General features: G+C 40.9%; 4 protein-coding genes and 1 pseudogene across 5 annotated transcripts; 1 reads left to right on the top strand and 4 right to left on the bottom strand.

The window, feature by feature from the left end:
• Positions 1–2,691: 2,691 nt before the first annotated feature.
• Positions 2,692–12,874, bottom strand: LOC102704279 (receptor kinase-like protein Xa21). Its single transcript, XM_040528274.1, has 4 exons — positions 12,442–12,874; positions 5,685–6,269; positions 3,699–5,411; positions 2,692–3,096 (listed from the first exon to the last, which is right to left on the bottom strand). Exons 1-4 carry the CDS (start codon positions 12,872–12,874, stop codon positions 2,726–2,728), a joined length of 3,102 nt encoding a protein of 1,033 aa, XP_040384208.1. The 3' UTR covers positions 2,692–2,725.
• A 713-nt stretch (positions 12,875–13,587) lies between these two features.
• LOC102704555 lies at positions 13,588–20,443 on the top strand (annotated as a pseudogene).
• Positions 20,444–31,155: 10,712 nt separating this feature from the next.
• Positions 31,156–36,179, bottom strand: LOC102718392 (probable protein S-acyltransferase 22). Its single transcript, XM_006661638.2, has 9 exons — positions 35,922–36,179; positions 35,717–35,830; positions 35,067–35,438; positions 34,535–34,603; positions 34,362–34,433; positions 34,000–34,128; positions 33,544–33,624; positions 32,330–32,515; positions 31,156–32,075 (listed from the first exon to the last, which is right to left on the bottom strand). Exons 1-9 carry the CDS (start codon positions 35,961–35,963, stop codon positions 31,332–31,334), a joined length of 1,809 nt encoding a protein of 602 aa, XP_006661701.1. The 5' UTR covers positions 35,964–36,179; the 3' UTR covers positions 31,156–31,331.
• An 8,239-nt stretch (positions 36,180–44,418) lies between these two features.
• Positions 44,419–51,617, bottom strand: LOC102718678 (alpha-L-fucosidase 2-like). Of its 2 annotated transcripts, none has more exons than XM_006661639.3 (10): positions 51,323–51,617; positions 50,965–51,110; positions 47,824–48,674; positions 47,419–47,551; positions 46,864–47,022; positions 46,354–46,584; positions 46,075–46,176; positions 45,848–45,983; positions 45,045–45,240; positions 44,419–44,841 (listed from the first exon to the last, which is right to left on the bottom strand). In XM_006661639.3, exons 1-10 carry the CDS (start codon positions 51,501–51,503, stop codon positions 44,529–44,531), a joined length of 2,448 nt encoding a protein of 815 aa, XP_006661702.1. In that variant the 5' UTR covers positions 51,504–51,617; the 3' UTR covers positions 44,419–44,528. The 2 variants fall into 2 exon arrangements, with proteins under 2 accessions (XP_006661702.1, XP_015697481.1); XM_015841995.2 differs by having other exon boundaries at positions 44,642–44,807.
• A 3,024-nt stretch (positions 51,618–54,641) lies between these two features.
• LOC102705105 (alpha-L-fucosidase 2-like) lies at positions 54,642–64,129 on the bottom strand. Its single transcript, XM_006662212.3, has 10 exons — positions 63,854–64,129; positions 61,623–61,768; positions 60,609–61,540; positions 59,308–59,440; positions 58,294–58,452; positions 57,170–57,394; positions 56,896–56,997; positions 56,685–56,820; positions 55,522–55,717; positions 54,642–55,310 (listed from the first exon to the last, which is right to left on the bottom strand). Exons 1-10 carry the CDS (start codon positions 64,071–64,073, stop codon positions 55,004–55,006), a joined length of 2,556 nt encoding a protein of 851 aa, XP_006662275.3. The 5' UTR covers positions 64,074–64,129; the 3' UTR covers positions 54,642–55,003.
• Between the last annotated feature and the right edge of the window lie 7,960 nt (positions 64,130–72,089).

The raw sequence follows: 72,089 nt of genomic DNA on the forward strand, positions 1-72,089 counted from the left end.
CATAGTACTATCTAAAACAACTAGCGTTATGGAAGCGGAGGGAATACCACATAACTTGATTTCCGAAATTAATAAAGATGTTGCATGTGAATCAGAACAGAGCATGAATTCTGCATGACAAACTTACATAATAAGTCAGGAAACCATGATAGTTTATCGTACTTTAAAGACAAAGTAACATCATATTCCAATCGTATGTAGGTATGATGTAATCATTCAATTTCTTTATACAAAGAGCTAATTTAGTTTCATGGTGGCAATGCTAATATGTTGCAGATGCAGCTGAAAGCATTAATACCAAGTCCCATTTCGAGGAGCTTAAAATTTAGAGAATCAGCTAGCCAGTGAAAAGCTGGCTAGTAAGGCCACGTTCAGCAATAGGGCGAGAGGGTTAGTTATCCGACACGGAAAACGTATTAATACATTAGTACATGATTAATTAATTATTAATTACTAAAAATATAAAATAGATTAATATCATTTTTTAAAACAACTTTCATATAAAAAATTTTTGTAAAAATACACCGTTTAGCAGTTTGGGAAGCGTGCACGTGAAAAACGATGTGGTTTAGTTATCTAGCTGGGGTGCCGAATGCGGCCTAAGAATGTAGAAATGCTGAATTATCCTACTTTTGTCTTTTATTTGATTTTTTGAAGTGTACAACCATATGCTCTCGTAACCTAAGTGTTGTTTGGAGGAGTTTCTGATAGTCGGAGATTGTGGGATAAAGCACGATGTAATTTGTAGGCTTTGCAGTAAGACAGCATATAGTAAACTAAATGTGTTTTTTTCAGTCAAAAAAAAAACTAAATGTGTTTTCGATATGGCAACAGAACAATGGGTTGATTAGCCAATATTCTCTTTTAAAAGAAAGTAAGCCACACCCAAAAAATACGGACAAACCAGACCCTTATTTTATCACTAAGGTCACAGGTGCTACATGTTTTAAAACATATAGTGCAAGAATACAATAATATGTGCATCCTACAAAGTATGTGGCATAGTTATCAGTCCTTAAAAGTCATTCCTACTGAAAAATCCTGAACCATTTTATCAATGCACACATACAAAACAAAGATCAAGCTGCACAACAAAATGCCTGGCTATCTAAGGGCATCCACAAGGTACCACAAAAGTGGTCATTATACAATAAAGGGTTAATTGTATACGTAACACTGCAATTATGCCCGATTAGAAAAATATCATTATAACTTCGTAAATCACATATATGTCATTATAATTTGCCCAACATCCGCTCGATGCCACTGTCTACACTGGAATCGGTTGTGTACTCGGTTTTGGCATGTCGTATATTCGTATGGACATAATAGCCCTCACCTGAAATGGTATTAAAGGATGGCAGTTGGATATAACTGAATAGAGCAATAAAAAAATCTCTAATTTCACGAACCCTAGCCAGCGGAAATTCCCAATCCGAAGAACCCTAGCCAAAGGTGACGGTCGAAGATACGGTGGTGACCGGTGGTGACGGGCGAAGCTACGGCGATGACCGGAAGTGCGGTGACTGGCGAGGATGGCAGATGCAAGCATGGTTGGACAGACCTCTCATCAGGTAGGAGGAAGGTTCTTGTTTAGTTTGCCAAAACAAGAGAGTCTACAATGTAGATGCTGGAGTAAAGCAGCCACGTTGACAAAAATGGTTCGATAAGGTTTGGCATCTGCCATTAATTATGACAATGACGGGACAAAACGCATCATGGAATTCTATAAAATTTAATGGGAAGATCTACTTGTCTAGTCAACAGCATAGCAGTAAGGTTATAGCCTGTAAGTTAAACCCCGTTTGAGCTCATGAAAAAAAAATTGGATATCATGACGGACCTTTGATCAGACATCAAAAGAGGTTTTTGACATGAATTAAAAAAACGAATTTCAATGCTCGTCTGGAAACCACAAGACAAATCTTTTGAGACTAATTAATCCATCATTAGCACATGTGGGTTACTATAGCACTTATGGCTAATAATGGACTAATTAAGCTCAAAATAATCATCTCATGATTTTCTTCCCAACTGTACAATTAGTTTTTTTATCAATATTTATTCTATTTAGACGTCTAAAAAGTTAATGTGATGTTTTTGAGAAAAAAAATTAGAGAACTAAACAGGCTCTTATTGGTGGAGCTCTCTACAGCCAAAACCATTCGCATCATCGGGGATGATTGTTAAACGTATGGTGAATGTGTCAAATGATATACTTATATAAAAAATAATTTTTGATGGCTTGATTAGTGACACGGCGGTTTGACAGAACCGAAGTCGACATCGGATGTTTTTTTTTACTATGCTGCCGACGGGGGCATTTAACTTTTTGCAATACGTGCGCAGGAATCTAACGACACATCCCACCCACTCCACGCCTTGGAATAAACGACCAAAAACCAGAGAAAGAAAATATGTTGCCGACGACGACGACGGTAGTGGAGATGGCCGAGCGCTGAACCCGTCACGCACGCGGCGTGCCCCGTCAGAACGCCAGGCAGGTAAAAAGAAAGAGATACTTCAACTGATCTTTGAAGGTAATTGATCCATCCTCCTCCAAGGAGATGATTTCGCAATCTTCTGTGCAACAAATCGGTACAAAGATGGTGGCAACGTTGCCAGTGGCGTCACTAGCGCCTACAAGGTTCTCGGCGAAATGCCAAGGCCAAACTGCGATCGATCGCTAGCTTACCATGGATGCTGTTTTGAGTCTTCTTTACTACTACTGATCAGTAGGGAGATGAGCTACCCATGCCTTCTTCATGGCCGACAGTTCTTTTACCACCTCATCCATCCTCATTCGCTGGCTTGCAGATTCCCTGCAGCAAGCTAGGCCAATTCTTGCAACCGGAGCAATGAACAAATCCATCATGTCTTGGGTGCTTAAACTAATCGTGTCAATGTGCCGTAGCATGGCTGCATCCACAATTTCTAATAGCTTGTCAGGATATGCAATCTCCACGTATTTTGGAAGGCATGTGGCCCCGTCAAACAATGCATCTGTTGGCCTTCTTCCGGTAAGAATTTCGAGCAGCAGTATTCCGTAGCTATACACATCACCTTGTACTGAAACTCTAGTTCCCATGCCATTCTCTGGAAAGTCAGAAGAGATAGAGTTAGCTACATGGACCAAAATTGGAATAAAACTCTTTGGCAATAAAACTCTAAATCTGCAGCACTCAAGCTTCTAATGTTTTAGTCCGTCCACCTGCCTGCTTTTCTGTTCTTTTTCCCAGTTTGTTTTTTGTGATCTTGTAAGAACTTTGTTTCGGCTTGCTTTTAATCTAATTCAGGTGGGGAACCTCACCCTTCCCATGTTTAAATTCTAAAAAAAACTCTTTGGCATTATTTGAATTTTTTAACTATATAAATATAATTAGGATTGGACTTTTTTATGTAGAGCATTTTAACTTCCATGAGGAAATCAGTAGTCAACATCTTCGTTTATTTTTCATCACCCTACAATGTATGAAGCCAGTATTTTAACACTTTGACTACAAAATAAAAATAAAACCTTTGGGTTTATCAGGTGAAAATGATAATGATAGATTTGTCAGCCTTAGTACTTCAGTATCATCATTTTTTAAGATACAAACTGATATAAATATGAAAGAATGGGTACTGCTTGGTTGTCATTGGTTAGTGTAATTGAAAACCATTACGTATGTTCGAAAGTATGTATAATAACTGTTTACCTGGTGCAAGATACCCAATTGTTCCTTTAATTCCTATTGAACTTGTTTCACCCAAGTGATCTTCACATGGTTTGATGTTCCCTATTTTTGCTAAACCAAAGTCACTAACATATGCATTCATGTCATCATCAAGAAGGATGTTGCTTGGTTTAATATCGCAGTGGACAATCGGAGGATCAATATGGTGATGAAGGTATTCCAATGCTTCAGCCACATCAACAGCAATGTTTAATCTCTGGACCAGGTTTAGTGTTCCATCTAGCATAGTACTGTTACTTCTGCTCAGATGCAACCATTCATCCAATGTTCCGTTGGAAATAAATTCCAGAAGAATTGCCTTAAATTCATGACCACTGTGGGTCAAGCTATCACACACGCTGACAACCTTGACTAATTTACGGTGTTTAATCCTCCTAAGGGCATGACATTCAGCCAAGAAAGTCCTATTTGCTGCATATTGCTGAAGATTGAGTACTTTTACTGCTACAGTTAGTAGATCCTCACCATAATGTAAAGTTCCTTTATAAACTCTGCCAAACCTTCCATGGCCAATCAAATTTTCTGGAGAGAATGAATTAGTTGCTTCACGTAACTCAGCATATGATATCTTCTGATAATTGTTTGTATGGAACATGGTAGACCCTTGATCGGACTCACTTGGTTTCTTGCATCCCTTATTGATGTAGTAGCACGCAGTTATGCACAGAAAGAGAACCAATACTCCAATAATACAAAAGATCAGGATAAGTGTTGAATGGCCATGGGGAGCCAGTGTTGCACACGCTGGAAGTTGAAGGCAGAGAGGACCTCCACACAGCATGCTATTATTTTGGAGTGAAACAGAAGTCTTGTTGCAGAAGATACCTCCATCCGGGACTGCGCCAGAAAGGTTGTTAAAAGATAAGTTTAGCTGCTTGAGATCCCGGAAATTTTTTAGGAATTCAGGGACAGGTCCTGATAAGTTGTTGCTTGAGATGTCCATGACTTGCAAGCCTCTCAAAGCACTGAGCTCTATTGGAATATTCCCTTCCAGTAAATTCCCTTGCATATATAGGAATTGTAATGCATTGCAGCTACCAAGTGAAGCTGGAATTTTACCAGATAATCTGTTGCTAGACAGATCAACTACGCCAAGACTGACCAAGTTCCCTATAGTTGGAATGGGGCCACATAATAAATTGTTGGAGAGATTCAGCAGTTTGGTCAGGGAGGAGATGCTCAAGATCTCCCTTGGGATTTGACCACTTAATTGATTACAGGAAAGGTCAATGGAGTCTAACATATGTATATTGGCAAGGTTTGGTGGAATGTTCCCTCCCAGGTTGTTAGAGAACAAGAGCAATTCGTTTAGTTGTGTGAGATTTGCTAGTGATGATGGAATTGCCCCCTCAAAAGTGTTCTGGAAAAGCAGGAGCCTGTGTAGGTTGGAGAGTTTGCCTATGTCCGAAGGTATGGTGCCTGTGAATAGGTTATCTGCCAACTCAAGAACTGTGAGTTTTTGAAACCTTCCAAATCCTGAAGGTATGGTCCCAGTAATTTTATTTCCCCCCATTAGAATCCATTCCAGCTCTCCGGAGAGATTAGCAACACTATATGGCAAAATGCCTGAAAGGTTATTTAGTTGAAAATTTAATTGTTGTAGGTTGCTGCAGTTAGCTAGGGAGGTCATAAAATCCCAATCTCTAGGCTCCGTAGCTTGAAGTTCATTGTTACCTACTTCAAACACTGTCAGATAACCTCTAATACCAATATCTGGTGGGATTTGGCCCTGAAATTTATTTCCATGGAGAATAAGCTTTTCTAGTTGAGATATATTTGAAAAGGAGGGTGGAATTGGGCCTTTAAATTGGTTATAGAATACACCAAACTGTTTGAGATTAGGAAGTGTGGAACCTATGTCGTGTGGTAGAGAACCTGTTAGCTGGTTTGAGCCAAGGTTGAATTTTTCTACAGATGAAATATTAAACAGAGAAGGTGGAATTGCACCTTCTAGTTTATTGCGCTGCATACTCAAAGAAACAAGGCTGGTTAGTTTATCTAGAGATTGAGGTATATTCCCACTGAAGCTGTTTGTTTCAAAATTTAAAACTTCCAGTGCGGTAAAGTTGCCGATCCACGGTGGGATTTGGCCCTCCATGGAGTTCGTCCCCATGCTGAGCAAAGTCAGAGCTGTGAGGTTTCTGAGTGAGAAGGGGATATTTCCTACAATATCATTATGGCGGATATTCAGAATAACAAGTTTTGATAGTTGGCCAATGGCTGGTGGAATGGTGCCAGACAGGAAGTTGACACTCAAGTTCAGGGTGCGGAGCAAAATGCAGTTGCAGAGGTTGGCAGGGATCTCACCTTCTAGCTTGTTGTTTGAGAGATCAAGCACACGAAGGCGAGTTAGGTTACTGACTTGTGGCGAGATGGCTCCAGAGAGACCAAGGCCTCGCAGTTGCAAGGCGATCACATGGCCCGGTGCTCGTCTGCTGCAGGTCACACCGTTCCATTGACAGAAGCCAGGCACTGCCCCATTGGTTGTGCCATTGTCCTTGACACTCCAAGAAGATAGAGCCTGTGATGGGTCTTCGGTTTATGGCAGATCTGATTTCAAGGAGTATTTGGAGATCATTACTGATCATGTTTTTGGAGTTACAGGTGGCTTTGAACAAGAGGAGGAAGACAACGGCCAGAGAAGCAAGCAACCGGATGGTTTCCATCTTCAGGAAATTTGTAGGAGGTGCAATTGAGATGGCACTACTCCCAAAGCTTTTTATATAGATTGAGATCTTCATGTTTGAAGTCGTGGTCACTGAGATGGTGACATGACATGGATACATCGGTGGTCACCGCACCAAGGGTCAATTCAATTTCCATGAACAACACAGTTGTACCTTGCATGTGGGTTTGAATTAGATATTCCCTTCTGTGCAAGATCATATACCTCCCTTGACGTCAACCCTCCACATTAAAGCAAATAAAGTGGAGAGCTGCAAATTAATACTCAATTGTGACTAGCATCTGTGGATAGTCTATTCTGAGCTTGCACAAGGTGGCCTGTACAACTAAATTGTGACCTTCAAATTGCAGGCGCACCACATCTCTTTGGTGAGATAAGATAGAATGATCCATTTTTAAAACTGTTTATGAACTAAAACAATGCCCTATCATACCAAAAAAGGAGCATGGTGTGCTTTGTGCACTCCTGATTTATTTAATCGAGACAAATCGTATGTGCTGTATAGACATTTTTGTGTTCTATTTTGTTGTACCATACTAGAAATTGCTAATGAGATAAAAACTTTTATATTTTTAAAAATGCAACTAAGATGAGTGCATGACATATAATATGTACAAGATGACTAGTCATAATTTAATGCATAATAGAGTTGTAGAAAATAAGTAAAAACAGTCTTGGCGTTCATTAATATACCTTGAGAATTATTATATGATAGATCCTTCTAGTGATTAAACCAAGGACATGGTGGAGCTGGTTACTTAGGTGAAGTGAGTTGTGAATAAGATGATAGGTGATTTCCTCCTTGGTCCTTTTTGGAACATTACATAGGTCTTAGCTAAGAAATCTTCACGTTAGACCTTGTGTAAAGAGAATTTTCATGGTGGCCTATTTGACCATCGAATATTAATGATGTGTCTTTAGACCGTTGATAAAGATGAAAAAATATTATGAATAATGCATATCCCATCTGTAAGTGTCCTATTCTTCATGGCAAAATCAGCAGCATCCATCATTCTCTCTAATGAACAGCATAGCTGATGGTTGCATTGAACCCTCCTCGATGGTTCACTGATTCTATACCATTGGGTTAAAGTCTTATAATAGCTTCTCTTAGTGAATTCATTTCTAAAATGAGGTTTGCTTATACGTCTAGTGTCTTTAAAATATTCATAACATGTGTGGTTGTATTATGGCCATCTGTATCAGTGGTCTAAATATGCATCATTAATATTCGACGGTCAAAAGGATTATTGTGAACATTCACACTTTCACAAGGGCTGCGTTCGGCAAAGGGATGATAAGTTAACTTACCCCGCATGAAAAACGTAATAATAGATTAGTATATGATTAATTAATTATTAATTATAAAAAATATAAAATAGATTAATATGATTTTTTAAAACAACTATCGTATAGAAAATTTTTGCAAAAAATACACCGTTTAGTAGTTTGAGAAGCGTGCGCGCGGAAAACGAGAGAGGTTAGATAATTTATCATGGGGGCCGAACGCGGCCAAGGTCTAAGGACGGATCATTTATCTCCTACAGTCAAGAAGTTATCATGAAGATTATTTGATAAAGCTTATATAAGGTACCAAAAATAATAATTGAACCATTTAGCCTTATCGTTACATCAATTTATGCAATTTTACAACAAAAAGATGTGCCTACAATTCAAAATGTGGCTTGCATTGCACAGAAATAATAATAACATGGTACAAGAAAAAAATGCAAAAACTATAGATATAAAGGAAGATCCGTACATATAATGTTTCCAAATGAAATGGTTACGCTACCTCACAAAATAAAAAATTACCATGATATTTTTTAAAAAAAAAAAACCTTGCTCTCTACTTTGGAATCAAAATTTCCAATATTCAGAAGAGACAATTTCCAGCAAACCCATAATAAAATAAAAATAAAATACTGCAAGGATAATAGGATCTTATGAAGTGAACAGGATCTTTCTAAAGGCACAACAAATGAGAGCGTATTTGTTCTTACAAACCTAGAATAGTTTGTCTTGGGCACTCCCAATTCCGTCGAAAAATCCAAAGAAAAGAAAAACGCTCTTGAAAAATTCTCATCAAAATAAATATGTCAGAAGGATTAGAGGGGCAGGGATAAAAACCAGAGTTAAACGAACTCTTTTCAAGAACAGAGTAGTGGCAAGACATAATTAAGAATAGTAAGAGAAAAGTTTTGAGAATTTGGTGAAGGAGGTAAGATGAATGCATGACAATACAATATATACTTAATTATAATAGGTATGAGACTGTCACACTGACTGCCACCCTCAGACTCGTATGTTTTCAGGCAAACCCCTATGAGCACCTCACCACGGGCGTCTCGCCGTTAGAATCCTACTCAGATCTTATGTAACCACTAGGCTATAGGCTCTTTCACAAATACAACTAAAATTTAATGTGGAGTGGAGTGTGTGGAGATGGTGAATGCGATGAAAGGTGCTGCTCTCCTCTCTTGGGCTCTTTATATAGGCGTTGGTAGAGAATATTAGTTATGATATCTTTAGACTGTTTTTTGGTAAATGATACATCTTTAGACTGTGAAAAGAGAGATTCCTTATGGTAGTCCTTTCTAAGCATTGAATTTTAATGATGCATCTTTTAGACTTCTGATAATGATGACATAATAATACTTTTGACTATAATGATATTCAACAACTTCACAGCATGCCCGTCTGTAATCCTAACGTTTTCGAATAAGGCTGGTCATACTCAGGCAGTTAGGCTTAAGCATGTCATGCTGCCTTATAAACTTAGTTTGATATTTCTTATTTTTAGGTAGCCTCGTACTTCCTTTCTTCAATCCTTTGTGTATTGAGATCCAATTTTATAGTAGGATTATACTCGTGCTAACGCTACGATTCAATTTAGTAATACAAATATCATATCATAAACTCTTTCAAATACAATCGTACAAACCAAATATTCAAAATTGTTTGTCTATCAAATATTTTTAATCTAATTATTATTTAAACAAACTCTAATAAAATAGCAATGAACCACCAGTTATAGTTGGTTGGCGCACACTGCAACTATAAGTTTTCAAGCTTGGACGGTAATTCCAAACCATGCAAGGCCAAGTTTTACACTAATTTCAGAAAAATTGCAGCAACAAATTGATACATTAATTTCATAATCATTGCAAGATCAAGATCACACATTACAAGAAAAATTTTAATTAAATATTTTATTTACATTATCTAGTATTAACTGCATATTTTAACTCTATAAAGCTAAATTTAATAAAAGTCACTTTATACCAACATGCTTTGCATCCCATACAACTTTCCATCTTCTTGTAATAAATGGAATTTTGTTTATATTTGTATATTTCAATTGAACAAAACAACAGTGCAATTCTCAAATAACACCTAATTCAAAGTATAAATGTTTTATGAGTTTAAAACCAATTTTCGTTGTGTCTTCTTATATTACATAAAAAGACATTTAAATCAAATATTAAGTGATCATATAATACCTAGTAAATATTTGTCACATGAGTTTTTTTTAGTTTAAAAAATATGTTATATTTTTAACAAAGTGAAATTACTAATGATATTTCTATTGTCTGTGTTTTCTGTTGGTTATTATTAGGAGGTGCACATATATTTTAATGATTAAAAAAATTATGCAACACATTTCTCAAATCAAGGAAATTACTTATTTCACATAAAAATATGATGCCCATAAAATATTTCTAAAACCCCAAATACTCATTTCTATTTACCAAAGATTTACCTCTGATGTTATTGTTAGTGTTTTGGCAATTTGGGCATCCAACCAAAGTGGACTAGAGCCTTGATCAATCTTACGATTAACGCAACTATAGCATGGTGTTGAACATGAATTTTATTGTCTTATTATTGTTATCGGTGTTCTAACAGCATCTCGTGTTTGCTTGTGTACTGATCATGTCATGTCAATGTTGTGATTGAACTTTGATTCTATAGGTATACGGTGCATATTTATAGAAACTTTATGATTAAAATATCTATATATTTATCTTTATCTCTAATATATAGAAAATGTTTGCCTTCTATTCGTTGAAAAGATCATTTTTAACATATGAAAACTTTATAATTTGTAAGATACTTTATAATTTAGAAAGTCTCTAGGTAAGGAAAGGTGAAGTCTGTCATAGCCAAAGATTATTTTAGCCATCAAATTTAAATAATGATGAATGAAGGATTATAATCCAAGACATTACCATTTCAGCGCATAATTGCCTAAGGATAAAAGGAAACGCCTTAAGATTACTTGTTTGCTTACTTGGATAATTTCTGGTTGCAGAATATTTGGAATGTCTGATGACTTTTGCCACCATTTACTTAAGAAGCACGGTGGTATTTCTATACAATTTTCTTTGAAGCGAATAAACAATGAATGCTTCATTTGGTGATTTTGCACAAGCAGTACTATTTCCTGTGCCCTCTTATAATGCTTATTTTCTTTATTTTAAAATGAAACTCTAACAAATTGTTTTTCGATATTTCAACGTTTTGACAACGCAAGCCAACGCAGCAACATGTGGCGTGGCCAAAGAACAATGCCACATCATGTGATGGATGGCATTGCCTAAAAGGTTAGATATGAAAATAAAATTTGTTGGAGTTTAGTTTTAAAATTAAAGAAATAGAGAGGTTCACAAAATAACAAAAACATTTGCTGTTGACATGGTTGCACTTACTCTTTGTCATTACAGTAAAGACTGTAAAGTCATGATCAGTTGATGAGCATCTATTACAGTTATTCACAAATCAGTATGTTTTGGACACCGATAAGATCACTAGGACGTTGGATTTATTATTAACTTCTAGTATATATACCATATATAAACGGCTGCAAAATTTTAATATTTTAATAATATTATTTTTGAAGACAAATCTAGCCATACCCTTTCTGAAATTTGACTAAAAACATTCAAATAGAATAATAGATATTAACCAGGGTCATCATTTGGCTTTTTCAAGAAAAAGTCAACAACATTTTTGCAAAGGAAAAATAATTTATAAATAAAATTTTTATATATATGTTCTTACTAATATATAAGCAAATGCTGAAAAATAAAGTACGATGAAAAACCTCAACTAAAATTAATTTAAAGTTAAAATTTTAAATTTTGGCTTATAAGCGTAAGGATAAACAAAATGACGAGTGCACACAGTAGAATCGTCACTTATTTGTGACTATTGGCTATCAATATACCTCGCTAGAAACATCAATTAACCCACTCAGATTTCCAGTTAATAGAAAAGAAAAATTAACGGGAATAGTTGTCTTCTACGAGCAAATGTAAATTATGATTTATGAAAAAGCAGAACAAACCATTGAACTTCCTACAGAAGGAAGGGCAAACATACATGAATCATGGAAGGTGGTATGTGAGTCGAGTCTTTTTACTGCCCTTAAGATAATATATATATAAGTTGACCAGTTATTCTACTATGCTATTTATTGGTACTAGCATTAATCTAGATTATTTATTTTTTATAACTCAGTGGATCTAATTCATTTATACTACCAAATTAATTACTGGTAGTAGAATATTTATTTTCTAATAATATAACTCTATTTCAACGGTCAAGATTATTATACCGACAATAATACTTACGATATAATACTACCATTATACCTTGACATAACATATTTTCTAGCATACTGAGGTATCCAAATTTAGGGGACTGCTACCCCACATGATCCCGTTTTAAAACAGGATGATTCCGGCGAGGTATCAAACATAATACATCGTCGGTATCAGATTTGATATTAGAAACGAGATGATTCCGACGATGCATCAAACACGATACCTCGTCGATATCAGATCTTATACTGGAAACAAGATGATTTTGATGAGATATCAAACATGATACCTCATCGGTATCAGTTATGATACTGAAACGAGGTGATTTCAATGAGGTACCAAACATGATACCTCTTGGTATATATCTAATACCGTGCTAGTACGAGGTGATACCAGAGCGGTAACAACTAACACTTGGTTGAATCCTTATCGTCGTCGGTGCTGTCGTCATTACGGTCATCATCGCTGCCGTCATCATCGTCATTGTGGTCATCATCGCTGCCACCGTCGTAGTCGCCGTAGTCGTCACCAACGCTGCAGCCACCATCGATCGCCGCTAGCTGCTCCCGGCCACCGCCGTCGTCGTGGCCATAGTCGTCGTCGTCGCAGCTAGCACATGCGGAGGACGCGTGGAGGTCGAGGGAGTGCACCTGCCAGGCGTCGCGGCAGAGCAGCTCCAAGCAGAGCGCAGAGCCAACAAAGCCATGGCCGTCCGCGTTCGGTGCGTAGTTGTCGTCGTGCGGAAGCGATTGGCTCCGGTGCCGCGCGGGAGAGTTGGGCTCGATTGGCCATGTAGAAGCGTGTGTTCGAGGGCGGAGAGGAGAGGACGATTGGTACGTAGTCATCCCGTCGGAGTATTTCCGCCAAATTTATACCTATAGCTATTTTGTTCAGGGACCATAAAATTTCATATATGAGTAATTAACAGCGTCAACTCGTCAAGCTGCCGGTGCCGGCGGTGGTAGCGACGCCAGGCAGGCTCGACCGTACGGGTGGACTTCAACTCCATCGAATCAGCATAGAAAAATTTGCCCGGGCATCACATCTAGATAATGTATTTTTTTTCCTCGGATGTTTGACAAGGTTGTCATCAGGTGTAGACTGCACCACCGATTTTTCTATGGTGCCACGCGTTGATTGCATCGCACAAATGTGAAAGAAAGCATGGTATATTATAGTTTGCAACGTGTGTGTGTGTGTTTTTTTTTTAAAAAAGAATGGGATAAGACCTGGCTTCTACACCGACCGAATCATGGGACAGCCGGGTTTTACGATCACTTAGGATCGAACTCAGATGAACTGCGTGCACGATGACTACGCCAGCTAACCAAGCGACACCTGGTTCCCAAGTTTGCAACGCGTGTATCTGGCATTGACATTACCATGCTCCTGAATCAGTTAGGGATTGGGAGCACTAGCAGCCGCAACTGACTAGTCAACGACGAGATGAATTCCATGACAGGAGACTAAACTAGAAAGTGCATGATCATTCAAGACACAGCATCAGCATGGCCTCCAACCACAACAATCCTCACCTTCTTCCCTTGCCCATCCATCCATGGAGAGCAGATGCTTCCTCCTCCAGCTGCTTGCTCTTCCCACCATTGTCATCTTCCTCTTCCTTTTCCTCGTCTCGGCTTGCCACACCACCGACGCTGGCGCTCTCCTGTCGTTCAGATCCCACATAACCAAGGATCCTTCAGGTGCACTGTCATCCTGGTGTGCTGTCAGCAATGGCACCACCTCCAATGGCTTCTGCAGATGGGCAGGTGTGAGATGCAGCCATGGCGGCCATGTCGTCTCCTTGAACATACGAGGCCTTGGCCTCGCTGGCACGATCTCACCTCTGATCGGGAACCTGACCAGTCTACGAGTGCTTGATCTGTCAGACAACAAGCTCGAAGGTGAGATTCCTGCTAGCCTTGGAAAATGCCAGGAGCTGCAGAGCCTCAACCTGAGTGTCAACTTCTTGTCTGGTGTGATCCCTCCAGCCATTGGCCAGCTGACAAACCTCGCCGATCTGTGTATCCGCCACAATAACATATCAGGTTATGTCCCCTCTGCATTTGCAAATCTCACAGCACTCACCGTGATAAATGTTGCTGACAACTATCTTCATGGAGAAATCCCATCATGGCTAGGCAATTTGACCTCACTGAAAAGCTTTAACGTTGCTGGCAATTTGATGAGGGGAAATATTCCAGATGCAGTATCTAAGCTTACTAACCTTAAGCTTTTAATATATCAGCAAATGGATTTGGAGGTGATGTTCCTGCATCATTGTTTAATTTATCCTCCCTTCAGGTGTTGTATCTTGGGTCAAACCAGCTTTCAGGTTCCCTGCCTATAGATATTGACTTTACACTTCCCAATCTTAGATATTTTGTTGCCTTCTACAATCAACTTGGAGGACAAATTCCAGCCTCCTTTTCAAATATCTCTGTTCTTGAAAATTTCATCCTCCATGCAAATAGATTCCGAGGCCGAATTCCACCAAATATTGGTACCAATGGCCTCTTGACAGTTTTTGAAGTGAGCAACAATGAGCTTCAAGCTACAGAGCCAAGGGATTGGGATTTCTTAACTTCCTTGTCGAACTGTAGCAATCTAATTTACATCAATCTTCAACTAAATAATCTTTCTGGCATTTTGCCAAATACCATCCTTAATCTCTCGCAAGAGCTCCAGAGCATTAGACTGGGAGGAAATCAAATTTCTGGGCATTTACCTAAAGGAATAGAGAGGTATGACAAACTCACAAGCCTTGAGTTTGCAGATAACCTCTTCACTGGTAGCATACCTTCAGATATTGGAAAGCTCACTAGTCTGCATGAGCTGCTTCTGTTTGCAAATGGATTCCAGGGGGAGATTCCATCATCGACAGGCAACATCACACAACTAAATGAGCTTCTTCTGTTTGATAACTATCTTGAGGGTAGAATTCCAGCAACTCTTGGAAATCTAAGCAAGTTAAATTCTATGGACCTTTCAAGTAACCTTTAGAATGGCCAATCCCAGAAGAAATCATCAGAATTTCTTCCCTGACTAAATTTCTTAATCTCTCCAACAATGCATTAGCTGGACCCATTTCTCCATATATTGGGCGCTTGGTCAATGTTGGCATAATTGATCTCTCATCAAATAAATTAACTGTTGAGATTCCAAGCATCCTTGGAAATTGCCTTGAATTGCAATCTCTATACTTGCAAGCGAATCTTCTCCATGGACTAATCCCAGAAGAGCTTAATAAACTTAGGGGCCTAGAAGTGTTGGATCTCTCTAACAACAAAGAGTTTTACTCCTATCCTTCCTTTTGTATCTCGAAGTACCGATATCTCACGGTACCAAATTGTTTCTGATCGTTGGATCCAACAGTGCACATCATACTTAGCTAGATACAATGGTGAGAAACGATTTGGTACCTCGAGGTACCGATACCTCGAGGTACAAAAGAAAAGATCGGAGTAAAACTCAACAACAAATTATCAGGGTCCATCCCTGAATTCCTGAACCTTTCAGTCAACAACCTATCTGGTTCGGTGCCAGACAAGGGAATATTCTCTAATGCAAGTTCTGTATCAATTGAAAGAAATGATATGCTATGTGGAGGCCCTCTGTTCTTTCATTTCCCACCATGCCCATTACAATCTTCCGATAAGCCTGCACAGCATTCGGTGCAGCGTATCTTTATCTTTCCAATTGTGGGAGCATTTGTCTTTGTTATTGTTTGCATTGCTACATGCTACTGCATCAAGAAGTTAAGGTCAAAATCATCCAAACTTAACCAAGATCAGGGCAGCAAATTTCTCGGTGAGATGTATCAGAGGATATCATACAAAGAGTTGCATGTGGCAACGAATTCATTGTCTGATGAAAATTTAATCGGTTCTGGAAGCTTTGGTAGCGTATATAGAGGAACATTTCCTTGTGGTCCAAACTTAATGACTGTAGCAGTGAAGGTTCTTGATCTCCAGCAGACCAGGGCAACCAGGAGCTTCATGTCTGAGTGTATCGCCCTGAAAAGAATTCGACATCGGAAACTAGTCAAGATTATCACTGTATGTGACAGCTTGGACAGCAATGGTGATGAATTTAAGGCACTTGTTCTAGAGTTTATCTCCAACGGAAACCTGAATTTAAGGCACAGAAAATACTTCCCACAATCCTGAGAAGCTAAGCTTTATGCAGATATTAAACATTGCTCTTGATGTTGCAGAGGCACTAGAGTATCTTCACCATCGTATTAATCCTTCTATTGTTTCTCGATAACGAGATGACTGCACATATTAGTGACTTCAGTATAGCAACAATATTGAGTGCAGAAGCAAAAGGGCAGTGCTTGGGTGAAAGCAGCTCAGTTGGAATTAAAGGCACAATTGGGTACTTAGCACCAGGTATGTAATTACAGTTTGTAATTCAAAGTCAACTTAGTTTCCCTTCCTGTTCTGTTCTGTAATTTTCTTTCATTAACTGGAAAGCTCAGTTTACTGTGGATTATATTTCATTAACTCAGAAAGTGCATCAAAATAATAATTTATACTGATATTTAGTTCATTACAAAGCCAACTTAACCTTCCTTCTTTTGTGTGAAGAGTATGGCGTGGGGACAGAAATTTCTATAGAAGGAGACATATATAGCTATGGTGTTTTATTGCTGGAAATGCTTACTGGTAGAAGGCTAACGGACACAATGTTTCACGATGATTTAAGTCTTCCAAAGTATGTTGAGATGGCATATCCGTCACACCCGGAGTTTTATCTCAAGCCTAAGTTCGTAAAAGAAATCCGTAAATAACCATTGGCTTAATTAACTCAGGAAAAATCCCTCTAAAAGAACTTAATTTAATTAAATCGAGGTTCGCAAATCAATTAACAGGATTTAAACTCAAATTACAGAAGTATAAAATTTGGCCAAACAAATTAATTTAAAACTTGGCAAAAGTGGGGCTTTCCTTTTTCCCTCCTTTTTCCTTTCTTTTTCCCTTCCTTCTCAAATTGGGTCGAAGTCCAATTTTCCTCCTCTCTCTTTTCTTTTTTTTTTCTTTTTCCCCTCTTCCTTCCCGGGCCGGCCCAGCCGAGCCGGCCCATCTCCCCCTCCAGACCAACCCAGCCGAGCCGGCCCCTTCCCGCCACCTGGCCCGCTTCCTCCTCCCCTTTCCCGCGCGCCTTCCCCCTCCGCCTGGGCCGCCAGCCGCCGGCCCAGCTCACGCGCCCGCCCGCGAAGTCCGCCGCCACCTCCCTCCTCCTTTGCGCCGCTCACAGGCGGGGCCCGCATGTCAGCGACCGCGCCTGCGCCCGCGCCGGCCGAGTCCGAGCCTGCGCCGCCACCGACTCCAACTCCTCCGCCGCAACCGCCGCCGCCGAATCCGGCTCGTCGCCGACTCGGTCTCCTCCGCAACCGCCGCCCCGCCCTAGCCGACGCCACCACCCTATAAAACCCCCAGCTCTCCGCCCCGCCGCCACTTTTTGCCTCACCCGTACACCGCCGCTTCCTCGCCGCCGTCGACCGATCTCGCCGTTGACCATCGGACGTCGCCGCCCACCCGCGTCACCACCTCCGCCTCGGCTTCACCGACTTTCCGCCATCTTCACCACCGCCGGAGGACGTCCGAGCACCCTCACCACCTCCTCGCCCTTTTCGCCGTTGTGCCCGACTTCGCCGTGTGTGCGTCGCCGATCGCGCTCGGATCAACGCCGGCCTCGCTTCGTCCGCCATCACCCGTTCCTCCTCAACGCTGACTTGCTGCCGTCCTCTGTCGCCGTCAGTGAGCCCTCCCCTCCTTTCTTCCTCTCTTTTTCCACCGTCGCTGGGTCTCCTCGCCGTCGCGCCGTTGCCAGGTGCCGTGCGCTGCCGGCGCTCGCCGCCACATCTCCACCCGACGTTGCCGTCGCCACGCGGTCGCCAAGCCGTCGCTGCCGGCGCCCGCCATCGCCTCCACCTCCCGGCGCCATCGCCCCGGACCGTGCGATGCCGCCCGTCGCCTTGCGTCACTCGTCGCCATCGCCACCGCGCGCGTGCGCGCCTTGGGCGTCGTCGTCGCCCCTCCGCCTGCCGTCTTCATCGCCTCGTCGTCGTCGTGGTGGCCCCGCTGCCGCCGGAGCGCCGCCGGGCCCGGCGCGTTGTCGCTGCCTCCTTCCCGTGCCGGCGCCGTCCTCCGTTGCCCTCCTCTTGGTGCGGCCGCCATCTCCGTCGTCGCCGCCGGTCGCGCCATCGCCGCCGCGCTCGTCGCGTCGTGGCCGTCGCCGAGCCGCGCCGTCGCCGCCCGCCACCGCCGCTCGCTCGTCGCTGGTGTCGCCTTCCCCTCTCGGCCGAGGCCGCCTCCCTCTCCTCCTCTGCTCTGGGCCACTGATGAGTGGGTCCCACTCGTCAGTAGTCGACCGCCCCATCCCTCCTCTCTCTCCTCCCCGGGCCCCACCTGTCAGCCCCTCATCCTCCCCTCTCTCTCACCGACAGGTGGACCCCACCCGTCAACGCCGCCTCCTCACTCCTCGCTAACGTCAGCAGCCCCATTAATTGCGCAATAATTGATTTAGGACTTTACTGTTTAGTTAAAAAACCCAGAAAACTTCTAAAATTCATAAGTAATTCATCTAGTCTCCGTTTAGGTCCATTCAAATTTCATTAAATTCATAAAATTGTCAAGAATCCATTAAAAATACTTTCTTTTGATGTTTCAGTAGAGTTTGTGCCTGTTTTATTTATTTTTGTGCTTTGTCGCTTAGATTCGGACCCCGCCGAAGAGCCAGTTTACTTCGAGATCATCGCCGAAGTTCCCCATGGGCCAGAGCAAGGCAAGTGGCACTCATCTTTGATCATGTTGAACCCGTTATTGCAAATTCCCTGCTTTGTTTATTCAAATATACATTGTTTTAATTAAAGTATTTACTGTATTTATTTTTTTGGGTAAACCTTACTATTATGCCGTTGATTATCCAACTTTATTCATCGCTAGACCAGGGGTAACTTGATTAGAGTTAAACCTAGGTTAATGCTTAGCCGTGCTTAGAACAAGTAGCTCATGGGATCACATTTAATCATGCTTACTTCTGAATAGCTGTAATAATGATTCATTACCCGGTTCGGGTTAATGTCAACTAAAATATTGATAATGGTGGGCTGTGGGTGCATGGTTTTGTGAGTCGCACCCATGGCAATTAAGGACCGGTTCACGGGAAACCCTGGAAGTAATTAAGTGCTAACCACATGCCGAAATGGGTAAGGTGGGATTTGAAGCATGCCTTCGAACTATTTGACGTACCAAGGCAAGGGTAGGCGTGATGGAGTATGGACGGGCAATCGTGGTGTAACGAAAGCCTCTGCTGCTTCCGGATCTACCAAGGCACAAGAGGGGATTGCCCGACTTGGTGTAAAGGAGTGGGTCAAACCTGAAGTGCGGTGCGATTAAATAGGGAGGGTTATGTGACGGGTCCTATCACGGTCTCCTTTCCGGTATACCATGGTGGTATGTCGGCGCACGTTCAAGTATAGTGAAGTCGTGTCTTGTGGGTATAGTAGTACACCTCTGATCAGAGTATAATATATTCGAATAGTCGTGCCCACGGTTACGGGCGAACTCCCAGCTTCACTGTGATTAGTGAACCTTTAATAACTTGAGTAAACTGGTTTTCACTCGGGACTACTGCAACGTGCTGTAACGTTGAGTAGGGGTTGGGCCTGTCGCAACATGGTGTAACGTTAGACAGCGTTGTGATATTTTACAACTGTTATTTACTTATCCTTTAATTGATTCAATTATCTTTATTCATTTTAATCTCTGTTATTTGTTTAACTGCTGTTTTATTGCAACTAACCCTAGCCTGTCCTTGATGATCCCTATGCATCATTTATTGCCCTCTTTTCCGTGTTACTTGTTGTGTACGGTGGTTTGTACTCAGCCTTGCCCAACTTTCCCCCGCCCCCAAAGCTAGAAGTTGAGTCTGATGGAGGTGACTCTCAGGAGTGAGCTGGTCTGCCGTTGAAGCTTTGCCTATGGACTGGAGCCGTACCCGCTGGAGCTAGTCTACATTTCTTTCCGCTGTATTTTCGTTAGAATAAGTGTTATTTTCAGTTGTTTCTAAGAACGATGGTTATGTAATCAACATTGTCTTTTTGTGTACCCTGGCTGGTCCTGGACAGGGATTTTAATACACAATTAAGTTCAGAAATTCGTGTGAGTAATTTCTAGGCGTGACACTATCCAAATAAATTGTTGGAAATTGTGGACAACACAATACCACAGGATGGAAACACCAAAGCGATTGTAGATTGGCTCATTGCTCCTATTTCAAGACTTGGTTTAGCTTGCTATAGGAAGTCAGCAAGTGAGAGAATGAAAATGAATGAGGTACTGAAAGAACTGAATTACATAAAGGAGACATGCAAAATCAAATTTGCTGAAATTATTCATACTTAGGGCAAGTGGTTTTCATGGCATGGCCGTCCCTAACATCATCATTGTTATGAGTGAGTGTTCAGTGATGTTTTGTATCAACTGACATGAAATATTTACGGATGTGTCGATTATGACCAATAAGCTCATCTAGTTTCTACTTTCTACTACCATGTCATGTGTTAGAAAAAAAAGGCACAAACGAGACACGAATTTAACGTGGAAAACCCTTGCAGGAAAAACCACGAACGCCAACCGACAATAACCACTACGAGGATATGATTACAATGCAGGGGAAACAATGAGAACTCGCCTCTTCCTGTGCAGACTACAAGAGTATATATAAGGGGAAAATCTAAGAGTCCTAATAGGATAAGGCGAAAGAATCCTATTAGAAAACTAATCTGACTCCTAGTAGGAAACAACTGGAAGAAACCTACTAGTAAACTAATCTGAATATAATTTCAGTTACAATTCGGATCACATATTTAACAATCTCCACCTTGAGACGAATTTCCTCTTGTAGCATCAAAATCATCAATCACCAATAAACACCTCATAGGCAAATTGCACTTTGACTGTCACAAAATATATTTACGCAAGACGTAACTCCACAAAGCTCAGTATACAAGCCACTGAGCCAAATAGCTTCTTTGCAAGCTTCAGAAATAGCCATGTACTCTGCTTCAGTAGTAGATAAGGCAACAATTACTTGCAAACATGCCTTCCAACTAACAGCACAACCTCCAATAGTGAAAACATAACCTGTAAGCGATATTCTCCTATCCAAATCTCCAGCAAAATCTGAATCCACATAACCAACAAGTCCATCTCTAGACGTCCCAAACTGCAAACAAGCATTAGAGGTACCACGCAGATATCTGAAAATCCATTGAACTGCTTTCCAATGCTCTTTGCCAGGATTAACCATGTATCTACTGACAACACTCAAAGCATGTGATAAGTCAGAACGCGAACATACCATAGCGTACATAAGTGAACCAACTGCACTTGAATATGGAACTCTAGACATGTACTCAATATCAACTTCTGATTGTGGACAGGAATCTGAAGATAATCTGAAATGTGCAGCTAAAGGAGTGCTCATTGGTTTTGCATCGTGCATATTGAAGCGACGAAGGACCTTTAACATATAACCTTTCTGGCTAAGATATAACTTGTCAGACTGTCTTTCTCTAGTAATTTCCATACCGAGAATCTTCTTCGCTGCACCTAAATCCTTCATCTCAAACTCACTACTCAATTGTGCCTTGAACTTTGCTATCTCTGATTTATCTTTTACAGCAATCAACATATCATCAACATAAAAAAGCAGATATATAGTTGAACCATTAACCTATTTGAGATAAACACAACTATCAAATTGTGATCTTTTGAAATTCTGAGAAAGCATGAAAGAGTCAAATCTCTTGTACCATTGCCGAGGTGATTGTTTCAACCCATAAAGGGACTTATCCAACCTACAGACAAGGTTTTCTTTACCAGGAACAATAAAACCTTTAGGTTGCTCCATGTAGATGTCTTCTTCCAACTCCCCATGTAAAAATGCAGTTTTCACATCTAATTGCTCTAGTTCATAGTCATGCATTGCAACAATACCAAGTAAAGTGCGAATTGAACTATGCTTCACAACTGGAGAAAACACATCATTAAAATCAATACCTGGAATCTGGCTATATCCTTTAGCAACTAACCTTGCTTTGTATATTGCCTCATCAGTTGGAGATATACCTTCCTTTCTTTTAAAAATCCATTTGCAACAGATAGGTTTCTTCTCCTTTGGCAATTCCACAAATTTCCAAGTTTGATTCTTTTCAAGTGACTCCATCTCATCATGCATGGCAGCTATCCATCTATTGCTATCGGCAGAAACAATAGCCTCAAAATATGAAGAAGGCTCTGCATTACCTTCGATTTCTTCCGCCACACTCATAGCATAAGCAACTATGTTCGCTTCTTCGATCAATCTTTGAGGGGCTTTAATATTTTGTCTCGCTCTGCCTTGTGCAATAGAGTATTTTGCTGACTGCTCAATAACAGGAGAATCTGACTCTTCAATAACCGGTGCATCTTGGTTAATAGCAATATTCTCTTTTTCTGGTACATGTCCTGAACTGATCAAGCGCTCCACCTGCACGCTTGCTTTCTGCTGACTCTCAACAGGAACATTAGTAGAAGATTTATCATTCAACATAACTGATTCATTGAAGATGACATTTCTACTAATCACAACCTTTTTGGTTTCAGGACACCATAACTTGTAGGCTTTCACACCAGAAGGATAACCAAGAAAAATGCAGTTAATAGCTCTAGGCTCCAATTTACCGTTATCAACGTGAGCATAAGCAGTACAACCAAATACTTTTAGGTCTGAATAATTAGCTGGGGAACCAGACCACATCTCAATTAGAGTCTTCTTATCGATGGCATAACTAGGTGAGCGATTAATGAGATAACAAGCGGTGGAAGCGGCTTCCACCCAAAACCGTCTAGGTAAACCTGCATTTGATAGCATGCAACGGACCTTTGAGATAATTGTCCTGTTCATACGCTCAACTACGCCGTTCTGTTGAGGTGTATGCGAAACGGTGTAGTGGCGCACAATACCTTCTGACCTGCAATATGATTTAAATTGCCTAGAACAAAACTTCATCCCATTATCAGTACGAAGGATTTTCACCTTCCTTTCGATCTGTCTTTTGACCATAGTCTTCCACTCCTTAAATACTGAAAAGGTTTCAAATTTGTGCTTTAGAAAATAGGGCCAAACTTTTCTTGAATAATCATCAACGATGGTCATCATATAACGAGCACCTCCAAATGACCTCTTACGAGCAGGACCCCATAAGTCAGAATGCACATAATCAAGAATACCTTTAGTAGTATGTGTAGATGTGGTAAACTTCACCCTCTTGTGTTTGCCAAAGATGCAATGCTCACAAAATCTCAACTTTTCAATGTTTTGTCCATCTAGTAATCCTCTCTTGCTCAATTTTGCCAAACCAATTTCACTCATATGCCCAAGACGCATATGCCAATGATCAATAACACCGGAATTCGATAATGGATCGGTAACTGCAGCAACATTATCTACTATCGTAGTATCTCGTAGATGGTACAAATCGGCAGTCTTAATGTCAGCTTTCATCACAACAAGAGAGTCTTTTGTTACCTTCAAAATTTCGTCTCCACCGGAATATCTGTATTCTTTGCGATCAAGAGTAGACAAATAGATGAGATTTCTCTTTAAACTGGGAATATGCCACACATCTGACAGTGTTCTAACACAGCCATCAAACATCTTGATCTGTATCGTACCAATGCCCGCAACTTTGCAGGGCGTATTATTACCCATCAAAACATTACCACCTTGTACAGGTTCATAGGTAGCAAACCAATCCCTATTAGGACACATATGATAGGTGCATCCAGTATCAAGAAGCCACTGATCACTGGTTTGTACACAACCAGCATAAGCAACCAGTAATTCTGCATCTGGTTTATCATCAGTAGCAACTGCGGCTTTAACTTGCTCTTCTTGCTTACCTTTCGGTCTGTAATTTCCCTTTTGCTTTTCTTTGTTCTATAGCTTCCAACAATTAGAAATATCATGTCCACCTTTCTTGCAGTATTTGCACGACTTATACCTGCATCTGGACTTTGATCTCCTGCGGTAGCTACTAGAACTTTTGTCTCTTGATTTGTTGTTCATGTTCTTCTCCTATTGCCTGCCCCGAACAAACAAGCTTTCTGCTTGTGAATTAGAACCTTCAGAAGGTACCATCTTCTTCATCTTTTCTTTGACATTCAAAGCATCATAAACTTCTTGCAAAGTTAGAGTATCACGACTATACAAGATAGTATCTCTAAAATTTGCATATGAGCTAGGCAGCGAGCACAACAGAATAAGGCCTAAATCCTCTTCATCATACTTTATCTCCATGGACTCAAGGTCAGCAACAATTTTCTTGAAAGTGGAGAGATGATCCATCACAGACTCATCATCTTGCAACTTGTGCAAAAATAACTTTTGTTTCAGGTGCATCTTGCTGGTCAGATCCTTTATCATGTATATCTGTTCCAGCTTCAACCATAGCGCGGCGGCTGTCTTCTCCTTAAGCACCTCTTGTACAATATTATTAGATAGATGTAGATGGATATATGCCATAGCCTTATGGTCTCTTTTTTTCTCATCGTCAGACCAATCACTTGTCCTTTTATTGTTGAATTCATCAAGCGCATCATCCAGATCTTGCTGTGCAAGAATTGCACGCATCTTCACTTGCCACAATGAAAATTATGTGTCTCGATCCAAAAGAGGTAGATCATACTTCAAACTCGCCATTGGGAATAAATCCTGAATCTGCTAGTATTAATTTATTGAACCCTAGCAGATACGCGAAACTCCAGTGCTTGAAACGATGCACAATAGATGATCTGATAGCTTTCGGGGTACACAAGATCAAGTAAACGTAGCAATTGAACCAAAAAAAATAATTTACTGTAGCCACTACAGTAACCTGGATGGATTGGATGGAACGATCTGTTTACTTCTCAAAAAAATAATTTGCTTCCTCCGTGCGTGCGCGCGCCTGCTGAGTCACGGCGCTGACTCCGATTTGATCTCGCCTGAATAATGCAATTCGACGGAACGGCGACTCCGTAGATCGCCGAGAAAACCCGGTCGGCGGCAGCAGCGTAGCATAGATTAGTCTTCGTGGCTCTGATATCACTTGTTAGAAACAAAGGCACAAACGAGACACGAATTTAACGTGGAAAACCCTTGCGGGAAAAACCACGGGCGCCAACCGCCAATAACCACTATGAGAATATGATTACAATGCAGGGGGAAACAATGAAAACTCGGCTCTTCCCGTGTAGACTACAAGAGTATATATAAGGGGAAAATCTAAGAGTCCTAATAGGATAAGGCGAAAGAATTCTATTAGAAAACTAATCCGACTCCTAGTAGGAAATAATTAGGAGAAACCTACTAGGAAACTAATCCGAATATAATTCCAATTACAATTCGGATCACATATTTAACATCACGCATGCTTGTTCATGTTCTAATTAAAGAACACTCTAATTTGTTCATGTTATTTCGTTATCCAGATGACTAAACTCTACATATTCCTGGAGAAGCTAGGAAATGATCCAACCGTTGCAAACCTGTCTCGTGCCTGTTCCTTCATGCAATTCGGGGAGTTATTTGGATTCTAGTGGCTGCTAAACTGCCAGTTTGCTCCGTATTGCTCCTCATAGGTCTGTCAAATACAAAAACTTAGCAGCTCAGCTCTATTAGAACCCTGAAATCAAGAGTTGAAAAACCCACCAGAACATGCCCAAAAAAGTGTTTGTGAAATATCCTGTGATCTCAGTAGCTAGCTGAACTGCAAATGGAACTGGAGATGCTGCAAGAAAGGAATCAGAGCTACATGCTGCATAACAAGCAAAACTGTTCTTCGGATACAAAAGCAGTAAAGCAGTATGGAATTATCAATATATGCTAGTCTATCGCCAAGCTCTATGTCTATGAGAAATTCCAGTCTTATCAAAAGATAGAAATTTTAGTCTCAGGTGCATATATTTTTTTTCTTAACAGAATCCCCATTGCATCAGTTTGTTCCTGTAAGGTCCCATTCATTGCATGAACCATTTTTTTTTTCATCTCTACAATCTCAAACTGGAAGCATTTACTTGCACGGAATGAAGCACAGTGAAGAAATTCAACAATGTCACACCAAAGAATATAATCATCAGTGAATATAATCAATTCAATGCACCAATCGAAACGCATCCTGGTCGCGAGCACTCTAGACTAGATGGACGAACAGCCAAGCAAGCGGATTCCACATCGAGGGGAATTCCATATATCGAATTAGATAATAATCTAATTTAGGAAGATATAAATAATATACCCCGTATCAATTTGTTTTTTCTATTTTGTTTGTGTATTTTTCACATTTTCTATTGAATCTGATTCAAAAAAACGCAGCTCAGGCAACCTCTCCAGCCACGGCGGCGGAGCGGCACCTGACGAAGACGACGAGGCGGGCGGGTGCTCACCTGTCAGGAACTGTTGGGTTCGGATGCTTCATGTGGTGCATCATTTTCTTCTCCAAACCGGCCCAACCAAGCCCAAGAAAGAAATACAAAAGGAACAACAGCTGCTTCGAGAAGGCATTGTCGCATTGAACATATCAGATAGAGCTGAAGCTCACGGGGGCGGCGGCAACCTGGGCGGCGGGCTTGCCCCCTTGTCGATCTCTTTCTCCTCCCTGTTTCTTCCTTTACCTTGTATCTTGTAGTTTTTAGAAACATTCAGAACATTGTATTCTTTAGTTTTCCATCTAATTCCACTACCACTACCATAACTTGTACTGATAGTTTCTATTGGAGTTGGAGTTTGAGGCCAACGTGTTAGGTTGCTAACAATATGGTATCAGAGCTGTCGATTCATGGCACTTCTTCCATGGATGCGTTGAGGGAGTACTGCAGCAACATCCCATGCAAGCTTTTGTTGAATTTGGGTGGCGGTGATGCTCATGGCACTAGCACCCACAACCTGTTCGACGAAATGTCAAGTTCGGTCGAGTTGTATGAGGAAGATATCCTTCTCGTCATGCACATGGAGAAGGTCACCAGGGATGAAGCGATGCATTTTCTACAAGAGGAATTGAGGGAAGCCAAACGTCGGCAAGATGAGAAGCTTGATCAGCTTTTGAAAATGTTGGGCACCGAGGAAGCAAGGAGTGAGGTATATGAGAAAAGAGAAGAGGAACACTCTACCGGCATCAATTCGACCAGTGGCAACAACCAGTCTGTGTCATGTTTACCCCTGACCTCGCCTATTCTGTGCCTACAAGGTGTTCGATGAATTGCTCCAGCTTCGATGTCGAACACGATCTTACAATGGGTGTGGTAGTTGTGTGTTCCACTACTTCTATGGCCTTTCTAGAGATGACCGCTGGCGAGGACACGATTTGTGACACCTACATTAACAGCACTGAATGTTTAGAGGTGATGCCCACCATGTGCTCGACAAAATGATCTACCCCCCGACATCAAGCCCAATCTAGCCAAGGATGTGGTGGTAACGTGCACCACCATCTTGACAACCTCTATGGAGCAGTTTGTTGCTGATGATGCAGCTAGAACCTCCACCATTGATAGCTCTGGCGATTCTAAGAAGGCACACGCCAAGTGGTTGACATTGTGTACCGATTTTAAGGGTGGTGCTAAGCAAGTTGAGGTCATACTGATGCCCACTAGGTGCTCGGTGGAATGCCTTAGGCATGACAACCGGGTATTAGCGACACCAAACTGCATTGTTGTTAATCCATGGCCACCTCCTACTTCCGACAAGGTATTGACTAGTGGATGGCATATGCGACCATTACCTTGGCCGTGGCTTACATTTTGGTGTGGAGTTGATATGTGGCTGCTTGCTTGCTCATGGCCTCCACCTCTTGAAGATGGCACTGTGCACTTGCTGACAATAGGCTGGGCTGAAGATGAGCCACTAGTAGTTGATCTATGTGAGCTTTTCTCCCATGCTGTTGATAGAATTGAGCAGTACATGCATCATGATTTTATCAAACATCATTTGCAAGGCCTTGTTGATATGTGGCACTTATGTGTGGTGCAATTCCCATTATTGCAAATTTGGGATACTATGATCTGCTTCAACTTCTATTGTGCAAGAAGTGGCTCCAACATTTGTTACATAATACTGAAGTTACTGACTGACTCTGGTTCTAAGGCAGGGTGTTTGGGGCCTATGGCTGGCAGCCATTTTGATTGTATTGAGCTGCTAGAATTCACATATGACAAGCTAGTGCAAGTAACTTGGTTCCCAGGTGAAGACAGGAATTTCCTTGGAGTAATTTTGGTGATTGGTTGGTATCTACTGCGTCTGAATCAATTCAGTCATGACATTGCCTTTGCAAATCCTGAAATTTGTAGCATTCTGTTTAGTCTTGAAATTGCTAAGCTTAAGTCAAATGGAATGATATACATGCCTACAAGTTCTAGGGAAGCAAGGACTTGTAGCATACATGAGCTGGGTACTGAAACAGAATTGCATATGCTGAATATGTCCATCAAAAATTGCTTTGAGGTGACAAGATATGCCAAGCAATGGTGTAATTCTGCCACAACTATATTTGAGAAGAATAAACCTATTCTGAAATTTTCAGCTTGCACACAATTACATTCCCAATCTGAGGTAACCACTGATCAATCTGAAACAAATGAGCTATTGATCCCTGGACTTTGGTTTTTTTGCACTGCTTGACAACAACAAATTTATGAAGAATGATTTGGTCTGGCAACTTTTCAAGCATCTAATTTCGTTGACCATGCCATGGGATCTTGGAGATTTGTGCTCCTACAAGTGTTCAACTATTTGGGGCTGGTGGCTAAGCAACATTTCAAACCATAAGATTCTAGGTGAGAGCTGTCCTAGTGGTGATGTGAATTTATACTGTCAAGTTGAGAATGAAGAACACCTTCATGAAGTTTTTTGGGAGAGTATAAGATTACCACATAAAACCAAAGGTGGAGGTCTTCCAATTTCAAAATTTTGCATGCCATCGACTTGGGGACAAGTCGAATTTAAAGGGGAGGGTATTGTCAGGAACTGTTGGGTTCGGATGCTTCATGTGCTGCATCATTTTCTTCTCCAAGCCGGCCCAACCAAGCCCAAGAAAGAAATACAAAAGGAACAACAGCTGCTTCGAGAAGGCATTGAACATATCAGACAGAGCTGAAGCTCACGGCGGCGGCGACGACCTGGGCGGCGGGCTTGCCCCCTTGTCGATCTCTTTCTCCTCCCTGTTTCTTCCGTTACCTTGTATCTCGTAGTTTCTAGAAACATCTAGAACATTGTATCCCTTTAGTTTTCCATCTAATTCCACTACCACTGCCATAACTTGTACTGATAGTTTCTATTGGAGTTGGAGTTTGAGGCCAATGTGTTAGGTTGCTTACATCACCTCCCTGGAGTAGAGCTGCATCGTCTCGATGCCGTCCTCCACGGGAGAGGGAGGAGACGGGGATGCCGCGGCGGAGGCGGCGCCGAGGGCCTCGACCTCGACGGTGAGCTCGGCGTCGGCGAGGGGGGGGGGGGGCGGGGGGGGGGGGGAGTAAGCTATTTGACGCGGTGCGTCGGCGGCAACAAGTACCGAGAAAATGGCTATTACAGCATCGTCAAAACATGGCTCTCATCATGCCATCCTGAATTTGCATAGGTTAAAATGCATCTCTCAAATAGAGGGCTCGCTCTAAAATACAACTGTATTTTGAAAAGCAAATTAAAAAAATTACCACATATTAATGGAGAACAGACAAAATTATCCTTACCGCCGCTGTCGACCCAACCACTGCCACGTCGTCCCACCGTGTCACGGCCCCTCCTGTCACCAAGACATACCTGGCATATGCCCGCACGTCCCCATCTCACCGATGTTGGCGCTCCGTCACCATCGTGTCGATGCCCCCGCCCCCATCCCCAGTGTGCAGCCGCCACCGCCCCCATACCCATCTTGCGGATGTTGCCGCCCTGTCCCCATCTCGCCGATGTCGGCGCTCTGTCCCTATCGCACCGCTGGTGGTGTGTCCCCATCATGCCGTTGTTGGCTGCTAGTTCTCTCTCTACGCTCCCGTCCCATCTCGCCCAGCTAGTTGAATTTGTTTAAACATGAGCATTTGGTCAGCAGAGACATTGGAATATAGATACACTCATTTTTATTTGCAGCAAAGAGAACAGATGGTATTTTGACTAGCTCAATTAGTTCGAGAGTGGCTTTCTGGCAAATGCAAACTCAACAATGGCATAACTGTGAAGCCGACCATGTTCCGAGGATGCTATAATAGCAATTTTCTCTACTAGATTACCAATTTGAAAGGGATCCGGATTCTTCTAAAACACTGTCCATGTGAGTCTTTGGTTTTCGATTCAACGGCGACAAAATATTTCAAATGCAGATAATTTTGTTTCCATTTGAAAGATATGTATGGTCATGCCGGGTCCATATCCTCAGCCTTTGAGGGCAAAGGCGAACTTTGCCGACCCCTTTCTTTCAAATAGAATGGAGATATATATGGTCCTACTCACATCGATAAAAAATGGTTATATATGACGTAAACATTATGATTGCACACGAGAAGCTTTTGCCATGTGCATAATTAGCTATGCCATAGGTAGCAATCACATCTACTCTAAATAAATCAATTTCTATAGTTTCAAACTATATCCCAAAATAAACCAATTTATATCTTCCTTCCATGTTTCATCAGCAAATAGTCTTACTTAACCGTCCATACTTATATTAATAAAAGGTATTTTTAGTCTTTTGTCTTCCTTGTAGACTCCTCGTTCAAAAGCTAGGAGCTGCTTTTTTTTTTTTACGGAGAAGTTCTTGATTGAAGAGTGGCTTCTTATAAACTAATGGCAGTTATACACAAGCACTTGATCCTACTGTAGTTATTACAGACGTAACATGTGAGTTGCAACGGACTAATGGTCGACCTGCACATGAATAGGGACCGACACATTACATGTGCCGTGAGAGAAGATGATAGAAGGACGGTTCTGTCTTTACACCAACAAAGAATATTAGGGGTGATTGTTTGGCTTTTATATTGGAAAACGGTATATTTATAAACGAAAAAAATATAAATAAAAATTTTTATGCGTATTCTTAGCGATATAAAAGTCAAGGCTGGAAAATAAACTTCAGTGAAAAAGCTCCCAAAAATGTCCTGCCACAGATCAGTCACTCACAGGTGCAACAAAACCTACAGCTTCTAACCAACAAGGCAACAAACAGGTTAGCAAAATCCTACAGCCAATTCACAACTAGCAGAAGCACAGCAAAATGACAAGCTAGCTAAACCTGGTGTTTGCAAAGAATCTCTCAGATGTTGGCAAGGTGAGATCAGCTCCGGTTTCTCGCCGGCCAGAATTGAGGATCGCATTGGACCAATTGGAGGACCGGTGAACGATCTTCGACGGGATGCGGTCGCTGTCCTCGCCTCCCGAGGCCTCGTACCCACCGCTCGTCGATCTCGACAGCGCGACGCTGCTCTTGGGAGCAGTGGATAATTCTGAAGCTGCGAGCGACATGAAGCTGCGGAGCTCGTCCGCCCCTCCACCGGACATCGAGACACGGAACGGGTGGAGATCAGGCGAGTCCAGGCTGCTCTGGGGTGATCCTGTTAGGTTTCTGATCGATGATGATGCGATGCTGGGTTGGAAGACGCTCCTTGGTTCATGCTTCAGTGGGGCTAGGCTGCCACATGTTTCCATGTCCTCCTCCACGTCGCTGCAGTTGCTATCGGGTGTCCTGGTGGTGGTAGTGGGATCGACGGAATTTTCTGATAGGAACTGCTCTCCTACGTCGGTTCGTGTCTTGGCATGATGCTTAGGATTTTCGTTTCTCATGATTGGGTGAAGAACTTTGGACTTCTTCTTCGCTTCCGCGGCTGCCTTTGAGACCTCCTCTGCATTGAGGCGAGCCAATGTCCATGGACTGATTTTTACGGGTCCTGCGGGCTTTCGTTTGGCGGTATCAGATTGCTTTGCCTTCTTGCTCCAAGTGTTCTGTGGCATTTCTGGGGGAATGACATGCTACAGAAATTGCATAAACAATAAGTATTTGGAAGATAGTGACAACTGAATTCAAAGCATGCTAGCCACTAAAATCAAGTGTAACTACACATGAAAAAGTTCAGAAGATAATACAAACAAACAACACTAATTATTTAAAACTAAACTCTAGCATGTCCACGTATCGTAAAGTCATAACTAAGAAACACAATGCTCACAACAATGCTAAACATAGTTCATCAGAAAAATGCTCATAATCTCATATTTTTGTGTACCTGATCTTCAAGGAACAGACGTGTTGGAGTGCACCATGAACCACGCTGAAGAGGCGCAAATGAGCTAGTTGTGCTAAATCCTGTGACAGAGCTAATGATGGACATCTGTGGGCTTTGGTGCTCTGTAACCTCCTGCTGCTCTTCTTGTTCTCTCAAAGCTACAATATAATCGTATGTAGTTATGCCCTGCATATAAGTACAATAAATCAACTTTTAACCATGAGATAGCTTGAATGATAAGCATATGTATTATATCAAGAAAAAAAACCATGTTTGGCATGCTACATACCCTTCATTCCAAGAATTTTATTAGCGAAGGATGGCTTGATGAACCGGACATATTTCTAGGCTAGTTTTCTATTGAGAGCAATTTTATAGTTCTGGAGAAGGTACCATGAAATACCACTTTTTCTATACTCCTATAAAAAGGAATAGTGGTCCACCTACCCTCACTACAGTTTTACAATTTAGTCCTTAAATTTCTTGATATTAAAAACTATTTAAATATAGATTGATATCTATATATAAATTCAAATTAAGGTGACTATTTCATATAAGAAAATTTGATAACACATCATAAAATCCGTAGCAAAGCACGGGTATTTAACTAGTTTTATGTAAAATTTGGTATCTCCTAGTACCTAGGTACTAGAAGATACCAAAATTTACACTAAATTTTGGTACCTCTTGATAGCTACTTAAGGACTGTAAAATTGCTCTTCTATTGATTCTGGGATAAGTAGACTACTCATTTTACATTCCCAGCTTATGTAGTCTACGAAACAGTTCTGTGCCAGTGTTTCTTTCTCCCTGCAAGGTTTTCCATACCAAAATGTGTTTATTGTCCCTAAGCACATCTGCATTTGCCCTGATGTTTTTGGCGATCTATATTTTCCAGTCTGATGGCAAGCTATACAGTGGCCAATGTGAACAGACTTGTCAAGATGGGTGAAATACTTAACAAGAGGAAGAAACTCACCATAAGTTATTACAGTTATTGAACAGTGCATAGTAGACAACAAAAAGGGTGTCATCGAAACTCATTTGTTAAGTTTTTCAGATATGGGAGAGAAGAGGCAGATGGAGTGTCATTATGATCAATATGAATTATGTTAAGAGAACAAGGGAAAATATTATGAACAGCACCTCTATATAAGAATTGGGAGAAAACTGATTTCTGGCATATAGCATCTGCAGGTAAAGTGATTGCTTACTTTCTTAATGAGCAGAACATGGAAGCAGAAAAGTTGGGCAAGGGGTATTGTTGCAAGCATTGCTAGTAAAGTACATGTCATCTGCAAAAATAATGTGTTAGAAACTGATAGGATGTGTTCTCAATACTGTAGCTAAGCAGAAAATTCTACACTATATATTGCTTCTCATTCATACTTTGAAGTGTTTACATATATAGTGTAAACAAGAAAGCAACAATAATTCTACATAATATTTGCTCTCACATAATCAATTACTGTTTTTATTTTTTTTCTTGAAAATGTATCAGTTAAGTTACCACAACGAAATAAAGGCCACATTGATAGGGTTTATACTGCTCAGATCTAAAAAGACCTATGGTTCTCTTTCGTAACTGCTAATGTACCAGTATTTTGACAATGGAACATAGGAAACAAAATAATTTTGTTCTCAAATATCTGCGAATTCCAGAAACTGACCACAACAATCACAAAAGCAGCTGTTGAGAAGCTACTTCCTAGCTTTGAAACGATCTGTCCGGAGAACTCCCCCCGCTTCATTAAACAGAGAATCAGCACAAGAATGCCCACTAACCACTGCATTATAAGCTGAACGAGTACAACAATGGATAGCTGTCAATGGTCAACCAGGAAAATAAAGGACATGGAAGGCACATGCAAAGCCTACTGAATTGCAGTTACTTTTGTTGTGCATTGAGTGATAAATGCAAATGCATAAGGAGCAACACAATAGGGATTAGTTCTTTTTTAAGATGGCACTAATTTAATAGTTCTTCAAATCCTGATATTCATCAAATTGAGTATTGAAGGTTTTTACTTACCAGGAGAACTGCTGAAGCCATTAGAATGAAGAATCTTTTGTAGTTTCTTTTTCCTATGCAATTGTTGAGCCACTACATGACAACCCAAATCAGAAGGAATGATAAGAATAATATTCCTTAAAAGGAGGCTTATTTTCCTAAAATAAACATTAAGGGAAAAGTGAAGAAAATACCCTGCAGTGATGATCAAAACCATCAACACACTTGTCGCAGACTCTACAATGCTTACTGTGCTGCAACACCTACATAATACCATACATTTTTTACTCCACCTCACAAAACTGTCCAGATGAGAATATTTTGCTGGCATTAGAAGGCATATCATCTAGTAGTATTTTTTTTTAAGGAATGAGATTTCATACCGTGTTCACAGAATTATTTCTGGATTAGTTTGTATATCGAGTGAAACAAAGCTCATTCAGATTCTTTAAAGAAGATACAGATTATTTCAAAATGAACCTGCATTGAGCCAGACAGCAACTGGTGGTGACTTATAGCTGTTGTGTTTCTGATGTTAACATACTAAACAGTGGTTTCATGGGCTCATAGCTTGACTACAAAACTGAGTATTTTAAGAGGAGAATTTCGATCCACATTTTTTTTTAAAAAAACCCAACTAATTGGGTTTAGTTTTAAGATTTCCTCTAAATTTAAGTAAAAGCAGACATAAAGTTCAGCATAGGCATACATCAGACTGCAAGATACCTCAACTTCACATAAGCTGCAGAAGAACATGCCTTCTTCACTTGAGTGCTGTTGCGAAGATTGATCGTCAGAGTGGAAGCATCTTTTCCATAAGCAAGAAAATGGGGTGCATAGCACATAAGGAATCCCACACAATCCAGGATGAGAAGATGGAACATTCCCTTCAAACATATTGCTTAACCTCTCACTGTTATTAACAACACTACAGCCATCGCTGAATGACTTTCCTCCGTGGTGTAATTCATGTTCTGAATTTTCTTGTGTTTGCTTTCCATCCTTATCTAATCTTGGATGTTTCTTTGCTTTAAAAATGCCCGGATCACCGGGATTAGTTGCAGCACACCAGATGTATAGCATGACAACACATGTAATCTGCAAGAAGAGCTTATATGTCATTCAGTGAAATTGTGTGAAATTGACTCAAGCAGTAGCTGATACTGATAGCATTCTAGTATCTACTGACAAAGCGCATTTTATTTTCTGCAGTTTATCCTTGTCTCTCAGTGTTATATCTCCATATGTTATACCAACCAGAACATGCACAGACCCCCCACAAAACTGAAAGGAGATGCAGATCTAAGTGCCATGAAGGAGTGACTACACAAGCAGGATAGAAACAGAATGGCATAGAAGGGCATACTGAAACTCACCAGTGGAGTGTAGAGACCCATGAGCACATACTGAAGCTCACTCCTTCCCACAAATGGCACAAAGAAGACATAGAAGGCAAAGCCCAGTGCCAGAAAAACTGCTATCGCAACCACCTGCATACGCCACATATCAGCAACCAAAACAAAGAGTATACACCAGAAAACATCAAACCAAAACACCAATAGATGGCATCAAGAACTGGACCTGCAGAGGATGGTAAGGTAGCTGCCACCCATGCTTCCTCATCGCCACAAGAATCCCTCTCAGAAACACCAAGAATCACCAAAGCATAAATGTATCAAGAACCATGGCTTTTTCTTCCGCCCTTTGCAAGCTCTGTAGATCACAATGCGAATATGGAGCAGCCAAGAACTCTGGTTTTCATGTTGGTATTTATTTTTTGTGTCAGTTATTGAGCAGCCTGCATTTGATCCCCCCTCCCTCGCACTAACTCAAGTATTAAATGCCCAGAAGAAAAGGCTGCATCAGTGCTCAGCAGGAGGAAGCACACCAACCATCACGCAGGGAGAGAGACAAAGAGAGATGGAGGGAGATGAATGAGGCTTGCTGCTACTTGCGAGTATAGTAGTATAGCCGTACATGTGTGGTTGGATTTATTACTGGGGAATATATAGGGGCTAGGTGGCGACGAGACCAAGAGGTTGTGCCAGCTTTGCTCGAGGAATAATTTATCCAGATTTGTTTACATCTTCGTCTTGTTTGAATAAGCTCAAATTAATTTTTATTTTAAATTTAATATTTTTATCATAGTTTATTTTTTATATTTTTAATAGCTAACAATACTTATATAAAAAAATTATTTATAAATTATTTTTTGTTTGTAAATGACCCGTTACTCCTCAATGTATCAGGTATCAATTATTTAGAAAAAAGTATTTAGAGAAAATTAATCAATAAGTGTCTGTCTCTAGCTCGTATATTTGCATAGGACGCACATCCATTTCACACCTCTTCTTTCTTCCCCCATATGCTTCCTCGCAACCTCACACATGGACAGTGCTACCTCTCCTCTTGACACCACCCTAAGCCCCACTTCGATGAGATTAACCTGTGTCGGCGGCGATGTGTTAGATACATCAAGGCTTAGATTAATCTCTATTTATTATAAGAGAAAAGGAACCGCGCTCTAAAAGAGGCCAAACATGTGCCAACTGGTTTGTCTAGTTCGCCAATATTTAATCATGTGAAGGGAAAAAAACAACTTTGTTGGTATGTTAGATCTCATAATTCTTGTTATTTAATGGTTGTGGTCAAACTTTTAAAGTTTTTTACTATTAATAACTTTTAAAATATTTAGATTAAAATACTAGGACAACATATATAAATAAGTCACAATTAAATATAGATTTAGAAGATTATATCATTGTCCAGAATGACAAGAATTATCCAACTATAGGGAGTAAATCCGTAGATGTATTTTTATTGAGAACTTAGTGATTGTTTGGCATTTTTAGGGAAAAGCCAAATGACACATTTAAAAAAAATTGTGAATAAAATTTTTATATACATATTCTTAGCGACCTAAAAGCTACGGTTGAAAAATAAATTACTATAGAAAATAAAAACAAACCAACTCCAATTTAATGTTAAAATTTAAATTTTGACCTATAACCATAACAGAAACAAAAAGACGGGGGTGTTAGTGGTTATTGTTCGAGTTGTATCTTGAGCGTACATTAAATTGTACCCTATAATCAGAAATTTTAAGCATGCCAAATATCTTTACAGAATTTGAATGCTGCAAAACCAAGGGATGTTCGCATGCGTAGTTTTAAAATTGTAGTTTTATATGAAAATAATTTGTTATTATCGGAGTCTATGAAATGTATGATTAAAGTTGTAGCAAGTCGATTTGTTTTGACAAAATAATTATGTTTTTAGATAAAATTCACTAGCTTTTAAAATACTACCTCGGTTTTTGTTTGATACTTTTAACTTTTGATACTATATTTGACCCATTCATCTTACTTTAAAAAGTTACATAATTACTAATAATTTTGGTACGATTTGTTTTATTACTAAAATTACTTTAAGCATGCATATAATTTGGTATATTTGCAAGAAAAATTGAATAAGTGAAATAATCAAGTGTGATATAAAAAAAATTCAACAGTGTGTTAAATAAAAAAAACAGGAGGAGTACATAGCTTTAGACAAAATACGAGTGACGCTTTGTTTGGAAATCTATTTATCCTCGTACAGAGAGAGTATACTACTGATGGCAGTGTATCGATCTTTCCAGGAACAAAACTACGATCATGGAACCTTGGCAATCTCCACATCTCATCAATCAGGAATAACGAGTCATGTAAAATTTGGCTACCGAGCATATATACTGTGCTTAGCGGGAACGAACATAATGTTGCTATAGATCACCCCATCTCTCGCAGTATGAGGTTATGATGCTATATTGTGCGTTTTCTTAGTCAAATTATTTCATTTCTAGTTATATAAACACAGTAGGTTTTTAATATTATAATAGTTAATTTTATCGTCTCGTTCCAGTTTGTTCTGTTAGGCTCCCTAGTCTGTTCGCGCACGTCATACGGTAGAGCTTGAGTATAGGAAAGTCTGTTGCTCATACTGAGCCTCCCCTTGTACATGTATAAATACACATGAGGATGCAATATATATAATCGTCGTTGATTGCCCCATCTCAATCTCAACATGCATGGTATTAGCCTTCTGTAAGGATGGGCATGAGTCGACCCACGAATAGTTTAGGTTCAGCTCTAGTTCAATAAAATAAACTAAGTTTGATTATAAAATAAAATTTAGTTTATTTAGTTGAATTAAAGTCGACGCTAAAATATCCACAGGTTGACCCACGGCCATCCTGGCCTTCTGTGGATCACCTTTCTTCTACTCTTCCGCTAGCTGTCTCTCCACCCAATGGCGTCCATCTAGCCCGTCGCAGTCCTCGGCACCTTCTCTCAGCAATCCTTTCATTGCCCCTGATCCCACACGCCCCTCGCTGCTGTTCAGCTCGTCGACATCCGCGCCCGCCCATGTGCCGATTATCCTCGAGCACGACGACGCCACCTGGAGAGAGTTTGGATAGGCTTCCCCATCGACGTCCGCCTCCGTCTCCACGATGCCGACTGGACTCAAATCAATTGACTACACCGGCCATTGTCTCCTGGCTCTACACGTCGGTGTCCAAGGAGGCGATGGACCACAACCCCACGGCCTTCTCCCTCTGGACGGCTATCCGTGGCCTCTTCCGCGACAACGCCATGCAAGAGTTCCACAGCCTGTACCAAGGCGAGATGACCATGCATCAACGCCTCCTACTGCACCCGCCTCAAGACTCTCTCTGTGAATAAGACAAAGTTACATAGATTTATCCAGATGAACTGCTAGTCATTTGACCAGTGCGAATGACGAACCAGGCGACGGCAAGAGCACGTGGCTGATGAGCATGGGTGTAGACCTGGATTTTCTTTCTGTACACTTCTCGAGCGGTTATACGATGCTGCTACTGTTTCCCTTCACGTCCTTCATTTTTTAATGCATGCTTGACTATTCGTCTTATTCAAAAAATTTACATAATTATTAATTATTTTTATATTATTTTATTTTTTTATTGTTAAGTATACTTTTATGCATATATATAACTTTACATATTTTTTTTAAAAAATTGAATAAGACGAATGGTCAAACGTATATAAAAAAAGTTAACGGCGTCAAACATTTAGAGACGGAGGGAGTATTTTTTTTGAAAAAATATTACTTTCTCTTTATGTTGTTTTTTAAATATTTAAGTTAATCATACGCTAACTTATCGCTCCATTTTAGTGTTAAAGGGAAAAGTTCCCGACCCCTGCTTACTAACACTGCCCAAGCATGCACACCACACCACATCTACTCACGATAAGAAGACAATGTACAGGTGGTAAAGACTTGCATATTCTAAAGTCTAAACTCATATCTGTAGCATCATAGTCACCAGGCTTGTAAAGTATCATTTTGGGGGTAAAGTCAATGTATACACCACAACTAATTATTAAGCCATGATCACTTAGTATTTGATTTAAATATCTAAATTTATTTTTAAACTCATACTAATTTAGATGTTGAATTACATATTATTTTAGATTACATAGTTGTTTTGTTCATTTGAAATATTAAACATCAAAAATATTATTTATTATAAGAAGATGTGATGTTTATATTGGATGCAAAACATATTTGTATAGTGCAGTTTTCATTAAATCTAGCTTTATAGAGTATAAATGTTGTATTAATATTAGATAAGGTAAATAAATTATTTAATTCAAATTATCCCTGCAATCGGTGAATTTGATCTTACAACGGTTCTAAACTAAGTATATCACTTTGTTGTTGTTTTGTTTTTGAAATAGTATATAAACTTGTTATTGCCAGGTTTGGAATTACAACCCGAGTTTGTTTAAATAATAATCGTATTAATAAATATTTGATAGATAAATAAATTCGAATGTTTGGTTTATATGATTGCGTTTGAAAGATTTATGATATTTTTTCTCATTATCATCTCTTGTACCGAATGCAATACATATTCTCGGGCAAAGAGAGTGTCCACGTGGCACAGTTTGGATGGAGCCCGGATCTCAGCTATTGCTGCCGCCCGAACACTGCCGCTGCCCTGAGCCGAGCTCCGCCGCCGTCGCTCGCCGTCCGATCTCCGCCGCTGCCCCGGCAAGAGCTCCGCCGCCGTCGCCCTGGCCGGCGCACGAGCCGCCGCCCCCGATTTGTGCCATCACGGCTGAGATCTGGTTCATGCCGCTGTCAACCGACGGACTTGGTAGCCGTCGTAGGCGAGCTGCGTGAACGCCATCCCGGCGTGCGCCCTCCACGCCTTGTCCACCCACAGCAGCCGCCCGCTGTCGCTGATGCTCCACACCGACGACGACCACCGCTGCAGCATCGTCATCCTTTCCCCCTCCCCTTCCTCCGGCAACTCCGCCGCCGCGACGAGTGATTCCTTGCGTCGCCCTCGTCGTCGGTTGGTGCCTTGGAGGCTTGGAAGGTGTCCACTGCTGGCTACTGATGCTACAGTGTTTCTCTGCCTTTTTAATTTGTGGATGTGTCTCAGTTTTCGCTTGCATATCAGGGCTAAAAGGGCGAGAAGAAGTCACGCTTTTCTTTTTTTCAATTAATGGAGCCTAGAGAAAAGCCGTCAGTGCTGCTGCGTGTAGCAATGTCGTGTATGCCTCGTGATCATCTGATTTGAAAGAATATTTATTTTTCATAATTAATTATGTAAATGATAAAATAAACAACTACAAACTTCAAAATTTATAAGGTGAAACAATAAGCTTTTATATATAAAAGGTATTATTTTGAAAGAACGCCGATCAAAAAACAATACACGTAAAACTAAGAGAAAAATATAAAAGATAAAACAATAATCTGAACATGTCAATTTAAAAAAGAGAGGCTATATCACTGGGACATGGACGTATCGTGGCCTGTTGGAAGGTACATATTTGTAATGGATCTCTGGACTTTAAAAGAAGAAAAAATAATATATTTGTAAACAGAAAATAATTTACAGATAAAACTTTTATATATGTGTTAATAGAGATAAAATAAACAAATATAAAACTATCAAAATCATTTGATTTTTACAATATCTATTTAAGATATAAATGATTGAGTTAATTATAAAGTAAGAAAATTACTATAGTAGGTTAGATGACATTTTATATAGAATGTTTTTTTACCTAAACACGTACGTCCAACGAAAATCCAAATACGCCATTATAATAAAATTTATCCATATATAGATATAAATCTTTTCTATAGTATTTAGTTTCTTACCAAACACATCTCATTTAACTTTTACTCAACCTTCGGGACACAATCACATTTGAGAAGCATTATAGTTTTTTCCTTTATTGTTATTTAGTTCTTTGCTCTTGCAAATTACAGCATGGTCCTAAATAATTCAATTGTTGCAAAAAAAAATTATACATTGACAATAAATACTGCTGAGAGAGGGGGAGGGGCCATATAAAAACCACCGTGCCGAAGGAGGGGTGAAATGGTACTGACAGAAGGAGAGGGGCCATATGTTTGCTACAGAATGGCCAAAAAAGCTAGAAAAAAATAATAGTTTAGAAAAACATTGTAAAAACATTAATAAATATCTTATCCAAGGAAAAAATGATTACGACGATTCAAAATGGCTCACCAATATCATCGGTGTTAAAATATCCCTAACAACAATTTAATAATGTGTTTTTGCCAAGGTCAAAAAAATCAAATCTATTTTATCTCGATCTATATATGATAAAAAATTACAGATAAATTAGATTTGCCCAAACTCATTTGGTTGCGACAATACCACGCTATTTTTTATTTAAAGTAATTCATATAGCAGTGCATATTTATAATCATAAATCATAAAAAAAATGGTTCCTCTGTATTTACACGCGGCAAAGTCGTGTTGAAAGTGGGTATAGAACTACTAGTATATGATAGATAAATATAGCATGCTCATCTTTTCGCTTATGATTATAAGCAAAATTTGAAAATTCAACCATAAATTTAGAGTTGATCTTGTGGTTTTTTATCGTATTTTATTTTTCTGACTTGGCTTTTAGATTAGTATGAACACATATATAAAAGTTTTACTCATAAATTATTTTTCTTCGTAAATATGTCTTTTCATTTTTTTCATTAAAAAACCAAAAGATGACCTTTCAGATATTGCTATAAATTGTTAAACAGAGAAGGAATATAATATGCACGATTGATGTATGTATACAGTAGTAATATGGTCGTATATGTCGCGCTTTCGTTGCCATTTGGCAGGATGCCTGCCATACTTGATTATTTTCTGCTCGTCTGCCTCAAAAGAAGATGCAATCTCTGCTAAGCTTATCGATCACATGAGCGGTCAAACGATGCCACATTGACTCCTCCCTCTCCCCTGCTTTCTCTTCTCCCTCCATATATCTACGATTACTCAACATGCATGGCCGTGTTCTTCATCCTCCATCTAAAATACAGTAGTTTAATTTGGGATTACGATTACATGGCGTCTAATTATATCTACTATTAAATATGTTTTAAAATATAACTGTTTTTGAGGTTTGGACAGGGTCTTCGCGATACTTAATTTGGCGAATAGCAGTTATAAAAATATGTTATTTTAAATAAAGAAAGTTACATACTACTCTATTTATCATTGTAATATATAAGTATTTCTAGTTCTAGAATATGGATTTTGTTCTAAAATATAATAATTTTATCATTATTTACTATACTACTTGTCACATTAATCAATATTTTTCATTTAGATTCTTTTTATTCTATCCTTACCTGCCCTATCACCGCAATTCATTCCTCCTTTGTTAAATGACATCATAGTCTTCTATTCTTAGCCTTAATTTCTACGTAAAAACCTATAAATGATTACATTTTGGAACGGATGTAGTTGATAAATCTGGCAACAGATAATTCTTATTTATTGTTTTGTATTAGTACTTAAACTTTAAAATCTTAACTATACAACTATATTTTACAACAGAGTAATATGTCTTTATATTTTTAAACGTAGGGAGTGTAGTACATGACTGCACGCCTGCAACTACGTGTGTCTTTCCTTCCGTCGGTAGTTAGTTTTATAAATCAAGAGTTTGTCAGTGGCTAAATTAACGGAAAGTCTTGTATCACGTGCTACCAGTACGTGCTAAATTTCAAAGCTAGATATATTTTTACCAAACAAACAAAAGCATTCGGTGTCTGTACAAGAAGAACGCACGCTCACCTATGGACACTCCAACACAGTAGTATAAGTTAATACAGTAATATGGGAATGCCCCCAATATTATTTGGCTTCAAACAAATCAATATATATGTAGGCTGGCCTAATATAAATGTTGGACCTAAATTGGGATGATAGAACATTTGTCATTTAATCCTGTATGATATATCCAAATATATTGATATAAACATCAAACATAAAAGGGGTGATCTTTTACAATATATTCAAAATAAATAATTTAGAAATAAAACTTTTATATGTGTTCTTGGCGATCTAAAAGACAAGACTGAAAAATAAACTATGATAAAAAAAATCTCAAAATCAGCTCCATACTTAAAGTCAAATTTTTAAACTTTGACTTATAAGCATAGGAAGAAAAAAAAAAGATGACGGTGTTTTTTCTTTTCGGAATTTTCGGATGCTGATGGGATATTTTTGTCTTCAAGCTGGAAGGCACATGCACTGTACTATGTACAACGCATATGATTGCTAGCTATGCGAATCTTTATTATTTTTTAAGCCTTTTTATCTTTTATTTTTAAAACTAAACTATTCCAATACTTATTTGATATATAACTTTTTAGCCATGCCACCCTGTCTGGCTACGGAGTGTTTAGTTTCAAAACTAAAAATTAAAAAAGAATCCTAGCTATGTGGTGTACCATGACAGTGGAAGCTCGGGCCATGCTGATAGAATGACAGTTAATAAATGATATTGCAGGGCAGCCACAGTTCCTCCCTGGCTATCCTGGAAAACATGCCCTATTTTCTACTGTCTCCCTTTCTTATTATAAGACTTTTTAGACTTGTCTAAATTTATTTTTTAATAAATATATATAATTTATATATGTGTCTAGATTCATTAGCATTCATATGAATTTAGGCAATGCTAAAAAGTCTTACGTTGTGAAACGGAAAAAATACTACACGAGCATATTATTCCAATGCACCCACGAATTCACACCATCATGTCCACACGAATAACGATCAAACCGTACACATTGACATGCAGAGGATCTTTGCTACTATTTCACTTACCAAGTGGGCATTGTCTCGACGCACTGTAAAGCCCCATTGAAGCTGTAAACATTGCCCTCTGAAACTGTCACCGTAGCGACTTGTCCACCGTAGTGCAGTCTAAGGACGCTGCTTGGATTGTGTGACCACAGTGTTGCTTCTTGCAGCTCCCCTTTCTCCCAGCTGATGTCCACAGTCACGTTGCCACGGGCCCTCAACCCTTTGACATTGCCTCTGGGCCACTTCGCGCGTGGGAGCGCCGGTAGCAAGTAGAGTTCACCATCGCCATAGGTGCTCTGAAGCAACATTTCACAAATTGCAGCTGTGAATCTGTAAGTGAAAAGTTTAGAGGCATGCCAATAACCATAAGTTACATGCAAACCAGGAAGGTTTTCTGCTATTAGTAATATCGGTTTTTTTTTTATAGGTGGCATAGAACAAGCTTCGTTAAATTTGCAATATAAAAGAAATTAGCAGGCAGAAGGAAGAAAAATAAATGACAGTGATTTACTTAAGAAGGGAGAAATTTGTACCCAAAGTTTGCATCGATCTGGAACGGTGGGTGTGCTGTCCAAAGATTGGTGTACAATCCTCCCTCAAAGTCAACCTTGCCACCAGCAGGAACCAAAGTGATCAACTTTAGGATCATCCTGTATGCGTTCTCGCTATTTAGAAGGCGTGCCCACAGGGCCATCTTCCATGTGGTTGACCATCCAGGTCCATCTTCCCCTGACAAGTAAGCAAGCAACCATGATAAACTCGATAAATGTGGACAGAATTGTTTTTTAGCTTTCCATAATGTAACCGAGCAATTTTCACGAGATTATTTTTTAAAAACAAAATTGAAATTTAATAGTTTATTTATTTATTTTATATATACTGTTAGTCATTTTTCCCATGTTTACATTGCTATTGAATTTATTACCATCACTCAACCAATTCAACAATATTAGTCCATGTGTTTGGTTAAAATAAACTGAAATTATACAATAACCATGAGAGATAAATCTCCCTGTTCTGGCCATAACAAGGGTCCAGGAAATCTCATAGATATGAAATTTGCAGTCCTAATGACAACAAGCAAGCACAGAATAAAGTTAGTATCTATTTTATTAGATACAAGCTTCTTCACTTGTTAATATTTTCAGGCTCCTAACATATTACTTTGTGTAAACTTCTTAGAAGTTTTTTATCTGAATTACTTCTTAATTTATGGGTGCCCTTAGACTTCATCCGTAGATGTGTTCATTAGTTCACCCATATGCATTTTTTTACATGGTAGAACCAAATTTGCGTAGTAATAAACACCATTCAGTTAGTCGTTGTGTTCTGCAACCTCGTTTGCGGAGGCTATTGGCAACAGCATTGCAAATCTCAGGATTTTTCTGCATGGTTATGGTATGACCAGGGTAAAGCCCAAACAGATGTGACAGATGCCTATGATGGACTTCTGGGTCATCAAAATCTTGTGCCTGCATTTAAAACACACTATAGATTATAGATAGTAGATCATATTCTTTAAAAAACAAACATATAAAGTAGCCTTCAGATTTGGACTTTTACCCATTCCATGATCGTGTGATCTTGAGCAATTTTAATTGGAGGGAGCATTGGGAGGGCCTTCTTGATCCTCTCGACCAGATCTGTATCACATTTTCCCAAAACCTATTGGATAGCAGCACAGTGGGAATATAACTGAATCAACACTCGGTTCATGGAAGAAAAGTTTCTATATATAATGGACATTGGTCTTTCTTTTCCTTAAGAGGAATAGAAGATTAAATCTGTATCTCTAATTTATGTTATTATACGACAGAAACTAGCCTTGGATGGAATTATTACCTCAGCGGATGAAACGACAGCTTGGAAAACATCCTGTATAATAGAGATGTCCATGGTCGTTGAACAGCTCACACTGGCAAGGTGACCACCACTACCAGGAGCAATGAAAGGATGCTCTGGAGAAGTAGATGGATTTGTTTCCAAATAGCCTCCTGGCCCTTTGATTAACCAATCAATTAGAAACATTGCGCATCCTTCCAGCAATGGATATGCAGTCTTCTCCAAAAACTCCTAGAAGATAAATAACATTGACAGATATGTTGTTTGAAAGAATTCGTTTGCAACTCAAATTCAATCTCTCAAGTGCACCTGATCATAATAAATTACAAATCTGGGCAATAAATATCAGTAGGAATATCCAAATAAAGATGAACTAAAAGCTTCACCATATAATTACAAACATAATAAAACGATATACCAGGAATGGTAACTTCTAACCAGAGATGATCTGTACAAAATAAGAAGTATACACCCTTATGCTTGCAGAGTGATAGCATAGCTAGTCCTTACTCTGTCCAGCGAATACTGGTAGTGTTCCCAAAGATGTGTACAAAGCCAGGCACCCCCCATTGGCCACAATGCGTACATAGCATCTACATAATACGCAGATGATTTTGCCCATATGTCCGAGACATGATGAGTTACCCAGCCACCTGCTTGATAATTGACCTGCCACAAAACAGTGTTATCTCAATCATGGATAGAAAAGATAGGATGCAGTATTAACTGTGTTTTGTCTGTCATAAACATTAACGATGCTCTATAATGGCAATAAAATCCACTGTTATCCTCTAGGTAACTTGCATTCGGAGTTTCCCTGCATTTGCATAAGCACATCATACAAACACAACAATTATATAGTATTTAGCAGTTGCATAGCATTTTCTCCCTAAAAATAAAATAAAGCAGGAGGTTTGGTTATTATGTTCGTGTTATGTTCTCCCATTTTTAAGCAAACATTTTACAATGATTCAACTGTATAAGAAACTCCAGTTGTGCTATTTATACCTGCAGCAGCCTTACTTTTTCACTAAAATCAAACAAGGATGGTAGTCTAGAACTTACTTTTGCTGTTTTTGTTCCGTTTACTGCAAGAGATGCTATGAAGGCAAATAGTGGTTCTTGGCATTCACTAAGGTTGCAAGGAAGTGTTGGCCAATAATTCATCTCAAGATTTATGTTCAGGTGAGGAGAAGCCCTGAAATTAAACAGCATGAGTCTTCTATCCATAAAACAGATCACAACAAGGAAGATTAATGTTCAACACAAAAGATTAAATACATGCCTTTCTCAAAGAGCTAGAAATTAAAAAAAAATAGAAAAAAAGGAAAATAAAAATGTACAATGTACTGTGAAATTTACACAAACTAATAGTACATGTTTAAGTGAATATTTGTGTTTGGGAAGTGAACAGGAAATGAAATAAGTAACAAAGATAACCAAAGCAAAAGATTTTATTCAAAAACTTACTCCCAAGCAGGTGCAAGATCTTGGTTCCATATTCCTTGCAGATTAGATACTTGTGTCCCAGGCCGAGAGGAAGAGATGAGCAGGTACCGACCATACTGAAACAATAATTCAACCAAAGAAGGATCCTCATCGCTTCTAAAGGAATTAATTCTTTCTGCTGTAGTCTTTTTGTCCTGACCAGCTTCTTCCAAGATTGCTTTATCAAGCATCGGTTCTTGTGATAATTCCAGTGTTACACGGTGAAAAAGACCCTGATAATCTTCCAAATGAGCAGCTTTGAGCTGAGCAAATGTGGTATTCCTGCTGATATTCAATGTCCTTAGAGCAGATAATTCAGGGTTTAGTTTTGACTCTGAAGGACTCACGAAAGGCCCATCGAATGAGGAAGCAGCTGTAACCAGTAAAACAACCCAGTCTGCTGTATCAATTCTTAGTTTTTGGTTGTCAATAACGGTGACTTTTGCAGAAGTGCCACCAATCTGTAGCCCAACAACAGCTGCAAACTTGATTCCAATAGCATCATTGGCCTTGTGGTGACGAAATGCAGGTCTTTGCCCTGGACAGGTACCTTCCATAATCATCTCATTTTTATTTGTTATACGAACACTGTGCTCTAATAGACTGTTTAGGGATAATGTCAAGGAGACTTGTCCTGATTTGTTAGCAGAGATCTTGGTGGCAACAACCTGGTGTGGATTGGAGCAGAAGTGCTCCCTACTGTACTGAACTTCCCCAATATTGTAGGTTACGTACACAGTTGCAGTATGTAAATCTAGCTCTCTTTTGTAAGAAGTATACCCCTGATTAGATGAGTCGAACTCCAGATTTATGTCTCCAAGTGGTTGATAGACCTTCGTAGAAGAACAAAGATTAAAAATATATTTTCCTTCAAATTTAAATGAACCTCTTTGCACATGATCAGTCATGTTTGACAACCAGTGTGACAGTGATTCATGGCATCCTTATATATTTGTGGAACCCATTATCCCTAGTATTGCATGGTAGACTAATATTCTATGCAAAATTCATCGGCAGTTGTGATTTGAGCTCATCAAAACTATCATATGTTTTGTTGAATAAGCATGACACAGTTCCACATTCAAGCAAAGTAGATCAAACCAAAAAAAAATCTCGGTTTTACTTTGGAGGCTTTAGAAAACAAAAATTTCCTAGCCAAATGGATTCATTGGATCAAGAGTTGTAGGGAGGAAAAGTGTATGTCAATGTCAAATGTGAGAAAATTAAGTTCTTTAGTAATTAGTCCTTTTAATCTTTTTAATTCTGACCTAGACTTTATTCTCTAGAAATTGGAAAAGAGATTATGTACCTGGCAAACTACAAACATATCTTATGGAGGGAGAGCTGTGAGACAGGTATCCTTCATCTCATCCATCCCTTCTTATTCTTTGGGGCTCTACCTTCTCCATGAAGGGATTCACAATAAAATGGATTCTATTAGAGATAGATTTTACTGGGAAGGAGTTGGAGGGAAAAAGAAATATCATATGGTGCGTTCGGACAACTTGGCTTTCCCCAAGGAGTTTGGTGGGTTAGGCTTCACTGAAACTAGAAAAATGGATACTTCTCTTCTTTCCGAATGGATCTACCAGCTTGAGAGTGGTGTGAAAGTTAATCTTTGCATAGCGATGTTGAAGAAAAAATACCTTAGTAGAGCTGTTTTTTTTTTTACCAATATTCAGAAAATGATGGGTCCCAATTTTGGAAGAGTTTACTCAGTATTAGGAAGTGGTTCAAAATGGATTGTCAGTGGAAAATTGGTGATGGCAAGCATTTATACTTCTGGGAGGATACCTGGATAGGCAATTGCCCTCTAAAAATTTACTTCATCCGCTGTATGTTATTTGCAACCAGCAGAGTTGTTTGGTTGCTGAGGTTGGGAACAGTGGGATAGATTTTCTAACTTTTAGAAGAGGTTTTCGTCAAACTGAGTTGGCAGCTATGTGACCAAGAGGAAGAATCCATACAACATATTCTTGTCAGTTGTGTATTCAGTCGACAGGTTTGGTCTTTGATCTTGCAGCTGTTGGGCTTCTTCTTTACGCTCCCTGATCACAACACTCAGATTTTCTCTACTTGGTGGTCTAGAGCAGTGAAGGCGTTGAGGAAGAATGAGAAAAGGGGTCTTAACTCATGATTATCTTGATTGCTGGTGAGATTTGGAAACAGAGAATTGACTGTATTTTCAATGGGGCTACTCCTAATGTGGAAGTTGTTCTCCAATCAGTGGCATCTGAGGGTGCCCTTTGGTGCTTGGCAGAAGCGTCAAGACTGCAGGAGCCTTTTGCTATGGCGGTTGTGTTAACTCCGTGGGGAGGTCAGCATGGGTTGTATTTGTTTGTTCGGGTTGGTGGCATGAGTTGTAAAACCTTGGTGGTGGTGTTTTAGATTATTTTCTAATCGTTAGCACTCACTACCTTTCTTTCTCCTTCTTAATGAAATGATACGCAGATCTCTGCATGTTAAAAAAAACTACGGTGGCAGCTTGGTATGAACTCAGGTTTTAGTTGAGTCTTTTAACTTTAACTAATCAAGCTGATTCAGTAATTTGGGTCCTTGATAACAAAAGGAGATTTACATCTAAATCCATGTATAGGTTTATGACCTTTAGAGGTTTCAGATAGCTGGCTGAGTTTATCATGGGCAGATCTTATTCCCATTTAAGATTCAGGCTGCTGCTAACATTAAAGCCAGAAATTGGGAGGGTTCAAAATTTTGTAAACTTTGTGGTCTTTTCGAAACCTCTCAACATGTAATCTTCCAATGTCCTATTGCAATGTTTACATGGTGCTTTTGCATGGATACTTTGGGGTGGCCTTTGCTCCTCACAATAGAGATGTTATTTAATTATGTGCTAGCTCATAAATGTAATAAACAGAGTAGTGTAGTAGAGCTCATGTGCATGCGGCATATCAGCAGCAAAAGTAATGGAAATTTTAAATGAAAACAAAAGGACTTATATGCTGCAGACCAGAATTTACTAAAAAGAACATTAATGAGATGTAATAAAATATATTGTTGAAAATGAGATCAGTATTAATAACAAAAACTGGAAGGGAAAAAACAGAAAAACATGTTAACGTTTGCAACTCAGAACACCAAGGCTGGCATGCTCACACGTACCTCTGTTGGACCACCGAAGAGGCCAGATGCAGCCTCCGTAGCATCAACAAACTTCCCTCCATCAACGAGCTTCCTGATTACAGCGAGGGCATATGGCGCGTTCGGGTCAGTGTAATTTCCAGGCACGCCGGTCCAAAGGGTATCATCTGCAAGATCATTTGGGGTTGAACACATTATAGACCAATGCATGCTGGTATACGCCAACTTTCGTTGTGCCTAGTGCTAACACATGAAAAAAAGAAGACGACTGGGCATTTCGTCGAACATCTAGTGAGCAGCAACAACACGACACAAAAAATAAACCTCGGGCGCGCGCGCCGCGAGCTGAGAGTCAAGAGATTCATTAGCGACGACGTACGATTGAGCTGGAGCTTCTCGGAGGCGACGCCCCCCCAAACCATGGCGCCGAGGCTGCCGTTCCCGATGGGCGCCGCGTCCGTGAAGTGCTCGGCCGGGGAGTCGAACGCCACCTTCAGCGGCCGCTCCTCCTCCTCCTCGTCGACCGGCGGCCAGCGCACCCACACCCAGCCACCGTCCATGGGAGCGAAAGGAGAGGGCGAATCTTGGGTGGAGGCTAGAGGCTAGAGAGAGACATGTAGAGCATACTTCGCCATTGGCATCTGGGCAATTAAAGCTTCCATTTTGGGGTGGGTTTCTTGCGTTGCGTGTTGTGTTCTCTCGTGTGGGTGGGGTGGGGTGAATTTGGCGCCAACGGAACGGAGAGGAGATGGGTTCCATTGCCACGTATGTCTCTTTCCGTTGCATTCTGTTGCAGCTTGCTTTGTTTGCTCCCGCCAAATCAGCAAACTCGTGCCCTAAAGAGAGAAAACGACAAAGGCAATTAATTAATTAATTAATTAATGTGAAAATACACGGTAAGGTGTACTCTCCATCTAGTTTTTATTTTCATCTGGCCCGTTGATTTCTACGTCTGCGAAATGATCATTCGTTTTATTCAAAATTTTGTGTAAATATATCAAAACATAAGTTAGGATTTTAAGGTATATATTTAGTGATAAAATAAATCACAACAAAATAATTAATAAGCATATAAAAAAACAAATGGTTATATAAAGTTGCGCAATTGATTTTCAATGAAGTTTATATAAACTTAACTTTAGATCATGTACAAGTTACTTTCCTATTAAGCGTAGGTTACTCTTGGAAATTGTTAAATTTACTTCTAAAGCCTAGAAACTCCGCAACATGTGCGTACAATGCATTTTTCGTACGTATATGGATGACATTCGAGCTTCGTTTTGTTGCGGTAGTAGGGGAAGTGAGTCCACCTCTTAGAACAACACAGAGAACCTCACTTAAACATGAAGCGGCCACAGCAAATTAGATGGCTCACGTGTCCGTCGCTAGATAGAATGAAATAACACGCTCGCAATCTACGTGTTTGATAGATTTTTGCGTTAAAAAAACAACCTCCGACGGACTTTCAATACGTAAAGGACGGTATAGTTTTGTGTCATCGAATTAGCTAGATATTCTACAACTTTTACGAGGAATGCTTGCCTACAATTACTGGTAAAAGGTTTGTCCTATAGGCTGCATGCGGTTATATGACAGATGTTGTTTATTGGGATGCTTATAGGAATACTTTAAAATATGCCCTTTGACAATATATTTTACGAAATGGTCTGTTTGGCTGATTGTCAACGTTATTCTTGGTGGCATGACAAAATGTTGTAGTCGTACTCTTCATAAAGGATTTTAGATTTTAGCAACCTTGTTCTATCCACGAAACGCACGCTATGCTTCTTTAAACAATTTCTGTACATTTGTTAATGATCTTCAATTTATAAATAAAAATATATTATAAGCTAGAATATTGACACACCGAACAGCCGAGCGGGGGGAGTCTATTGATTATTTGCAATGTTTCCATTTTAAACTCGTGAAAAACCAAAGTTAGAAAATAAACTACAATAAAAAACCTCAAAAATAACTTTAAATTTAAGATTAAAAATTTAAATTTTGACTTAGTATAAGTAATAGCCAAAAGATAGGATCAGAGTAGGATACGGACAAGTGCTTATCTAGCGTAAAAATAATCACTCAGAACATGATCATTAGATGAAATGGGCATTATTACGTTGGGGACAACTCTGTTCCCGATTCGTTTCTGGATACTGGAAGTGTAGTGCACGGCATATACCAGTGGTATAAGTGATTTTACTATACTTGAGAAGGTATCATAAGATATATCCTAGTATCTAAGATATCAAGATGTACCAATTTTTATATAGAAAACAGTGATATCTCAAGATACTTCCTCAAAAATGAAAATGCTCTGCACCATTTTCTAGTTGTGTTGCTCTCATGCCGCGTGGACAGATGGCGCCACATTAGTTCTGCACAGGTCCATTATTAGTTTCAGGAACTTGCGCATGAAAGGCAAGGTGAACAAGTGGTAGATGCAACAACTTGTGAGCCATGACATATCTGGATGTAGCTGCTATTTTATAGAAATTGATCTAAACTCTATCTTTTTATCTTCTGCTTATAAGAAAAATATAATTTTTTAACCTATATTTTAGGGTACTTGTTTGTTTTCTAGCATTGAGTTTTAGATAGTTGAGAACACGTATATAAAAATTTTTACTAATAAATTGTTTTTATTTGCAGATATGCCCCTAGTGAATCGATGTGCCATATTATCGCATCACATCTCATAAGTAGTGCAACTAGAAAAATAATACAGAATGGTTTTGCTTTTTGTTATTTGCCCGATATTTTCTTACCCATCGCCTAAAATTGCACAGAACTCATTTACTAAGCTTGCATAATATTAAAAACTGCAACTCAGTACAAATTGTGATAATTTCTAGTTTCATACTTATGAGAATTTACTCCAAAGCAGACCTTCTTTTCTACTTTTAGCTTAGAGCATTTATTTGCTTCACTACATGAAAATATACATGGGTAATATGTACATCTATACCTTCTCCTGAAATGAATGACTTAATCCAAGATATCCACTTGAACAATAAACGCTTTCGAGTTTGCAACCCAGAAGAAAACTTGACTTTGTCATAGGGTTTTTCCCTCAATTCATTTTCATCTGTTCATGATTTGATGCTGATGGGGGTAGATGAAGGACATATCATTTTCTAGTTGTGGTGGTATATAGTACAGATGGGCAATGGCGCCATATTAGTTGCTGTGCAGAGGCCCATAATTCCAGGAACTTATGCAGCACTAATATGCATGAGAAGACAATTTATGATGATCGAAGTAGTATATGTTAACTCACTACTTACAAGCAAGGCTCTTATGTAGAAAGCATGTATATATGTGAAGCTATTTTTTACATTCATAGAAATAGATAGGCTGGACCACATAGGACAGATGAATGAAACACTACTGAATTGATGTGCAATAGAACATTTTTCGCAAGGAGTGAACCGCTTGGAACAGTATTACATTCACACACAACTCACAGGTCACGCCTACCATAACAGAATTAGAAAAAAAAAACTCACTAGAATTATGTTTACGTCTAGTAGTACAACTGTAAAAACAATATTAAAAAGGTTTAATTATATCATAATTAGGAACGAGTGAAAAATTTGCACGCATGAGTTGTATCACTTTTGCCAAAACGAAATTACTAGCTAGACCTTCCTCCATCCAGCAATAAGACTAGCAGTATGTTAATCCCTGGCAACTGGAGTAAGTGCTTCCAACCTGATGATGGTGAAGCATGTGTCTCTGATTTGAATATGATTCATACATGCTATTCTTGCTATTAACACATCAGAAAGAAGAACAATTCTTGTGTGCATATGTAGATTATTTCAAAACCGAAGTTCACATAAGCACACGGACTCAACTAGAACACAAAGAAATCCACATAACATGCACTTATTTGCATAGGTGCTAAAGGGAAAGCTGAAACAAATGCAGACAAGTAGAAGTTCGGTATGTGCAAAGAACTAACGAGATTGATTTATTGGCTGTGCAGAAGATTTGGTGAGTTACCCCCAAGTAGATTTCGGTTTTGGATTGACAAACCAGAACTTGTACGTCCTCAGAGAGCCCAAGTCTTCAAGCACTTCAGATCCTTACTGAACATGTGAACTTGACCAGGCCAGACACTGATCGGGGCAACCTGACCCCCATAGTGCAGCTTCTCAACGGAATTCTGGCTGCTGTTAGACCAAAGAAGAGCTTCATGAAGGCTACCTTCCTTCCAGCTGATGTTGATGGTCACACCGCCTCGGGCCTTCAGACCTTTAACACAACCTTGAGGCCACTTGTTTCGGGGTAGGGCAGGGAGCAAGTACAAGTCGCTCCCGGTGCTTTGTACCAGCATTTCTGACAATGCAGCAGGAAATCTGTAACGAAAGAACAATTTGGGCAAGCATAAGCTCAACTAGAATGGAGGCTGATGTAACTGTTATTAGGGCTCTTTATAGTTTCGCAACTTTTTCTGAGCAGTTTGGTTTTAACTACTAAGATGGCTACGTCAAAGAGAGCTGCATATCCATGTCTATGCATGGTTAATATGATTCTAAATTATTAACCAAGATAGATAATCAGTTTTACCCAAAATTTGCATCAATTTGGAAAGGTGGGTGTGCTGTGAACAGATTGCTGTATAGGCCTCCTTCCTTTTCAACCTCGTGTCTTGGATCTACCAAAGTGATCAGCTGCAGGATCATTTTGTATGCATGCTCACTGTTATGAAGATGCGCCCAAAGGGCCATCTTCCAGGAAGTAGACCACCCGGGACCATCATCACCTACTCAATAGATGACAAATCAGATTTCATGAGGCAGAACAGATTGAATTGGAAGTGTTATTAAATCAGCTGTTTCAGAAAGTCGTTGAATGTATGCAAAGTAAATGTTTCTAGCACTACAAGTGTCATGAAACCGTTAAAAAGGATATTAAAGATTAGTTTCCTATCCAACTTAAAAGTATGATTATATAAACTTTCATATGAGAGACCAATTACTGTGTCATCAGTTAATTTTATTGATAGTTGAAACATGACACCCAAATAACTTGGCATGTAGTATTCTTAACGAAAACAGGCCGTAACTTAAGTCTTTTTTTTTCCCATTCTCTCTTATTGAGTTTCAGTGCAGTTTGTAATCCACCAAGAAGTTCCTGTACCAGTTGAACCAAATTGCCTCTGTTTTTATTTGTACATTAAACTCCTTTTTGCTTCTCTAATGAAATAGGAAGAGTTCCCGCCTTTTCCATTAAAAAACACATAAGCAGTATTCAATATTCAATAATCATTCAGAGTCATAGCTGCCGGTTATAACAATTGTTTAGGACATCTCTATGCAATTATCATAAGTGCTCCTATATTATGTATCCCATTATTCTAAGTTATCCTTCTATGTATAAAGCATTGAGATTTGAGAACCTAAGCTGATCAGGATAACTACAATGTGTTTGAAGAGGTAAAACCTCATTGTATTTTTTGCAGTTCGTTTCCATGAAACAAATCATACTTACGCACATGCCATAACTACACCAAACTTTAAAATGATCTCTACAGTTAAAAAAAAGGAGTTATTTGCTTTATATGGAAACATCATAAATAGAAGTTGATTGTCAAGGCAAACCAAGATGATCAAGAAAGATATGCAACAAATTGTTTCCATCTCATAAATATCTAGTTTAAGCTCAAAACAATGAAAGCTTCAAAAGGAGAAAGAATTAGCATTATGCACATTTTTATATTGAATGGGTACCTCTTTTATAGAGACTGTTTGCAACGGCTTTGCAGAGGTCAGGTGTTTTCTCAAGTGACATAGTATGTCCAGGATAAAGACCAAAAAGGTGAGATACATGTCTGTGATGAACTTCAGGATCCTGAAATTCTTGTGCCTGCTCACATAAAACCAGCATTCAGATTTCAGAAAACAACTGGATGGATACAGAAAAGAATGATCATCAACTGACCCACTCCATGATTGTACCATCTCTTGCAACTTTTATTGGTGGAAGCCTTGGTACTGCCTTTTTTATCCTCTGAACCACATCCGTGTCAGATTTTCCTAAAATCTGACAGAATGGAAACGAAATACCATAAAGCCATTAGTATCCAAGCAAATTCATACTTGAATAATTGAAAGGGAAGGTATTCATAACATAATATTGTTATGACTTTATGCTTCATTCATAATGATCTTGTTTGCCTATCCGAGAAAATGTTAAAAGTGGTGAAAAGACTTACATCTGAAGACACAAGTACAGCTGAGAAAATTTCTCTTATAATAGACATGTCCATAGTTGTTGAGTAGCTCACACAGGCCTTCCTACCATCTGGAGCGATGAAATAATGCTCTGGAGAAGTCGAAGGGTTGGTCTCCAAATACTCTCCATCTCCCTCAATCAACCAGTCCAACAGAAATGATGCAGACCCTTCCAAAAGGGGGTATGCTGTTTTCTCCAAAAAGTTCTGCAAATAATGACTTGAATAAAATAACAGATGTAATATTGGTGCTATCGGTGTAACATGAATAGATCACTGCGGATCCCATCTAATCTTCACAACAAGGCCAGGAGAATATCTATCAGTTGCACACACAAAGCAAATGGTAAAAGGAACCAGACACAGCAAGTGTCTTTAACCGTAAAGGACATTCTAGTGCTATTGGTGTATGGTTAAAGTAAGTTGCATTGACGTTACTATTGAACATATTATTTTTTTTCTGTAGTTAGGTGGTGCACATACACAACCTGGTACCAAGCAGAAATCTTTGGTGTTAATAGATATCTCTTGATGCCTTAGAAAAGAAATCAACACATCTTTGCAGCATTCTGAAAAATTGATCCTAGGCAGTGCCTAGGCACCTATTGGGCTCTAGGCACAGGGTGGTCGTCAGAATTTGGCATTTGGCAGCGCAATGGGTGGGTACCCTGCCTTGGAGCTCTGGTATCTGATCTGCCTGTTCTGCACTTTTTTGTTCACTATTCTTGCCATCTAGGCACCCCAGGCAGTAGAATTAGCCCTGCCGACCATCTTGTGTCTATCGCCTTCTTGAACCATGCATCTTTCTGGCGAAACATGTCTACATTGTTTGGCTAAAACACATTGCATTCTAATACATAGAATATCCTGGCATGCCAGCAAGAATGCATCTTAGAAAATTAGAACATAAAAGTGGACAGTGCTTCCTAACTGATAAACAACGAGCAAAATTGAAATATCAATCAAATTTTATCAACCAAAATGACCATCATACTGCAATTCACATATCATACTTTGAAGTGTCAGTACACAATCCAGTAAAGGTTATACTGGAAAGAAATACATGCCATTTAGGACATAAATTTTGTGTCTATATAATTACTCACTTTGTCCATTGTATAACTGTAATGTTCCCACAGGTGAGTGGCGAGCCATGGCCCACCCATTGGCCATAAGGCCCACACAGGGTCACCAGCATCTGGCGATGTTTTAGCCCACAAGTCTGTGACTTGATGACTGACCCAACCGCTAGCTTCATAATTTATCTGTCAGGGAAAAATATCATCAGATCAAATGTGGAAAAGGGATATTCACCATCAAAAAATTCCCTTTAAAAGGAAGTTTCAGACTATACACTGAGCCCACATGGAAAAGGTAATTGAAACTAGGAATGTGGTATAAGGTCAACCTGGTTTACAGAAGAGATGAAAGATTATAACAATGTATGTAATAATCTAATATAAATATTACATGTGCTACACTTATATAACAAATGGTTATGTTTTTTAGGTATTATAATTACATAACACATATTACATGTTTTACAGTTTAAAAACAAAACAAAACATTTAGGTTCTTCGTAGGTAAGAAGCAGCTATACGTACAAAAAAACTGTTACAAACTTTTTACAGACACCGATGTGGCGCACTATGATTAAATCTTGATTTGCGAGAACTTCCAACTAATTAAATCAAACTGTCGAGAATTTAGTAAGAATTTTGGAAGAAATTTCTAGCACATGTAGAACTGCTCATTGCTCAAGATAGGAATTAAAGTTGTTTAGCAATTACTCCCTCCTTCCCCAAATGATCTACATATTTAGATTTGCACAAAGACCAAGGCTGAATTTGCATGCATTGTCTCGCATCGAATTATCCCTCACATCCCTAATTTCAAGGTGAAGGCATATGCATATGAGGACAAAACAAATGTCATGCATCAAGTTTGCATGCATGCATGCTCAGGATGTGCGATATCCATTCAATATGGCAACAAAACTAAAGACACACATGCTATACGTAGATCAATTCTGGAAAAGCAAACAAAGCTAATATGTAGATCAATTCTGGACAGAGGGATTACATGGCAAGCATTGCTAATTTGTACAACTGTGTTCTTACTTTTGCAGTCTTAGTCCCATTAACTGAAAGAGATCCTATGAAGTCAAACAGTGGCTCTTGGCATTCGCTAAGGTTACAAGGAAGCGCGGGCCAGTAATTCATTTGTAGATTTATATTTGGATGGGGAGCTGCACTGGAAAGAAAATAGATAAATCTCAATAGTGAAAAAAGGACTTCCATAAAACATACTTGCAAATGACTGAAGTATAATATATATTTGATACAAAGAAGTCCACAACTCCACATTCACTCTGTACAGAAGGTGAGAGTCTGCACTACCCAGTAGGCACTCAACCCCATCTTTTCGCTTTTGCTTATGCTTATAAACCAAAATTTAAATGTTCAATTTTAAATTTGGAGTTGATTTGGGGTTTTTCCACTGAAGTTTATTACCCAACCTTGTCTTTTCGATCGCTAACGATACATATATAAAAGTTTTATTCACATATTATTTTCATTTGCAAACATGCTGTTTGGCTTTTTCCATAAAAAAGCCAACAATCATCCCCTAAACTTTTTGGTTCAATCGACCAATACATATCTCTCCCTGAAGAAAAAAAAGAAGACTTGTATATATGTCATTTCATGGGCAAAAATTTAAAACAGACGGTTTTTAGAAAATATCATTAGAACTACAGAAAATCTGAAAATTGTGGTAACTCTATCTGAAAATAACACTGTAACACTATATAAAACTATATGGAACATGTAGATAAGTGCATATTTCTCTCAAGCTTCTTCATGTGCCATCAGTTGCTTTTACACTGGTAGTAGCAGAACCTAAAATGTGTGTGTATTATGACATGATAGTAGAAAAATATATACAAGTAATATGATTATTAGCTACTGTATACAGACAATATTGTTTAACCATGTCACAGCAGATTCTTGTGTTGTGTGTGAACGATATGTAGTTACTACAGAGCGGAATGACTACAGCCAAAATTATAAGAGTGAATGAAACTTTGTGACGGCTATTATAACTTGTAACATGTAACTACAGAAGCATTTTTAACTTGTAACTGCAGTTAGATGAACTTCTATATTACTGCTTCAAACCATATGCCATTAGACCTAATACACTTCACACAAACTGACAGGAGCAAATACAATTGACAAACATGTGGGAACTGATGGACAGAGTTCAACAAAGTATGAAACAAATAAAGTTCAGAATTGGTAAACATATGGTAAAGTTGACTTCCTGATGCTGTAGCTACTTTTTTTCTTTTTTGTAAAGTAAAAGCATATTATTTTAAGATAGTAATAATAAGAGAAGACAGATGAAGAAGAAATCATACTCCCATGGTGGTGAAGTGTCATCGTTCCATATTCCTTGAAGATTAGAAATCTGGGTTCCAGGCCTCGAGCAAGAAATTAGTAGATAGCGACCAAACTGGAACAGGAGTTCCACTAGAGAAGGATCTTCATCATCTCTAAAGCTTAGAATTCTGTCTACAGTAGGCTTGTCTGAATTATTAAACCTCTGAAATGTTGAGCACTCAATCATCTGTACAGCACAATCAGATACAAAGGTTTCCTGTGAGTTATTCTCAGGTAGATTAACCAAACTATTCCTTCCAAGGGCATCATTAGAATCTCGTGAAAGTTGCAAGGAAACCCGCTGGAAAAGGTTCTGGTAATCATCCACGTGATAAGCTTTTAACTGTGAATATGGCATGTTCCTTGCTACACTTAATGCTGTCAAAGCAGATGTAGTTGGATCAAGTTTAGAATCAGAAGGATTGACAAATGGCCCTTCAAATGAAGTAGCAGCTGCAAGGAGCAAGACAGCTGAGTCAGCACCAACAAGTTTCAGCATCTTATTATTTAATATTTCCACTGTTCCATTGGCACCACTCGTCTGCAGATAGAGAATAGCAGAAAACTTAATTCCAATTGGATGATCAGAGGCATTGCCATATTCTGTAGGCCTTTCTCCTGGGCAATAACCTTCCATGATAATTTCATTTGTGTTTGTTACACGAATCTGATGGTTTAATGGAGTAGTCAAAGATACTGTAAAGGAGACACCTCCTGGTTTGTCTGCAGAGATTTTAGTCGCAATAACTTGGTGTGGATTTGATGAGAAGTGTTCCCTTGAGTGGACTACCTCCCCAACAGTATAAGTGACATTAACAGTTGCTGTTCGAAGATCAAGGTTTCTTTTATAATTCGTGTACTTCACATGTTCATCAAAGGCCAGATCAATATCACTAAGAGGTTGATATACCTTCAGTTGAAGCATAAGTAATATATCATCAACATGAATATATCAATGTAAACTCTTATTGACTAAAAACTACAATGTGCACCTGTGTCTGATCACCGGATAGGTCATAAGCAACAGCTGTGGCTTCAGCATACTGTCCCCTGTTAACAAGGTCCCTTACTTTAGAAAGAACTGCAGGTGCTTTGGGGTTTGTATAATTACCGGGTCCACCTGTCCATAGAGTGTCATCTGCAAACATAGGTTTAATATGAAGAAATTAACTTTATGCACAGGCGTACCGATGTTATTTTCAAGAAATCCAACAAAGTGAATGCTCAGTGAACAAAAAGTCAAAAGGAGCAGTACAAAATCATCTAACTATAGTTTGGAAGCTGGAGCACATGCAAGATCCACAAATATGTTTGCTACCTTTTTTGTTCAGAAACTAAAAAGATGAAGTCTGGCTCTGGCATAACCAGAACAGCCAACACAACTTGCACGATACTGATGTGAATAGAGGTTGAACTGTTCAAGTGCATACTAGTTCCAGTCAAGGCACCGACTTTGATGATGGATTCAATATTTTTTACCATAGTATGTGTTTACTGTTGGAAATTAATCACTCCAATCCCTCCCAAGAATTCATCACAAAGACACTTGGTGACTGGTGAGGCTGCTAATCTCTGAATACACACGTGCAGAGAAACAGCATTCAAAGACCAAAATGGACTCATGTCTTGGTGACACAGTTACCACAGCCCACGCCCTTTTCTATTTACTTTTATAACTGAAACCAAGAACATATAAATGTGATGGGCAACTGAAGCCACGTCTCATCTGCAATCTGCATGAAGTGCATGCCACATAGACTGTATGAACACGCTAGTCTAAGTTCTTTATTTATCAAGACAAACTAGTATTAGCGTAAGAAAGGGCGGATCCTCAAAGAAATGATGGAGGTATTCACAGAAATTGTGAAGTATTCACATAGTCAATGGTATGATCAAGCATCCTGCAGAAATCAATGGAGAACCTGAAGAGTAAGGCATGCCAAATATACTGTCATCTTCTAGTCATCTAGCACTAGAAGGAAAAAGGTTTACCAAAACATCTAGTTTGGCCATCACAAGCAAATTCAATCAAGATACAATTGGTACATGCTACATTTCTATTCTTGAAACATCAATGTTCCAAGTATTCCTTTGTGTAATAACATAAAAGGTGTTGTTGGTGATAGTATGCATGACCATCCCTGACATTTTTGTGTTATTTATGGCATCATTTATAAATGATTGCATTATCCATAATTTATAAATGTGCATATGCATGGAACATTGCTATTTTTTAATAGCAAAGTGTGACATAAAATTCTACGTAAAATTTTATGCATGTAAGTTTACCGGTATCAAGGTCAAAATTAAAATACCTAAAATTTATTGACTGTAAATTAATTTCTGTAAGAGTAACTAAAATAAATTCAAGAATGGTATTTAAAAATAATACAGTTACAAGAATTAAAAAGGTGAAACCCCAAAAAAAGAAACCGAAGTTAGATTGTCAACAGTCGTTCAGAAATCCTCCTACACCTTGTTAACCTACCATAAATAGGTAAGAAACTGACCACGCCTCTCTCTTTCACACAGTCAATAATCTCCATCGCACTCCCAAACTTATTAATATAGCAGGTGTTGAAAAAATATTTTTTCTGTACGACTATATTTTATCAGCACAATAGTAAATCATATGATAAGAACACATAGCCAGTACTATAACCAGTCACAACCATCTTCAAAACAAATCAATGAATTTGATTAATCCCATAGCCTTTCTTGATCTTCTGGGATCAATGGTTACTTTGGTTCCAACACTTCGCTGATTTGCCTTCAACAACCTGCTAATCCTCATATGCTTTTCTAATCTAGCTCATAACTCTTCCTACTTAACTGACACAACTCATAGAAAATCCTTTTAGCAATCAAGGACAAGTGTGCAGACCTCAAAAGTCACGGATAATAATTGGATGCAAGTCCACAGCCATATAACGACAATCTTCAGTTGGCACAAGCAAAATTCAACTGCTCCCAACAAAACCACATTAAAAATAGTTAATCATATAATGATAATATGCCAACATTCAATCGTTCATGACTCATACCCCACAGCACAGAATCGATAATCACAGCGCATCCCTCTCGAGCAACCAATCGATAATTAGCCGGAAACGAGTTCATGACCGAATCACCCCCATTGGGTCAGCCGCAGCACAGCAGAATTCGAAACGGTTTCTTGGACAGGATGAGTTGAGCTAGGAGGGGATCGAACCGAGCTACTCACGGTTGAGTTGGAGCTTCTCCGATGCGACGCCGCCCCACACCAGGGCGCCGAGGCTGCCGTTCCCGATGGGCGCCGCGTCGGTGAAGTACTTCGCCGGCGACGCGAACGTCACCTCCAGCGGCCGCGCCTCCTCCGCCGGCGGCCACCCCGCCGCCGCCGCCACGGCCTCCGCCTCCGCCGGCCGCCGCACCCACACCCACTCGCCGTCGGCCCCGTCCATCGGGAAATGGAGTGTAGCGGCGGAGGGCGGACGCCGACAAGCGGTGATTTATAAAGTGAAAAAAAAAACAAAAAAAAAAAGAAAATTAAGAAATGGAGAGGGATGGAGTGCAGTGTTTGCCAACAGTTTTCAGAACGGACAACCTAGTATGATTGTGTATGATTTCTCAAGTGAAAATAATAAAAAAGAAAGAGGAGTGGAGGGGAGCGTAAAAAGATGGTCGTATCCCTCGCTATTATACGAGATTTTGACTTAAACATTTGTTTTATTAAAAAATTTGAAAATATTTTTTATTTTGCTTATTATTAAAAGTAGTTTAAGTATTACTTATAAGTTTTTATATTTACACTAAATTTTTGAATAAGACGAATGATTAAAAATTAAAAGTGAATAGTCAGAATCCCATATAATCTGGGACTGCCGGACTGAGGGAGTAAGAAGGGATGGAAAGTAGTTTTACCATATTTATTTTCCTTTTTCTTTGTTGGAATCAGAAATCCAGATTCGAAAACAGAATCGAATATAAATACGCATAAATACGAATCGATATGAAAATGATAACGGATATTTATTAGGATATAAAAGTCTTTTATAACGGGCTCCTCAAATCAACGAAGAATTATATACTTATTATATATCAGAGAAATTATAAGTTGCTAAACTTATTGATCACTAGTAATGTACCCGTGCTAACGCTACGGTGTCAACTATATCACTCGTTAAATTTATTATCATGTAAAGTACAGTCAGACATAAAATCGATCTAAGTTATATATCAAATTGTAAAGTACAAATAGTATGATCTGCATATATATATATATATGTTAATCTGGTGTTACTTCATTTAAAAAGATATTATTTGGCAGTTAAAAACACACGCACCAAAACGAGAAAACTCTAAGAATAAAGATGGAAGCCGACAACGTAAAATATACCACACAAACAAGGAGCATGCTACAAACAACGTAGAGCATGTATAATGACTGGTCAGGCAAATTCTAGTTTGTAAAGTAATGCTCAATATTGATCAAATCTGAAATGAACAGAAAGACTCCCTCATGCAACTCGAGCAATCACCCTCTACACATGAACAGAAAGACTCCCTCATGCAACTCAAGCAATCACCCTCTACACATTGCAGTAGATTGGAAGACAATGCATGTGTTCTTAATTCTCACTCACAAAAACACTACCTACATACGAGGCCTTGACGACAAGCACAAAGGGCAAATATAGCAGCAACAAATTTCCACCTAGACGAACGATTGACTTGTAATAAACGGTATGAAAGTAAAACATAATGATGTTTCACATAATAAGCCATATCAGGTCCTAAAGCTCATTGTTTAAGTTTTCAAGTCAGCAAGGTCTTTAGAATTGCCCTCCATAGCATTGGTTGCAATCACCATAGCCTCATTGGTTGCCATAACCATCACCCCCACAACCGCCACCACCTTGATTCCCTGGAGGTCTCTCATTTGCAAAGTTCATGCGGATATTACGCTCCCCGAAGATGACAGATCTAAAAGAGAAGATTTTAAATCGTGCCAGACAGCTCAACCATAGGGTTGGGGTTGGTTAGGGTTCAGCTTGTTGTTTTAGTTTCGTTTTCAAGATGAGGTTGGTAACTGTGTTCTGGGTGGTTCTTTCTGGCTGCTTTCAGGTTTGAAAACTGCTGAAGTGGTTCCCCTTCGTTTGGGTCTGGATGTAATGCTACCTTGTAAGCTGGTATCCTTAGTAAAACCGTCGTTTTTGCTTTATAAAAAGCAGGGCTGAAAAGCCTTTCCTCTAAAAAAAATATTATGCTCCCCAAGTTCCTGCAAGCAATGTAAATGCAGTACAAATTAAGGCCTAGCAAGAGTATATTTCTGTCGTCAACACAATAGAACAAATCATGAATGAGGCAAAACCCAAAATAAAAGGTAAAACATGCAACAATTAATATACGGGCATCACGAAAGCATCTTCTCAAAACAAACCATATTCACATGTTATACAACTCATATTACCCAACATTTTAACACACTTAGATACTCAAACTAAGACAAAGAAGCAGGTCAACAGCTAAAATTGTAAGAGTAGCAGCAGTTTTGTCTTGACTCAGCTTACTGTCCATGGCCTCCATGGCGCTCTTGGCTTCATCACCATTAACGAAGTTCACGAAGCCAAACCCTGTTGATTTCCTAGATTCCCTCCCTGTCAGTGATCACCGAGTTGTCACGAAAACTAAAACTGATTAGATCCTAAGAGAAGTACCACATGGACCACACCAGAACATAGAGCAAAGAAAAAAAAAGGATGTATGATACTATATGGAAGGTTGCTTGTTCAAGACAGAAGCTCAATTTCAAAGCTGACCTTCAGTCACATCCCCAAAGCTAGCGAATGTGCCCTCAGAGAATCATCATTGGTACCTAAATGACAAAAGTTAATAAGTACATGTAAGAAGATGCTCCTGTTCATATTTACATCAAAAGGAGAAAAAAAAACTCACCACCAACGAAAAGCTCGGTGGACATCAGGTGAGCAGCATTGAACATGGCCGGAGAAGAACCGGCTGAGGCACTGCTTGCCAAGGCATTGTGCCTGAAGAGGCCGCCGAGCTTGTTGGAGGCCACCACCGAGGAATGTTGCAAATTGTGATTAGATTAAGATTAACCCTAGAAGGGTTGAGGATATATATACACGGGCCTCATGGGCCTTGGGCCACACACCAACACCCCCCCGCAGTCTGAACGTACCGGCGCAACGGAGTTCGAGACTGGACAAGAAAGAAAGAACACCCCCGCAGTCACAACTAGCCACTGGTGACGTTGAGACTGGACTAGAACTCTGAGAAAATCGAAGAGGGGAGACCCTTGGTGAAGATGTCAGTAAACTGGGAGGTAGTCGGGACATGGAGAACCCGAACATCGCCGACAGCAACGCAGTCGCGGACAAAGTGCAGGTTGATCTCCACACGCTTCGTCCGCTGATGCTGAACCGAGTTGTGGAGAGGTAGACAGCATTGACGTTGTCGTAATAGACCAGAGTGCTCTTGGTGAGCGAACTATGGAGCTCCGCCAAGAGCTGTCGGAGCCACGATGCCTCAGCCACGCCGTTGGCAACGGCACGGTACTCGGCCTTAGCACTGAAGCGAGAAACAACCGGTTGTCGCTTGGATGACCAGGAGACAAGGTTGCCGTCGAGGAAGACGGCGTAGCCGGAGGTGGAGCGACGAGTATCTGGACAGCCAGCCCAGTCGGCATCAGTGTAGACGACGAGCTCAGTGGAAAAGGACCAGTGAAGGACTAGGCCGTAGTCAGATGTGCCACGAACATAGCGGAGGAGCCACTTCAGAGCAGGGAGGTGTGACTCGTGGGGGTCATGCATATGGAGGCAGACTTGTTGGATGGCATATGTGATGTCTGGCCTGGTGAAGGTGAGGTACTGCAAGGCCGTAGGCAGTCGGGTCAGCAACAGGATCGCCCAAGTTGATAGAGAACTTCGCTTGAGTGTCGACCGGAGTGGAAAACGGCTTGCAATCAGTCATCCCGGTCCGCTCCAGAATGTCAAGAGCATACTGGCGCTGGTTAAGAAAGTGGTCAGAAGGACAGGGCTCGACAATGACACCCAGGAAGTGGTGGAGCACACCCAGATCCTTCATGGCAAACTCCTGTTGCAGGGACTGGATGATGTGCTGAAGCAAGGGCCGACCGGACGCGACAAGGATGATGTCATCGACATACAGCAGCAGATATGCAGTGTCAGTGCTATGACGGTAGACAAATAGGGAGGTATCCGACTTGCACTCGGTGAACCGCAGGGAGACTAAGAACGTGGCAAACCGAGAGTACCAAGCTTGAGGAGCCTGCTTTAGTCCATAGAGAGACTTGTTGAGGCAGCAGACCATGTCAGGACGGCTGGAATCCACAAACCCCACGGGCTGGCTGTAGTAGACTGTCTCAGACAAGGTGCCATGGAGGAAAACGTTCTTGACGTCCAACTGATGCATGGGCCATGAGCGAGAGAGAGCAAGCGAGAGAACCGCACGCATGGTGGCATGCTTCACCACTGGGCCGAATGTCTCATCATAGTCCACACCAGGCCGCTGAGTAAACCCCCGGAGAACCCAACGAGCCTTGTAGCGGTCCAAGGAGCCATCAGCACGATGCTTATGCATCCAGATCCACTTGCTGGTGACCACGTTACAACCAGACAGACGTGGTACAAGGTCCCACGTCTGGTTGGCAAGAAGGGTTGCATACTCCTCCATCGCCTGATGCCAGTGGGGATCAGCGAGGGCATCACGAACAGAGGAGGGAAGCGGGGAGATCCCGGGCTCGGTGGCGGAGAGCACCTTCGGGCGGAGAACGCCCACTGCCCGCCGTGTCACCATGGGATGAGTGTTGCCAAGATCCCGATGGAGGACAGACGGATGGTAAACTAGGGGATCAGGACGCCCCCAAGTGGCTGGACCAGACCATCCGGTCCCATGGTCCGGACCGTCCAGCTGAACCTCACGGCCAGACAGAGGGTTGGGACCGGACTGTTCAGCCCCTGGGTCCGGACCGTCCGGTCGGAACTCCCGGTCAGATAGAGGGACGGAGTCGGACTGTCCGACCCCTAGGTCCGGACCGTCCGACGACGGAGGCGGAGCAGCTGGGGCCGGCGTCGACCGGCGTCGGTAAACGAGTACCGGCCAGTCAGAAGAGGAGACCAGGGCCACGTGTGGCGCGACAGGGGGCTCTAGGGCCACGCGTGGCGCGAGAGGGGGCGCCGGGGCCGCGTGTGGCGCAGCTGGGGGACCTGCAGGTAACGGGTACATAGAGACAGGTGGCTGGACCACCGGATCAGGTGAAAACACGGACTCCAGGGCAGGATCGGGAGAGGGTGTAGGGGAGGTGGAGTAGGGGAAATCCGACTCGTCGAACACAACATGCTGGGAAATAAGGACTCGGTGAGAGATGAGGTCGAAGCAGCGGTACCCCTTGTGGTCAGGGGAGTAGCCAAGAAACACACACCGGGTCGAACAGGGCGCCAACTTGTGAGAAGTGATGGCAGAAGTGTTAGGGTAGCAGGCGCACCCAAAAACACGGAGGTGATCATACTGAGGTGGGGTGCCAAAGAGAGCTTGGTGTGGGGTGGGAGCTGGGGAGGCAGTGGAGAGGAGGTGGTTGAGAAGGTAGGTGGCAGTGTGTAGGCCCTCAGCCCAGAAGTTGGCAGGAAGGGAGGCCTGGAGAAGGAGGGTGTGCACCACATCATTCGTGGTGCGGATCATCCGGTCAGCCTTGCCGTTCTGAGGGGGTGTGTACGGGCAAGACATGCGCATGCGCAGGTGAATGCCACGAGAGAGGAAGAAAGCACGAAAAGCACTATTGTCGAACTCGTGACCATTATCACACTAGACGGCTTTGATGGTGAGACCAAACTAAGTGGTGACCTAGGCAAGGAAATGGAGAAGGGTGAAGAACGTGTCAGACTTCGCACACAACGGAAAAGTCTAAGAGTAGTGGGAGAAATCATCAACAATCACCAGATAGTATTTAAAGCCAGAAAGACCGATGACAGGAGAGGTCCACATATCACAGTGAATAAGATCAAAGGCATGACTCGCATGCGAAGAAGAAGAAGAAGAAAAAGGAAGTCTAATATGATGGCCTAACTGGCACGCATGACAAAAATGCCTATCAGTTCCCCTAGTACAAGTAAGATCTGCACTACGACTGAGACGAGTCAAAACGTCGCGGCAAGGATGACCTAGCTGGCGGTGCCAAGTAGTGAAAGAAGTGGTAGAGGCCAAGGCAACAGACGAAGATGGAGTCGATGAAGGAGCAGCGGAAGCAGGAAGACGGAGGGTGTAAAGGGGTCCCTGGCTATCACATCAGAGGAGTGGACGCCGGAAAGCCAAATCCTTCACAGTAAGACCAGAAGAGTCAAATTCAATAGAACAAGAATTATCAGCGGTAAACTTGCGAATAGAAAGAAGGTTGTGAACCATCTGGGGAGGAACAAGAACATTGGAAAGGTGAAAGGAACCAGGAACCGAGCCCACAGAGGTGATAGGAAGGCAAGAACCATTGCCCACCATGATGGCAGAAGGGCAGGAAGGGTGGGGAGGGTGGACGGAAGAAAGTATACCAGCATCAGGTGTGGTGTGATGAGGCGCTCGAGTCGGCGATCCACCCCGCGCTGACTGGCGACGTGAGCTGCATGGTGCTGAAGGACTGGGCCAGTGCCACCTGGTCTCACCCGCCGGGCTAGGCCGGTCAAGTCGAAGCAGGAGTCCAGGACACCGGGGAAGCAGGGCCAGCGAACATGGCCATGGGCTGGTGTGGAGGGCGAGCCTCGCCTCCCAGAGTCTAGAAAGGCCACATCGAGATGTGCCCTGACCATGGGTTGCTGAAGGATGTCTAGGGAGCACCAGGAACTGGAGTCGCCACGGGAGGAGCACGACCGCCCCCACCCGAACCACCACCCCCACCGCCTCCACCAGAGCCACCACCACCCTTCCCGTTCCGGCGACGATGCCCGAAACGACCGCCCCCACCCCCACTTGGCGCAGGGGGAGGAGCGCCAAGGAGAGAAGTGGCAGGCGGGGCCGAGGAGGCCGGTGGAGTCGTCACAAGAGCGGTGGATGTGGACGAGGAGGAGGAGCCCGACGAGAGGCCTCGAGTGATCTCGTCGAGGCAGAGGTCGTTGCGAACCTGCAGGAAAGTGGGGAAAGGCCGGTGCCGAGGTAGCCAAGTCCGGAGAAGGTCGTAGTGGCTGCTGAGACCCCGCAGGACATGGAGCACCAAGATCCTGTCACTCACCAGGGCAGCCGAGGTTATGAAGAGCATCTGCCATACCCTTCATCTTTCGGCAATACTCGCTAACAGAGAGGTCTCCCTGCACGAAGGTGCGGAACTGCGCATCAAGCTGAAGAGCACGGGCCTCGGCGTTGCCTGGGAACTGGCCCTTGAGGGCCAGCCAGGCCTAGCGCGTGGTGCTGCCGGGAGTCCGCATGACGTCCTGGAGATCGAGGGAGATGGTCCCAAAGATCCAGGAGATGACGATGTGTTGAGGTGCAGCCAGAGGTCGTCCCGGGCCTGAACAGGAGTATCGACGAGGACGTGGTCGTCGAGGGCGTAGCGACAGAGAGCAAGGAGGACCTGGTCCCGCCAGCGGCCGTAGGAGGTGGATGAAGTGTCGTGGACGACGGGAACCAGGGCCCGGGTGTTCTGGACCTCGACAGCCTGGAGGTGGAGCTGTGCGACCATCAGGTCCCTCGCTGTGAGGCGGGGACCGGGACCACCGGACGGAGACTCAGACAGATGTGGATGGGAAGGAGAGGTAGTGGTGTCGGTGAAGGGGACGACGGGCAGTGGACCGACGGAGAGGAGCAAGTACTGCTCCGCCTCAGTGACCCGGCGAACGAGAGCCTCCGCCGCAGTCCGCTCCTGCTCCCAGGCGAGAGCGGTGGCATGGACTCGCTCCTGAGCCGCCAGCACCTCGGTTTTCGTCGCAAGGAGGGCAGCGGCCAGGGCAGCGTCCGCCGTGGCGGTCTTGTCAGGGGAGGACCGTCCAGCCCCGTCCGGCCGACCATCCGGCCGGGTGTCTCGGCCAGACAGAGAGGTCGGGTCGGATCGTCCGACCCCTGAGCCCGGACCATCTAGTTGCGGTAGAGGAGCCGAAGGAAGGAACCCCGACGGCATGCCCAGGCCAGCGTAGGGGGGTGCGGCAATGGGGGCGGCCGGAGGTGGAGGAGGGAGGGTCGTGGTGGCCGGGGAGGCGCCCGCGGCCTGGGCGCCCACGCCGGTGGCGGCCACGGCGGGGGCGGGAGCGGCAGCAACGACGGCGAAGCTGGCCAGCGGCAGTGGCGGCACGGCAGCCAAGGGGGCGTCGTAGGAGGAGGTAAGGGGAGGGAAGGAGAGGGGGGAGGGAGGAGGCGGCGCTGGTCGGAGGAGGAGGATGGGGAGGGAGGAGGGAGAGAGAGGAAACCCTAGCTTGATACCATGTTGCAAATTGTGATTAGATTAAGATTAACCCTAGAAG

This window comes from Oryza brachyantha, chromosome 10 (assembly GCF_000231095.2).
Source record: "Oryza brachyantha chromosome 10, ObraRS2, whole genome shotgun sequence".
In the NCBI taxonomy this organism is placed as follows: domain Eukaryota; kingdom Viridiplantae; phylum Streptophyta; class Magnoliopsida; order Poales; family Poaceae; genus Oryza; species Oryza brachyantha.

Coding starts and splice junctions, on each gene's coding strand:
- LOC102705105 (XM_006662212.3), bottom strand. CDS start 64,073: ATGGACGGGGCCGACGGCGAGTGGGTGTGGGTGCGGCGGCCGGCGGAG. Junction 58,453..59,307: donor ATGGGACTAAGACTGCAAAA/GTAAGAACACAG, acceptor TTTCCCTGACAG/ATAAATTATGAAGCTAGCGG. Junction 55,311..55,521: donor CAAATTGATGCAAATTTTGG/GTAAAACTGATT, acceptor CTTTCGTTACAG/ATTTCCTGCTGCATTGTCAG.
- LOC102704279 (XM_040528274.1), bottom strand. CDS start 12,874: ATGACTACGTACCAATCGTCCTCTCCTCTCCGCCCTCGAACACACGCT. Junction 6,270..12,441: donor CGATAAGGATTCAACCAAGT/GTTAGTTGTTAC, acceptor CATAAACCGAAG/ACCCATCACAGGCTCTATCT. Junction 5,412..5,684: donor GCAGCGCAATAAACTAGAAG/GTGCAATTCCAC, acceptor TGTTTGAAGTAG/GTAACAATGAACTTCAAGCT.
- LOC102718678 (XM_006661639.3), bottom strand. CDS start 51,503: ATGGACGGTGGCTGGGTGTGGGTGCGCTGGCCGCCGGTCGACGAGGAG. Junction 47,552..47,823: donor GATCTTGCACCTGCTTGGGA/GTAAGTTTTTGA, acceptor GTTTAATTTCAG/GGCTTCTCCTCACCTGAACA. Junction 46,585..46,863: donor ACCAGTATTCGCTGGACAGA/GTAAGGACTAGC, acceptor TTTATCTTCTAG/GAGTTTTTGGAGAAGACTGC.
- LOC102718392 (XM_006661638.2), bottom strand. CDS start 35,963: ATGAGGAAGCATGGGTGGCAGCTACCTTACCATCCTCTGCAG. Junction 35,439..35,716: donor TGGGTCTCTACACTCCACTG/GTGAGTTTCAGT, acceptor CTCTTCTTGCAG/ATTACATGTGTTGTCATGCT. Junction 34,129..34,361: donor TGGCTTCAGCAGTTCTCCTG/GTAAGTAAAAAC, acceptor GTACTCGTTCAG/CTTATAATGCAGTGGTTAGT.